The sequence below is a fragment of the Oncorhynchus mykiss genome, chromosome 14 (assembly GCF_013265735.2).
Source record: "Oncorhynchus mykiss isolate Arlee chromosome 14, USDA_OmykA_1.1, whole genome shotgun sequence".
Taxonomy (NCBI): Eukaryota; Metazoa; Chordata; class Actinopteri; order Salmoniformes; family Salmonidae; genus Oncorhynchus; species Oncorhynchus mykiss.
Window position 1 is genome coordinate 6,135,660 of NC_048578.1, and position 60,948 is coordinate 6,196,607.

At 43.5% G+C, this 60,948-nt stretch overlaps 5 protein-coding genes across 8 annotated transcripts; 2 read left to right on the forward strand and 3 right to left on the reverse strand.

The window, feature by feature from the left end:
* Positions 1–10,149: 10,149 nt before the first annotated feature.
* On the forward strand, positions 10,150–15,084 carry LOC110488614 (ADP-ribosylation factor-like protein 3). The gene is made up of 6 exons (XM_036942742.1): positions 10,150–10,405; positions 12,122–12,268; positions 13,468–13,584; positions 13,834–13,884; positions 14,152–14,337; positions 14,549–15,084. Exons 1-6 carry the CDS (start codon positions 10,388–10,390, stop codon positions 14,594–14,596), a joined length of 567 nt encoding a protein of 188 aa, XP_036798637.1. The 5' UTR covers positions 10,150–10,387; the 3' UTR covers positions 14,597–15,084.
* Positions 15,085–17,422: 2,338 nt separating this feature from the next.
* On the reverse strand, positions 17,423–18,310 carry LOC110488615 (profilin-3). The gene has a single exon (XM_021560894.2). It carries the CDS (start codon positions 17,957–17,959, stop codon positions 17,540–17,542), a length of 420 nt encoding a protein of 139 aa, XP_021416569.1. The 5' UTR covers positions 17,960–18,310; the 3' UTR covers positions 17,423–17,539.
* Positions 18,311–20,594: 2,284 nt separating this feature from the next.
* LOC110488616 (soluble guanylate cyclase 88E) lies at positions 20,595–28,749 on the reverse strand. 3 transcript variants are annotated; one of them, XM_036942744.1, is made up of 19 exons: positions 28,700–28,742; positions 28,244–28,399; positions 27,772–27,912; positions 27,460–27,599; positions 27,142–27,276; positions 26,732–26,855; positions 26,416–26,535; positions 26,206–26,290; positions 25,984–26,070; positions 25,466–25,583; positions 25,203–25,332; positions 24,848–24,994; positions 24,544–24,690; positions 24,294–24,450; positions 24,060–24,169; positions 23,795–23,884; positions 22,708–22,866; positions 22,210–22,359; positions 20,595–21,377 (listed from the first exon to the last, which is right to left on the reverse strand). In XM_036942744.1, exons 2-19 carry the CDS (start codon positions 28,364–28,366, stop codon positions 21,216–21,218), a joined length of 2,325 nt encoding a protein of 774 aa, XP_036798639.1. In that variant the 5' UTR covers positions 28,367–28,399; positions 28,700–28,742; the 3' UTR covers positions 20,595–21,215. The 3 variants fall into 3 exon arrangements, with proteins under 3 accessions (XP_036798639.1, XP_036798638.1, XP_036798640.1); XM_036942743.1 differs by having other exon boundaries at positions 28,244–28,749; XM_036942745.1 differs by having other exon boundaries at positions 20,600–21,377; positions 22,219–22,359; positions 28,244–28,748.
* Positions 28,750–31,571: 2,822 nt separating this feature from the next.
* On the forward strand, positions 31,572–39,630 carry LOC110488618 (myozenin-2). Its single transcript, XM_036942746.1, has 6 exons — positions 31,572–31,778; positions 32,883–32,967; positions 34,225–34,382; positions 35,249–35,399; positions 35,910–36,084; positions 38,773–39,630. Exons 2-6 carry the CDS (start codon positions 32,889–32,891, stop codon positions 38,957–38,959), a joined length of 750 nt encoding a protein of 249 aa, XP_036798641.1. The 5' UTR covers positions 31,572–31,778; positions 32,883–32,888; the 3' UTR covers positions 38,960–39,630.
* LOC110488617 (pre-mRNA-splicing factor RBM22) lies at positions 39,546–60,518 on the reverse strand. Of its 2 annotated transcripts, XM_021560897.2 has the most exons (11): positions 60,374–60,518; positions 56,920–56,973; positions 56,793–56,822; positions 50,247–50,379; positions 42,658–42,758; positions 42,375–42,547; positions 41,961–42,161; positions 41,627–41,791; positions 41,373–41,461; positions 41,161–41,289; positions 39,546–40,123 (listed from the first exon to the last, which is right to left on the reverse strand). In XM_021560897.2, the coding sequence occupies exons 1-11, from the start codon at positions 60,425–60,427 to the stop codon at positions 39,987–39,989; spliced, it is 1,266 nt and encodes a 421-aa protein (XP_021416572.1). In that variant the 5' UTR covers positions 60,428–60,518; the 3' UTR covers positions 39,546–39,986. The 2 variants fall into 2 exon arrangements, with proteins under 2 accessions (XP_021416572.1, XP_021416573.1); XM_021560898.2 differs by lacking the exons at positions 56,793–56,822; positions 56,920–56,973 and having other exon boundaries at positions 60,374–60,510.
* Positions 60,519–60,948: the final 430 nt, after the last annotated feature.

Here is a 60,948-nt window from a genome sequence, read left to right on the forward strand (position 1 = left end):
CATTGTAGATGGTCTTCTCCAGAAACAAAAGGTAATTCTGTATGTTAGGCAAAGTAAAGACGGCCCCTCACTCCTCACCAATGGAACTCAGTGCATGACCAGAGAGACTCAGCACAAGAGGTAAAATACTTTATTCATTTCAATAATGTAATGTTATAGGCTAATGTATTTAATTATACTGTCAACAGGTTAAACAAATGTTATTCCATTTTTTTTATGTAAAGTTTTCTAGGTTTTGACATTATTGAGAATGCCCTGAAGTAAATATTGTTTTTAGGTTTAATTTACATTTGAACCCATTTCTATTTTGATTAACTCTTTCGATTAATAGACACTGAATGACGTCTCCTGTCTCTGTCAGATGGTACCTATGAAAACGATGACAGGGACAGGCCTCTATTCGCTTGCTTGCCTTCTCATGATCAGTAAGGAACAATCCTGTTACCATTTTTTTTTAAATCAAGTTGTTTGTTATTACCTTGTGAATATTATGGATTCTTCTTCCTCCCCATATCAAATGCTCTATGTATACCTCTCTCTCTCTCTCTTTCCCTTTATCCTGGCTCTCAATCTTCCATCCCTCTTTCCCTCCTCGCCCTCCACACTCCCTCTCCCTTTCCCTCTATCCACCTCACTATTCTCTCTCTATCTCTCTCACCTCGCTCTCTCTCTCACTGAAGGCAGTGTCCGTTCTACCTGTGTTCCTTTGGAGTGTCTGAGGTGTGACATAATCCCCTCACCTGAAGTGTCTGGGAATCACAAAGCAGATGAGGGTAAACCCTTCACTTTACATATTACCCTGACATTTTATCTTTCAAATCAGACCATTATAGTATTCTAGCTTAGTGTTCCTGTGTTCACTTGATCTTTCTTCAAACTCCGACAAACTCTAACTATGGCTGCTCTGAAAATATACATTTTTTCTAACTCTCCCTCAGCCACCTGTGAACACCTGTGCTCTAACACTACCCAATGTCTCAATACCACTGGTCAGTATTAATTTCATATCAGTCAGTATACTCACTACCTCCAATACATAGTTGAGTTCTCCATTGTGATATGGTGGTTGTAGAAATGTTAATTAAATATGAATGTACACAGTACCTGTCACGCCCTGACCTTAGAGAGACTTTTTTATTCTCTATTTGGTTAGGTCAGGGTGTGACTTGGGTGGGAAAATCTATGTTTCTATTTCTTTGTTGGCCTAGTATGGTTCCCAATCAGAGGCAGCTGTTTATCGTTGTCTCTGATTGGGGATCATACTTTGGCAGCCCTTTTTCCCACCTTTGATTGTGGAATCTTGTTTGTGTGTAATTTCTTTCTGCACTGCATGTAGAGTTACGTTCGTTTTTGTATTTTGTTGTTTTTCGGTGTCATTTTAATAAAAGTAAAATGTACTCCTACCACGCTGCACCTTGGTCCAATCCATCTTTAAACGATCGTGGCAGTACCAGTCAAAAGTTTGGACACACCTACTCATTCAAGGGTTTTTCTTTATTTTTTACTATTTTCTGCATTGTAGAATAATAGTGTAGACATCAAAACTATGAAATAACACATATGGAATCATGTCGTATACAAAAAACTATTAAACAAATCAAAATATATTTTAGATTCTTCAAAGTAGCCACCCTTTGCCTTGATGACAGCTTTGCACACTGTTGGCATTCTCTCAACCAGCTTCATGAGGAATGCTTTTCCAACAGTCTTGAAGGAGTTGCCGCATATGCTGAGCACTTGTTGTCTGCTTTTCCTTCACTCTGCAGTCCAACTCATCCCAGCCATCTAAATTGGGTTGAGGTCAGGTGATTGTGGAGGCCAAGTCATCTGATGCAGCACTCCATCACTCTCCTTCTTGGTTACAGCCTGGAGGTGTGTTGGGTCATTGTCCTGTTGAAAAACAAATCATAGTCCCTCTAAGCGCAAACCAGATGGGATGGTGTATCGCTGCAGAATGCTGTTAAGTGTGTCTTGAATTCTAAATAAATCACAGACAGTGTCAACAGCAAAGCACCCCCCACCATCGCACCTCCTCCATGCTTCACGGTGGGATCCACACATGTGGAGATCATCCGTTCATCTACTCTGCGTCTCACAAATACATGGCGGTTGGAACGAAAAATCTCAAATTTGGACTCATCAGACCAAAGGACAGATTTCCACCGGTCTAATGTCCATTGCTCGTGTTTATTGGTGTCCTTTAGTAGAGTTTTCTTTGCATCAATGTGACCACAAAGGCCTGATTCCCGCAGTCTCTTCTGAACAGATGATGTTGCGATGTGTCTGTTACTTGAACTCTATGAAGCATTTATTTGGTCTGCAATTTCTGAGGCTGGTAACTCTAATGAACTTATCCTCTGAAGCAGAGGTAACTCTGGGTTTTCCTTTCTTGTACCGGTCCTCATGAGAACCAATTTCATCATAACACTTGATGGTTTTTGTGACTGCACTTGAAGAAACTTTCAAAGTTCTTCAAATTTTCAACATTGACTGACCTTCATGTCTTAAATGAATGATGGACTGTCATTTCTCTTTGCTTATTTGAGCTGTTCTTACCATAATATGGACTTGGTCTTTTACCAAATAGGGCTATCTTCTGTATACCACCCCTACCTTGTCACAACACAACTGATTGGCTCAAATGCATTAAGAAGGAAAGAAATTCCACAAATGAACTTTTAACAAGGCACACCTGTTAATTGAAACACATTCCAGGTGACTACCTCATGAAGCTGGTTGAGAGAATGCCAAGAGTGTGCAAAGCTGCCATGAAGGCAAATGGTGGCTACTTTGAAGAATCTGAAATATAAAATATATTTTGATTTATTTTAAACTTTTTTGGTTACTACATGATTCCATGTGTGTTATTTCATAGTTCTGATGTCTTCACTATTATTCTACAATGTAGGAAATAGTCAAAATAAAGATCAACCCTGGAATGAGCAGGTGTGTCTAAACTTTTGACTGGTACTGTATATATCTGTCTCTCTCTGACAAAAATGTCTCTGAGATAACCAGAGACAGGGACTCTGTGCTGTCCTAATTTGTTTCTCTCTAATATTCTCTCCTTCCTCTTTCAGATGTAGAGAATTGCATAAAAGGTATTGTACAGAAAGTGACCTAGGATAGGCATAGATACCCCTGCCGAGGGGATATACACCTGCACCAACCAGGGTCCCTGTGGCAACTTCACCTCAGATCCAGAAGAACTTGAATTTAAAGGTAGACACACTCGCCAGTCATATTTGAGACTTGAAAAGTCTGTTTCTACTCATAATCAAATCAAATCTAATTGTATAGTCACATGCGCCGAATACAACAGGTGTAGTAGACCTTACAGTGAAATGTTAACTTACGAGCCCCTAATCAACATTGCAGTTTCAAAAAGTACAGATAAGAATAACAGATAAAAGTAACAAGTAATTAAAGAGCAGCAGTAAAAAACAACAATGTATACAGGGGGGTGCCGGTACAGAGTCAATGTACGGAGGCACCGGTTAGTTGGGTTAATTAAAGTGACTATAAATAGATGACAACAGAGAGTGACAGTGGTGTGGAGAGGGGGGGGGGGCAATGCAAATAGTTTGGGTAGCCATTTGACTAGATGTTCTGGAGTCTTATGGCTTGGGGGTAGAAGCTGTTTAGACCTAGACTTGGAGCTCCGGTACCGCTTGCCGTGTGTTAGCAGAGAGAACAGTCTATGACTAGGGTGCCTGGAGTCTTTGACAATTTGTAGGGCCTTCCTCTGACACCGCCTGGTATAGAGGTCCCGGATGGCAGGAAGCTTGGCCCCAGTGATGTACAGGGCCATTTGCACTACCCTCTGTAATGCCTTGCAGTCAGAGGCCGAGCAGTTGCCATACCAGGCAATGGTGCAACCAGTCAGGATGCTCTCGATGGTGCCGCTGTAGAACATTTTGAAGATCTGAGGACCCATGCCAAATCTTTTCAGTCTCCTGAGAGGGAATAGGTTTTGTTGTCCTCTCTTCACAACTGTCATGGTGTGCTTGGACCATGTTATTTTGTTGGTGATGTGGACACCAAGGAACTTGAATCTCTCAACCTGCTCCGCTGCAGCCCCATTGATGAGAATGGGGTCGTGCTCGGTCCTCTTTTTCCTCTAGTCCACAATCATCTCCTTTGTCTTGATCACGTTGAGGGAGCGGTTGTTGTCCTGACATCACACGACTAGGTCTCTGACCTCCTCCCTATAGGCTGTCTCATTGTTGTCGGTGATCAGGCCTACCACTGTTGTGTCATCAGCAAATTTAGTGATGGTGTTGGAGTCATGCCTGGCTGTGCAGTCATGAGTGAACAGGGAGTACAGGAGGGGGCTGAGCACGCACCCTTGAGGGGGGCCTGTGTTGAGGATCAGCGTGACGGATGTGTTGTTACCTACCCTTACCACTTGGGGTGGCCCGTCAGGAAGTCCAGGATCCAGTTGCAGAGGGAGGTGTTTAGTCCCAGGGTCCTTAGCTTATTGATGAGCTTTGAGGGCACTATGGTGTTGAACGCTGAGCTGTGGTCAATGAACAGAATTCTCAAATCGGTGTTCCTTTTGTCCAGGTGGGAAAGGTCAGTGTGGAGTTCAATAGAGACTACATCATCTGTGGATCTGTTGGGGCTGCATGCAAATTGGAGTGGGTCTAGGGTTTCTGTGATGATGGTGCTGATGTTAGCCATGACCAGCCTTTCAAAGCACTTCATGACTACAGACGTGAGTGCTTCGGGTCGGTAGTCATTTAGTCAGGTTACCTTAGTGTTCTTGGGCACATGCACTATGGTGGTCTGCTTAAAACCTAGCGTCCCACCTGGCCAACATCCAGTGAAATTGCAGAGCGCCAAATACAAAAACAGAAATACTCATTATAAAAATGAATAAAACATTCAAATGTTATACATCGGTTTAAAGATTAACTTCTTGTTAATCCAACTACGGTGTCAGATTTCAAAAAGGCTTTACGGCGGAAGCATACCATGTGATTATCTGAGAACAGCGCCCAGCAGAAAAATCATTACAAACCGTTACCAGCCAAGTAGAGGAGTTTCACAAGTCAGAAATAGCAATACAATTAATCACTTACCTTTGTTGATCTTCATATTGTTGCACTCACAAGACTCCCATTTACTCAATAAATGTTTATTAATGTTCGATTAAGTCCCTGTTTATATCCAAAAACCTCAGTTTTGTTTGCACGTTTTGTTCAGTAATCCACATGCTCAAACGCAGTCACAACAGGCAGACGGAAAATCAAATAGTATCCGTAAAGTTTGTAGAAACATGTCAAACCATGTTTATAATCAACCATCATGTTGTTTTTAGCCTAGTTAATCGACAATATTTCAACCGGACAATAACGTCGTCAATATAAAAGGTAAACAAGAAAGGTGCGCTCTCGGTCGCGCGCATTGAAAACCTCTGGGACACTGTAGGGTCCACTCATTCAGAGTGGTCTTACTCTCTCATTTTTCAGAATACAAGCCTGAAACAATTTCTAAAGACTGTTTACATCTAGTGGAAGTCATAGGAAGTGCAATTTGAGTCCTAAGTCAATGGATACTGTAATGGCAATCAATAGAAAACTACAAACATAAAGAAATCCCACTTCCTGGATGGATTTTTCTCAGGTTTTCGTCTGCCAAATCAGTTCTGTTATACTCACAGATATTATTTTAACAGTTTTGGAAACTTTAGAGTGTTTTCTATCCAAATCTATTGTATGCATATCCTAGCTTCTGGGACTGAGTAGCAGTCTGTTTACTTAGGGCACGCTTTTCATCCGGAAGTGCTCTCATGCATGTTTCAGTGTTATTTTCCTCGAAGCGAGCATTGAATTTGTTTTGCTCATCCGGTTGGCTTGTGTCACTGGGCAGCCCTCGGCTGTGCTTCCCTTTGTAGTCTGTAATGGTTTGCAGGCCCTGCCACATTCGATGAGCCTCAGAGCCGGTGTAGTACGTCTCGATCTTAGTCCTGTATTGACGCTTTTCCTGTTTGATGGTTCTTCGGATGGCATAGCGGGATTTCTTATAAGCTTCCGGGTTAAAGTCCCGCTCCTTGAAGCGGCAGCTTCTGGTTGGGGTATGTACGTACGGTCACTGTGGGGACGACGTCATCAGTAAACTTATTGATGATGCCAATGACAGATGTGGTGTACTCCTTCCTCAATGCCATTGGAGGAATCCCGGAAGATGTTCCAGTCTGTGCTAGCAAAACAGATCATAAATGGATCAGTCGATGTCAAGGTATTTATTTTTAGTTACTGCTCACCAAATGAGCCTGGTGTGACAGTTACAAAAGAAAATACGTGTTCAATAGAATTCCTGAATTGCAATAACACCCTGTGTTACTTCCTCTGTCTCCCACTGGGCTGTCGCTCTGTCTGTCCCCCCTCTGTGCTGTCTCTCTGTCTGTCAGACCTGACAGTGGTGATCATTGTGATCTGTGGTGTGTCTGCTGGGGTGCTGGTCCTGGTCCTGGCCCTGGGCATGGGCATCAAGATCATGCTGAAGAAGGACTTTGGTGAATCATTCACAACAAGAGAAACAATTAATAAAACAACCGTAAATGTGTAACTTTGCATGTGACGAAAGCTCTTTCGCTCTCTCTCCATCTCTCCATCTCTTCATCTCTCCCTCTCTCATCTCTCTCTCTCTCTCTCTCTCTCTCTCTCTCCATCTCTCCATCTCTCCCTCTCTCTCTCTCTCTCTCGCTCTCTCTCTCTCTCTCTATATATATATATATATATATATATATATATATATATATATATATATATATATATATATTTCTCTTTTTTCTCTCTACAGCGAAGACCAAGACCAGGATGCAGCATAATACTCAGAACCTACGGAACACCGCCATTACAACAGAGTAGGTTTTCCTTTTTCCCAAAAACCTTTCTTCCTGAGAAAATTGCAAGCCTTTCCCGGGCATCCATGTATTCCCGTTAAAACAGGAAAGGCTTTTTAAAAGCATATAAAAATCTGATTCACTGTAAATGGAGAAACATACACACGTGTCTAACGGTGTCTTGCTCTATTTGTTGCAATTTAAAGGTCCAATGCAGACGTTTTTATCTCAATATCAAATCATTTCTGGGTAACAATGAAGTACCTTACTGTGACTACTTTAAATTACAATGGTAAAATAGATACAAAATTAGCTTTTTACCAAAGAGCAATTTCTCAAGCAAGAATTTTGCTAGGACTGTCTGGGAGTGGTCTAGGTGTTTGCGGGGAAACTGAAAATGTGCTGTTATTGGCAGAGAGGTTTGGAACTCTCTTTCTTATTGGTCTATTAACTAATTTACCGCCTGGTGATGTCACCAGGTGGGCCAAAACTAAAAAAAAAAAATTGAATTATCAGAATTTTCACAAATTCACAGTATTATTCGAAACTCTAGGAAATCACGTTTTTCTAGGCCTTAAATCGACATAAAGTCCCTTCAAAGTCACCACACTGTTTCGTTGATGTTGCCTAGTTTTAATGTAGGTCTATGACGCACTGTCGGCTGACTGATAACATATTGTTACAGCCTAGTGAAAATTACAGTCATAACCATGTCATAATATGTATATAGCTGACATACCCTGTTATAATATGGTCATAACACTGTCGTGACACTTATATTTCGGCCTGTTGTGACATATATTGCGTTATTTTATGGCTGGTTATTATGACACCTAGATAAGAGTGTCAAAACCCACAAAACCTACCGCACAAGGCAAGACATTCAATTACACCATAGCCTACATATCTACAATACGTTTATGTTATATTTCTTGGTTGAAATTGACCATATTAAATTATCATTGTAATGGAGCACACATTGATGTCAGACATACACCTACCTCAATGCTCTCTTGCTAATGACTGGGATGAATGCAGGAGCAGATTTCAGGAACAGGACAAGACACCCTCTTTTTGACTGATGATATAAGGGCCTATCTGTCTTATATTTGATATGTATTAGCGTTCCCATTAGCCGCTGCAAAAGCATCAGCTACTCTTCCTGGGATCCACATGAAACATGACATAAGACATAGTACATAACATTATTAGTCAAGGACTTAACTACATACATGTAAAATGTAAGACACAGCCTACATTTCAGTCCATACACACAATATCTAGGACAAATACATAGTACAGTGTAAATTACAGTACAATATAGGTAGAATGTCTGTGTCTCTTCACAGTCCCCTTTGTGCAGTGAGGTGTTCTTTTAATCTGGTTCTGTTGCGAGCTTGAGCTATATGATTAAGGTGGTCATAATGCTTCTTGACAGTGACATAAAGTGTATTTTGTTAGTCCAGGTAGAGTGACACAGGGAGGTCATAATGCTTCATGACAGTGAGTATAAAGTGTATTTTCTATGTTATTTAAAATATGATGGAGAAAAAAAAACATGACTGCAAAGAATACATTACAACAACAACAACAAACAATGAACAAACCTTCAAACAAAAGGAAACCTCTTGGCAGGTGAAAAACTGAATAAATGTGTGTTTTAACACTCTTATGTAGGTTTCATAACCAGCCATAAAATAACACAATATATGTCACAACAGCTGTAAATATATGGGTCATGACAGTGTTACGATCAGTGTTATGACAGGTTATGACAAGTTATGTCAGCTGTTATGACATATTATGACATGGTTATGACCGAGTCGTGACGTGTTATGACACTGGGTGTCAAGTAAAATGTTACCAAAATTACATTAGTCTTAGTCTACCTTTGACTGAAAGATGTCAGCCAGCTTTTTGGTCCTTTTCTCTCTCCTTACACCTGGCTATCAGGGGAATTTGCAACAGTTTGGGCTGTTTGCACTTAATGATACCTTTTGGCACGACAAATAAGCAAATAGTAGCGGAGATTCAGAACCGTGGATAGCAAACAACATGGAACAAATGTTGCAAATGTCAATTTCCTTGAGCGCTTGTGTGAACACAATGTAGGGTTGTCAGATGTTCTGTTAACAGTGAGTAGCCACAATTGATATTTCCAGCCTCTGCCAGTGCAGAGGCCTGAAATCTTATAATACCTGTTACCGGTATTAAACCACAAAACAGATGTATTTGGCTATTGACCAGGCCCAGAGAAACATACATACCCATTCAGTTTTCACTTGTTTATGCATCTGTATCTGTGCATGTAATAGACTTTACCTTGAGCCAGAAAACAAAGGTTAAGTCCTCAAACAAACCTGGATATTTCTGTCTGTCTCATTCCAGACTTTCAAAGTACTTTAAAAAAGGAATAACAATGTTTATTTTCTTGTAAATGTATTCAATTCCAGCCTAGATTATTTTCACCCTCCACAACTCTTTCTAATATGTGTGTTTGTTCCCTCACTTGTGAGAAATTGCATTTCATTTAATAAACAAGTAAAGATTTGAAAATATGACTATCAGAGTTTTCTAACTCAGTGTGTGTGTGCGTGTGCGTGTGCGCGTGTGTGTGTATGTGTGTGTAAGAGGCCTGGCCAGGCCAGGGCGGCTCTATTGTGTAACCAAGCGACGGGCTCTTAGCAACCAGATTAGCCACTCCTACTGCACAGCGTCTCCATTCAGTGGAGTAAAAGCACCAGGAAATGCTGTAATCCTCTCTCGGGCCTTTTGCATGTAATCCTACTGCCTGCATATAGGGACACTGTGTGTGCTCTCTTTATTTATACGGGTTTTGGTGTGAGTGTGAATACTGTATGTGTTTGTGCGCGGGAAGAGAGGACAGTGGGTATGTGTTTGCAGTACCATATGGTAGTCAGGCTTAATTTTGTGTGTGTGTGTGTGTGTGCGTGTGTGTGCGTGTGTGTGCGTGTGTGTGCGCGTGTGTGTGTGTGTGTGTGTGTGTGTGTGTGTGTGTGTGTGTGTGTGTGTGTGTGTGTGTGTGTGTGTGTGTGTGTGTGTGTGTGTGTGTGTGTGCATGTGCGTGTGTGTGGTGGAGTGTCAGTTAGGCTGTTTCTTCAGTTTCCTCACTAGCAGGTGGCTCAGAGATAATCCAAGTAAAGCTCCAAGTGGGGATGGAGGGATGGACGGAGGGAGGGAGGGAGAGGGGGTTGAGGGTGACTGTGGACAGAAGACGAGGGCTAATTCCGGTCTCCTAATCCTAGTCCCAAACCCCCCCTCCCCCTCTTTGACTTTTCTTCTTCGCCGACCCAACAGTGCTGAGCAAGCTAATGTAGGGAGACAACTCGCCGACCGTCACACACACACTTAGTCACACACACACTAGGGTTTTTTAAGAGGAAGAGGCAAAAGCAGGTGCCTTGTTGTCACCCTAACTAACAGGTGACCTATCCTGGATAGCAGTTGGCGTACCTGTTGGGTTTAGCAGAGAATGTAGCTGCAGCCTATCGGCTACACCACACAACACACACCACCATGGGAGAAGCTACAAAGGTATGTGGCCTAATATGGAGGCTTCTAATGGCTCGTCGTGTGTTTGTGTGACCGACGGGAAATAATTGGAGTGTTCTCTTGATATGAGTGAGCTCCACAAGAGTATTAGCAATTTATTTTGTAATGAATGTTCTGTCTCATCTGTATGTATAACTCAACAAATTGGGCTCTGGTTGGTAAAAAAATGTCACTGGTTGAATAAGTGGATCTGGCCTTAACTGTACATTTCATTGTATATGTAATGTGACAAGCAAAAGTGCTCATTGTCAGGAAAGAGTCTCTTACTGGTAATGTTGGTGAATGTTCTATGTGTGTGATTGTCCTCGTTGGGTATGTTTTTTTTTATATACCTGTGTGTTTGTGGTATTCTTTTCAGTAGTCAGAGAGTCTGTTTGTGGTATTAATTTCAGTAGTCAGAAAATCTGTTTGTGGTATTCTTTTCAGTAGTCAGAGAGTCTGTTTGTGGTATTCTTTTCAGTAGTCAGAGAGTCTGTTTGTGGTATTCTTTTCAGTAGTCAGAGAGTGTGTTTCTGGTATTCTTTTCAGTAGTCAGAGAGTGTGTTTGTGGTATTCTTTTCAGTAGTCAGAGAGTGTGTTTGTGGTATTCTTTTCAGTAGTCAGAGAGTCTGTTTGTGGTATTATTTTCAATAGTCAGAGAGTGTGTTTGTGGTATTCTTTTCAGTAGTCAGAGAGTCTGTTTGTGCAACATGCATTAATCTTATTATATTAGTCAGTAGGCTATTACATTAATGGGGCCGAAATAAACGCTACTGCTTTTCTAAATGAAGTGGCAGATTAAAGCTTACACAGGAGTGATAGGGAAAGAGAGGAAGAGAGAGAGAGAGAGAGAGAGAGAGAGACACTGACAGCGAGCAAGAGGGATAGATAGAAAGGGAGGGCGAGAAAGGGAGTCATCGTGCTGTAAGTCAACTGTTTCAAAGAGACAAGGCTTTGACAACATGCCCTCATTTCTTAGGTCAGGGGCTTACTTAGGTTCTAAACATGCAGTGTGTGTCATAACAAGGTGTTTGTTGTACTGAACCCTACTGGGGGGGAAAAATGCAATTTGGTTTCTGTAGATTGTCTCATAAACCACACAGCATGTCATTAAGTGAATGGAAATGATCTGAATGGAAATGTTGCCAGTCATTCCCAGGTGGCGCAGTGGTCTAAGGCATTGCATCTCAGTGCAAGAGGCATCACTACAGTCCCTGGTTTGATTCCAGGCTGTATCACATCTGGCCGTGATTGGGATAGGGCGGCGCACAATTGGCCCAGCGTCGTCCGGGTTTGGCCGGGGTAGGCCATCATTGTAAATAAGAACTTGTTCTTAACTGACTTGCCTAGTTAAATAAAGGTTCAATAATTAAAAAATCCCTCCATCTGTGTACTTCCTGTTTTTTCCCTCTGATGATTATGTAAATGATGTGGAGCATGCTCTACTTGTGGCCACTAGAAAGGGGGCTACTAGGGCCTATCATGCAATCAGAATATACAAAACCTGAGTTTTTTTTTGTCATTAGCTACAAATCGGATGGATGGATAAATGCATACATTTCATTCAACACCTTGAAATTGATATGATCACATTATAATAAATTGTAACTTTTCCATAGTCAAGTGTGTTGGGATTGTTATGTTATGGTAAATGAACTACGGTGTCAAGTAGTAATAAAATTAACAGAATTTGACTGAATTGTACTATGTCTTCCTCAGGGCTTGCTCTCGGTCCTTCAGAAGTTGAAAGGGACCACAGAGAGTGTGGAGCTGAGGATAGTTCTACTGGGTCTGGATAATGCAGGCAAGACCACCCTCCTGAAGAGCCTTGCCTCAGAAGACATCAACACTATCACACCCACACAGGTCAGAAGGCATCACACACAGACATACACACAGACATACAATGCACACACACACACACACACACAACTATGTCTTACTATACTTGCGAGGACTGTCCGGGGACCAACAATTGATTCCCATTCAAAATCCTATTTTCCCTAAACCTAACCTTAACCCCTAACCCTAAATCTAAACCTAACCCTAACCATAACCCCAATTCTAAACCTAACCCTAAACCTAACCCTTAAGAATAGAATAGCGTTTTTACAGGTGAGGACCAGCAAAACTTTTCTTTTGAGGACTTCTGGTACTCACAAGTATAGTAAAACACGTACACACACCGATACACACTCTCTCTCTCTCCCCCCCCCTCTCTCTCCCTCTCTCTCTTGCTCTCTCTTACTCTCACAGCATGTACGACACCATCACACCATCACACGCATATACACAGCTATAGTATTACTCCACACTTGCACTTGTCTTTTCCTACCACCACTGATTTTGCTGATTATTTTGCAGCTTTATTGAGAAGAAATGCACTTACACCACGACTGTGATATTTGGTTGTCTCACCTAGATGTCTTAAGATAAATATATTACCTGTAAGTCGCTCTGGATAAAAGTGTCTGCTAAATTACTCAAATGTGATGTAAATGTACTATCAACAAAACATCACATCACCCCCGGCACAGACAAAAGAGAATGACTCCAATGTAGCCGTGGCCTCTGGGACCAGGGTTGGGAATAAGGTAGAGGAAAGGTGAAAGAGCAGGGTGGACTCCAGTGAGAAAGCAGGATGGTAAGGATTGGCTCAGCAGGTAGCACGCTGGTAGCATGAGGCTGAGGCCTGTCTCTACTGAGGGATCATGTTGTTACACAACCTCTCACTGCTGAGCCAGATAGAGGCAGTGTTCTGAAAAAGGCTGTGGCCCATGTCAGAACAACACTTCCTCTTAGACATGAAAAGCACAACCCTGGTTGAGCAAAGTTGTTGTTGTGGTTGTCCTTTGTTCACAGGTCTATGTGTAACTGTCTTAAGTCTCGTTCATTCCCTGTTGTTCTGACAGATTTTTTGGTTGAGATCACAGTGATGAATGGTGGGCTTGACTTGACTTTATTTCATCATTTTAGCTGCTAGCTGGGTAGAGGTCCTCAACAACAGCTCTCTAATGAAATGCCCTGTCATACAGTACTAACCCGTGGTTTGTGTTTGACACAAGGGCTTTAACATTAAGAGTGTGGCCTCACATGGCATGAAGCTGAACGTATGGGATATCGGAGGACAGAGGAAGATCCGTCCCTTCTGGAAGAAATACCTTGAGAACACAGACTTACTGGTGAGCACCTAACAGGGTCATTCAGATCTACTGCATTCTGTCTCGTGATCCTCATGTTGTGATCAATGGTAGCTCATTAAGGTAAGGAGAACCACTATGCGCAACAGTCCCATGATATGAATGCTGTGGGTCTAGAGGATGATATTGCATGTAGTAAATATGTCATGGCTATGGCAAAATGATACCTTTGATCACTATATGTCTCCTGGCTCTTTTAGATGTTTATAGTTCATTGTTTCCGACTTCCAGATCTATGTCATAGACAGCGCAGACAAGAAGCGGTTTGAGGAGACGGGACTGGTAAGCATGGCACACCTCATAGCTGTAATAGCTGTCTGTAATAGCTGTATGTAATAGCTGTCTGTAATAGCTGTATGTAATAGCTATCTAGCTGATGTGATTACATTCACAGCCTTATCTTGTTGATTACAGCCCCATTTCATTGTCTGATTATGTCTAATTACATAGTTGTCACTGATCTGTATCTGTGCGTTGAGTTCTCTTTCTTGCTCTCTCTCTTGCTGTCTCTTTCTCTCTTGCTGTCTCTCTCTCTCGCTCTCTCTTTAGGAGCTGGAAGAGCTGATCGATGAGGAGAACTTAAAGGGTGTGCCAGTGCTCATCTTTGCCAATAAGCAGGACCTGGCCACGGCCTCACCCGCCAGTGAGATCGCTGAGGGACTCAACCTGCACACGTACCGGGACCGCCAGTGGCAGATCCAAGCCTGCTCAGCAGTGTCAGGGGAGGGAGTACAGGTCAGTACTGTTAAACTGGAATTAGACCAAATGATTGACTGGTTGAGGTGCATATTAGAATCAGGAAATCAGTATATTCTTCCTGAAGGTTTGTGTAGCACTAATCAGAATGACCGAAAACACCTGAACATGTACCAAAATGTCCCTGCTGATGAGATTTGAATGTAACCATATTTTCCTTCTCACTCTGCTCTGTTTTCGATCACCACAGGATGGCATGAACTGGATTTGCAACAACATTGTAAATAAGAAGAAATAAACTACCAGCCCTACTGTATCAATTCTCATTTTCACCATAGAGAAACATACCCAAATATTGTATTTTTACACTGTCTGGTTATTTTATTACTGCAATGTGTGTGTGTGTGAGGTATTATTTTAAATGGTGCTCCAATGAAAGATGAATACTGGCCCTAGAATTTTAAGGAAAGTTTTTTTTATATATTTACAAATATGCCCTATGTGAATATGCTGTAATAAAATGATCAAATGTACTTCAATTAGCATTATGTCCATATCCTGTCATTTCTGTTTTACCCCATGTCTGGAAGCTTCACTTGGAGAGTCTCTGTGTTTTCCTATTTATAATATTACACATATTGACATAAAGATGTAATAATTTTGTTTGAGTCAGTCAGTCAGTTCGGTAAACACCAGAGTAGCGTATGTATAAAGTATGTGTGTATTGTACAAGTATTTGTGTTTTGAGATTTTGAGATTTTTTTTTACATTAAAAGCGTTAGTCATATTTGCTTCTCAGTCTATTTGGTTTCAAACCCTTGGTCAAGTATAAGCGTCAAAATCATATTCAATCACTCCTGCTCATGGAACACCTCAGAGTTTTTAAAGGCCCAGTGCAATCAAAAACATGACTTTCCTATATCTAATATATATATATATGTTGTACCTTTATTTAACCAGGCAAGTCAGTTAAGAACTAATTCTTATTTTCAATGACGGCCTAGGAACAGTGGGTTAACTGTCTGTTCAGGGGCAGAACGACAGATTTGTACTTTGTCAGCGCGGGGATTTGAACATGCAACTTTTTGGTTACTAGTCCAACGCGCCAACCACAAGGCTACCTTGCCGCCCAGTTCAAGTCAGAAGTTTACATACATCTTAGCCAAATACATTTAAACTCAGTTTTTCACAATTCCTGACATTTAATCCAAGTACAAATTCCCTGTCTTAGGTCAGTTCACATTCTTTATTTTAAGAATGTGAAATGTCAGAATAATAATTGAGAGAATGATTTATTTCTTAAATCACATTCCCAGAGGGTCAGAAGTTTACATACACTCAATTAGTATTTGGTAGCATTGCCTTTCAATTGTTTAACTTGGGTCAAACATTTCCGGTAGCCTTCCACAAGCTTCCCACAATAAGTTGGGTAAATGTTGGTCCATTCCTCCTGACAGAGATGGTGTAACTGAGTCAGGTTTGTAGGCCTTCTTGCTCACACACTCTTTTTCATTTCTGCTCACAAAATTTCTATAGGAATTGAGGTCAGGGCTTTGTCATGGCCACTCCAATACCTTGACTTTGTTGTCCTTAAGCCATTTTGCCACAACTTTGGAAGTATGCTTGGGGTCATTGTCCATTTGGAAGACCCATTTACGACCAAGCTTTAACTTCCTGACTGATGTCTTGAGATGTTGCTTCAATATATCAACATAATTTTCCTGCCTCATGATGCCATCTATTTTGTGAAGGGCACCAGTCCCTCCTGCAGCAAACACCCCCACAACATGATGCTGCCACCCCCATGCTTCACGGTGGGGATGGTGTTCTTCGGCTTGCAAGCCTCCCCCTTTTTCCTCCAAACATAACGATGGTCATTAAGGCCAAACAGTTACATTTTTGTTTCATCAGACCAGATGACATTTCTCCAAAAAGTACGATATTTGTCCCCAAGTGCAGTTGAAAACCACAGTCTGGATTTTTTATGGCGGTTTTGGAGCAATGGCTTCTTCCTTGCTGAGCGCCCTTTCAGGTTATGTCAATATAGGACTCATTTTACTGTGGATACAGATACTTTTGTACCTGTTTCCTCCAGCATCTTCACAAGGTCCTTTGCTGTTGTTCTGGGATTGATTTGCCCTTTTCGCACCAAAGTACATTAATCTCTAGGAGACAGAACACGTCTCCTTCCTGAGCGGTATGATGTCTGCGTTGTCCCATGGTGTGTATACTTGCGTACTATTGTTTATACAGATGAACTTGGTACCTTCAGGCACTTGGAAATTGCTCCCAAGGATGAACCAGACTTGTGGAGGTCTACAATATTTTTTCTGAGGTCTTGGCTGATTTCTTTTGATTCCCCATGATGTCAAGCAGAGGCACTAAGTTTGAATGTAGGCCTTGAAATACATCCACAGGTACACCTCCAATTGACTCAAATGATGTCAATTAGCCTATCAGAAACTTCTAAAGCCATGACATAATTTTCTGGGATTTTCCAAGCTGTTTAAAGGCACAGTCAACTTAGTGTATGTAAACTTCTGACCCACTGGAATTGCGATACAGTGAATTACAAGTGAAATAATCTGTCTGTAAACAATTGTTTGGAAAAATTACTTGTGTCATGCAGAAAGTAGATGTCCTAACCGACTTGCCAAAACTATAGTTTGTTAACAAGAAAGTTGTGAAGTGGTTGAAAAACAAGTTTTAATGACTCCAACCTAAGTGTATGTAAACTTCCGACTTCAACTGTATTTCCACACTATGAGGTTGGAGTAATACTGTGATATTGATCAAATTATCATAATGCCATTTTAATGTAACAGCTGCATGAAAATACCACCTGGAATTTCAGCCTGTTTCGTTGGGATGTAGTTTTGGCCTTCCTGGTGACATCGCCAGGCAGTAAATTAGTTCATAGAGAAACAAGAAAGAGAGTTCCAAACCTCTCTGCCAATAACAGTTAGTTTTCAATTTCCCCCTCACCACTCAGACCACTCCCAGACAGTCCTAGCAAAATTCTTGCTTGAGGAATTGCTCTTTGCTAAGAAGCTATTTTTTTAAATGATTTTTGACCATTTTAATTGAAATCAATCAAAGTACGGTATTTAATTGTTCCCCTGAATTTATTTGATATTGAGATAAAACGGCTGCACCGGACCTTTAAAGAAAGATATTTTGAAGGCAGGAAAGCCCATCCACTGCCTCCTGATTCAGCGGTCCAGTATATGGATGGAGATTGTCACACACCCCTCTCGCGGAGGTACTTGGCCATGTCACACACCTTCTTGTTGACTATGCCGCCATGCACCCCTCGTTTTCCCATCACAAACACCAGAGCCTTGGTCGTCAGGGCAACCGTGAGAGCCAAGCTCTCGCTGCCTTTGGTCCGGATGTCAATGAATAGGATCTCTGTCTCAGGACCTGTCATATGGTCTCGTATCACTGCCATCTTCCGACCTCCAACGCTGACCCCCTCCTGCAGGAGACTTCCTCTGTCTTTGCCCACCAGAGCCTCCACCTCCGGTGGGCAGATGGCAGCCAGGACACCTCCAGGCTTGGAGGCCCACACGGCCTTGTTGTCGTACAGGCCAACGATGGCTACGTCCTCCACAAACTTCTCCTTCAGAGTGGCTTTGATATAGTCCCTCCACTCTGCCATCGTTGTTCAATCAAGCAGCTGACAGATGGGTTGTTTGTTGACAGTTGTTTTGACTGTTCAGCTGTATCTGGCTTGTGTCGTGTTGACAGTACAAAGCAAAGCTTGATTGCTAGCAAAATGTCTAATTCTGTGTTACCATAGCGATAGAATCTTTTGATAAAGGAATTTCCATAGCAACCTGTATGCAGATCAAAGCCTACGGCTAATGAAAGATGCTGTGGCTGACTAATATCTATTTTTGCAACAACATCATCCTTGGCCACATGGTGCTGAAGCCAACCTGTGTGGCCAACAGATGGCAGTATTGGAGAGGATGAAAATAAAGTCATGCTTCTGTGATTTGAATCATTGATATGCAGGGAGAGACTTTGGTTGTGACACATAATCAGAAGCTGAACCATCACAAGATTAGCCTCTTAAATCATGTGTGAAGCCTGGCAAGCCTTCATGGTGATGACTCCGTAGGAGATGCAAAAATACCTCATCACCTGTTCCCTACCCTACACAGTCCTCTAGTCTAAGCCTCATCCCACATCAATTTATTGAACAGTCCATTCTACCATATGAAAGTGGGTTTTACTTCATTTGAAGGGAAATGGGTAGAGCTATTTTTCCAGTCTGCCTTCTCCAAATTGAGGTGATTGTGTTGTGTACAGAAGAGAGACAGGTTTTGATTTGAACGTTTCGGCCTACTGTTGGTGACTCGGCATGATTATTTTCCCCAATATGTGTTCGAATGGTGGTGATGTCACGCCTCTTAGCAAGGAATGGTTGTTATGATGACCTTCCCTTGTTGGCTCCTTCACTTCATCCATCTCCGTCTTCCTCAACAGGCTGAAGCGCAGACCGTCTAACTGTTGAGATGTTTGAAGACATTTTTTTTGAAAAAAATAAATAAGAGAATTGGAATAGAAATGGGAAAACTGCAAAAAAAAGAATTTTAAAACCTGTCGAAAAACTCCCCCCAACTGAGCTGCCACCAACGCGAAAGAGACAAAACTTTAACTTTGCTGGATTACTGAAACACATCACAATGAGATGTTTTGAAACACCACTTAAATCAAGTGTTGTGCAACACCTTGCCAGGGACTGGGAGCCCTACCGGAAAGGTTGAAAACATTATTTTAGTGTTTCGAGTTCTGTTTACGGTAGAATTCGATACCTTCAGTTTTGGTGTTGTTTCGTCTTTCCAAAGCTATTATGGTGTTTCAAATCCTGTCCAGTGCAGAATTAGATCACTTCTTCAGGAGTATTTTCATATTTAACACTGATTTATGTATCTGATCATTTGCCAGTTTAACCTGTTTTGGCAGGCATTGTTGAGCACAGTGCTCAATCCACCATCAGAGATTGTATAGCCAGCACTGCAGGACGTAATTTTGCCAGACTGTTTTGATATCCATTCAACATGATCCATTACACCTCATAACAACCCACTGGGCACACCACGTCATTTCAACGTGGATAATTGGGTAATATTTGGTTGAGACATTGATCAATGAGATTACAACTTAAATTCACCAGCTCAAAAATATATTATTTTTCCATGTAGATTCCATGCCACAATACACTGACAAATGACATAGAAAAATAGTTGATTCAACCAGTGTGTGCCCAGTGGGAAGCTGCTTAATACTAATATACAATAAAAGTCTGTTGTGTAAAAGTCTAAAAATGTGAATTACCCACAATCCTCTAAAAACAGAGCCACGTGGCAAAATAGGAAGTGCAAGAAGCTTAAAACCAGACTTCCAATGAGTTAAAGCACAACAATTTCTCAATCTTTGGTTATCCTTATTAAAGATACTTACATTTTGAGCAACATATAAATACATTTGATTTGATTTGATAATCTTCTGCGTGGTCCGCTTTCTGCTCCTGGTAGCCTTCTTCTACACTTTCTGCTTCCGCTGCGGCCTGGAGCCGTCCCCCAGGGACTCCCGGCCCGCACGCGGCTTCAGTCTGGATCGCAATGATGCCACCTTCCGCCGCAGCTCCATCCGACTGCCAGTCTGTTGGGAACGTGGTCTGAAGGACATGAGAGAACTAGAGAGGCATGCAGACAGGAGAGGAAGGCAACAAGTCCTCTCTGAACTATGATGCTTTCTATTATTTTCAGACTTTGTATGATGTTTTCATGCTTCTATATTAATTTCCTGTGTTATGCTACCCAGCATGTAACAGTGTTGAGGAAGTATGGGAGGCATAGACCTGTTTGGGTGTTTCAAGGAGGAGCAGTAGGATGTTACACTTCTGTAAATAACTTTTGAGTGCATGCGCACAGTACCCACTAACGTGAATAAATGAATATACTGTATATAGCATACACAATGTATTGCCCTTTCCTGGAAATCTGTCTGTCATGGGTTGTGTGTTCTGTATATCACCATTTCATGAATAATATAGTGCAGAACAAATCTACTGCTTATGTATAATGACTTGTCTGTTCTGTGCGTTCCCTTTCCATGCATCATGAAACAGTTTCCACTGAAGCAAGCACACGCACACGCACACGCACACACACACACACACACACACACACACACACACACACACACACACACACACACACACACACACAGTGTATGTTTGACCTTTAGTGACTTGCCTCTAAGTGGTCTCTATTGTAACCCAAATGCCAATGCAGTATATGTGTGAGAGTCAATGAAAATAAGCTCCATTAGACTTGCTCAAGCTATGCTGTCACCCTTGTTTTATTTCCACAGTGTTGACATGTTGTTCTATTCTCTTGTGCAGTAGGCTATGCGTGAGAAAGGCTAACACAGCGTAGTGAACTCACACAGTGCAGCGGGGGCTAGCAGTGAAAGGCCAGAATGCATTTAAGAGTGTGTTACAAAGTAACTATATGTGCTCCATTCAATATGTCGGAATCATATGCATTCTCTTTTATGTCAGGTCAACAGGATATTATTAAATATATATGACTAATCTTTATACAGATTAAAAATTTCTGGCGTCATCACAAATTAGCGTAGACTACTTTAAATTGTACATATTGTAGATTGCCATAACATGGACACATTGGACAAATGAGGCACAACAGAGCTCTGCAACAAAACAATGTCCATGGTTAAATGTTACCCGAGCCTTCAGCGTTTTGTAACAAATGAAACAACTATATAAAAACATAATTTTTGTTCAAGAAAGTTATTACAGTATAACTATCGTTATTTATACACAGCCACAGCTTGAGCCTTCGCCCTAAGTGGCCTATATCGCCATGGTGACTAAGGGTTCACGACACGGAGCACATGGCGCTCTTCTCTGAGCAGTGGGAGTCAACGGAGCCGTCTGGAGATGCCATGATGGAATTATGCACGTCAAACTCTGGAGAGTCTAGCTCAATGTGACTGTCCTGTAGACCGTTGTTATGGTGGAGGGCATCCTTATAGTGAGACTGGTAGAGGGAGAAAAGAGAGAGGTAGAAAAAGAGGGGCAAGAGAAAGGAGGACAGAATGAAAGAGGGGAGTGAGAGGGGAGAGGGCAGAAAGAAAGAGGGGAGTGAGAGGGGAGAGGACAGAATGAAAGAGGGGAGTGAGAGGGGAGAGGGCAGAATGAAAGAGGGGAGTGAGAGGGGAGAGGGCAGAATAAAAGAGGGGAGTGAGAGGGGAGAGGGCAGAATGAAAGAGGGGAGTGAGAGGGGAGAGGGCAGAATGAAAGAGGGGAGTGAGAGGGGAGAGGGCAGAATGAAAGAGGGGAGTGAGAGGGGAGAGGGCAGAATGAAAGAGGGGAGTGAGAGGGGAGAGGGCAGAATGAAAGAGGGGAGTGAGAGGGGAGAGGGCAGAATGAAAGAGGGGAGTGAGAGGGGAGAGGGCAGAATGAAAGAGGGGAGTGAGAGGGGAGAGGGCAGAATGAAAGAAAGAGGGGAGTGAGAGGGGAGAGGGCAGAATGAAAGAAAGAGGGGAGTGAGAGGGGAGAGGGCAGAATGAAAGAGGGGAGTGAGAGGGGAGAGGGCAGAATGAAAGAGGGGAGTGAGAGGGGAGAGGGCAGAATGAAAGAGGGGAGTGAGAGGGGAGAGGGCAGAATAAAAGAGGGGAGTGAGAGGGGAGAGGGCAGAATAAAAGAGGGGAGTGAGAGGGGAGAGGACAGAATGAAAGAGGGGAGTGAGAGGGGAGAGGGCAGAAAGAAAAAAGCGGAGAGCGAGAGAAAATGTGTCAGAGTAAAATCTGAACTCTCTCCTTCCGTCTAAGTGAAATCCATAGGTAACAATCCAGCAGTGTGAGCCTCACCCTTCTCACCTTGCTGACAGACATCTCCTCAGCACGGCATTCCTCCAGAGACTCCACCAGGGAGTGATGCCCCGAGATATCCATCTTGATACGGTGGGAACGTATGGACTTCACATCATCCTCATCCTCCCTCGCCACCGACGGGAACACCTGGGTCCAGGAGAGAGGGATAGAGCCATGACACGAGGGATAGACCGGCGATATGAAAACAAAGATTCTCAATATTTAGCAAGGCATTTGATGTCACAGTTAAGCTAAGCCATGAGCAGTCCAGGCACAAAGCTAATTTCATAAGATTTTGATATGGGCTGAGAGTGGAAATATTATTATATTGACTATCTGCTATGAGCAGTTGTGATTTTTCATTTGGTTTCTTCACAACATAAATGTTCCCATTTACACTCAAATTAATTCATATGTGCCCTCGGGGCAGCCATTCACAATCTATTTCCTTATTGACAGAAAGCACCAGACCATAGATACAGTAAGCTACATTACCAGTCTGTCTTGGTCTCCGCTGGTTTCAGGGGCTGAGATAGTGGCCTTACTGATGGCCTTGCTGATGGTCTGGGTCTCAAACTGGGGACAGGCAGCCTGGGCATTCCCATCCTTATCCCTCTTTCCCTTCAGCCAGTATGTCTCTATCTCTACATTACCCTGGGAGGGAGGGAGGTTTCAGTTAAGATTTCAATTACAAAATAGGACAACAAATCACACATATACAGGCACAGCTCATATACACACAGGATGCATAAGCAAGCATACAGACACACAGGCAGACACACACACATACACATACACACACACACACACACACACACACACACACACACACACACACACACACACACACACACACACACACACACACACACACACACACACACACACGCTCGCTGTGTGAGTAAGTGATAAGAAGAGTTGGTTTTAATGGACAGCTGTGAGGTTGATCATTAAAGTTGCAGGGAGCAGAGAGCCTTTGATGAGAAAGGGAGTCACTGCTGCCTCCTGAAAATCAGCTGGCTGGCTCACAAACCCTTAGCAGTCATTTACTTTAGCATTTCCTTTGGCTCAAAGACAGACCCAGTGATGACATTTAGACCCCCACCACCAAGCTATGGTTTGCGAATACCAGTATAGGGTGAGGTTGATTGGTTAAAATAGTTGACACGCAAATTATACGACAGTTGGTCTCTCGTTCTCAGATTCTCCCACAATGCTTTAAAAACAGCTTGGAGCAACAGCAGGAAGAAGGATGTTACACAAACATCTGATTACAGAACAACTGTTTCCTTGGGCAAAAATTAGAATGTTTTGATGACATCGATTGGGAAATAATAGCATTCATTCCAGTAATTATGGTCTTAGCCCTCCAGCTGTGTTGTACGTGGGAGGGCCATGACATAGAAATATTATCACTCTAATTATATGCGTCATAATGACTTTGATTCTTGAATGGGAAGACTGAGAGTCCGTGTTGGCTTCAAATTTCAAATGACCTCACGCTGCGGACATGATGACCAGTTGGTCGCTATTAGTTACAGGGGTCGGTAAGGTTGCCATTGTGACATTGGTGACCCCTGACCTTGATGGTGATAGTGCCTCTCCTTTCGAAGATGAAGTGACTTCCCTTCAGATGCTCATAGGTAGCGCTGCTGAGCTGGATGTGCATCTCCTGAACGGGACAGAGGGAGTGAGAGAGTGAGAGAGAGAGAGAAGAGTCAGATCAGTCATATCATGATCAGTCATAGAACACCTGGATGTTAGAAATGCATCTTCATTTATCTTCTCCTCTCCCACTCCTTTTCTTTGACTCTCTTTTGACTCTCTCTCTCTCTCTCTCTCTCTACCTTGCCGTTGCTCTCCATGGCTGATGCGGTGTGGACTGTGTCGCCATGAAGACCGTAGCGTGGCATCTTATGGCCCACCACCCCGGCCACCACCATGCCAGAGTGGATCCCTGCAACGCATATCTTCTGTTACTGACCCAACTAAACACACATCTGCTTCACCAACGTGTATACGCACAGCACACAGCCACTGAGACTCGGGATGAGAGTGGTTCCCATTGCGTCTCCACTCACCCACTCTGATCTGTATGTTGTTGCCATTGGAGGGGTCTTTGAGGTGGTCTATGGAGCGCACCATGTCCAGGGCCATGTCGCAGATGTTGTGGGCGTGGTATTTAGTCTTCTCTGGAGCCCCCGCCACCACCATGTATGCATCCCCTATGGTCTCAACCTAGGAGGAGAGAATAGGGTTAACATATTACACACACATGCCAAGTGATCAGTTGTCTCACACTCACACACACACACACACACACACACACACCTTGAAGACACGGTGCTTCTCGCTGAGTGTGTCGAAGAGTGTGTACATGGTGTTGAGCATGGAGACCACCTGCATGGGCGTGATGTGGCTGCAGATACGGGTGAAGCCCACCACATCACTGAACAGGATGGTTACGTCTGGAAACACCTGCAGGTGAGATGGAGACAGGGAGACAGGTGAGACAGGGAGACAGGATGACAGGGAGACAGGTGGGACAGGCTGGACAGTTGGGCCAGGGAGATGGGTAGACAGATGAGACACACATGCCACCCCAACCTTGGCCATGCTAACAGTCAATCCTGACCTCACAGGTGTTGACGGCAGGCTCTCCCTTGCGTAGTCTCTTGGCCACTGGTTTAGGGATCATCCTGTAGAGCAGATCATCTGTCTTCTTCATCTCATAGTCTAGCATCTTCATACTCTCCTCCAGTTTACTGGACTTCTTCTGTTCCTGCACTCACCACAGGGCGGCGATAGAGAGGTGTCGCAGCACTCAGTCAATCTGACCATAGCCATATGTCGTATCCCAAATAGCACCCTATTCCCTTTATAGTGCACTCTGGTTAAAGGTAGTGCACAATATAGGCAATAGGATATTATTAGGGATGCTTCAGTACAAATCAGTAAGTACAGCACAAACAGTATCATATGATATATACCTGTATGAGAGCTCTCTTGAGTTCCTCTGACTGCTGGGTTCCTGCCAGTACCAGGTCTCTACTGGAGTCATGCATACTCAGGTCGTTGATATAGAGACCGGTTTTAAACATGGCACTCAGACTCTCCATCCTATAGAAACACACACACAAGCACACACACAATGCTATTCAACAGAACTGGACAAACCACCAATGAGTGTGTGTGTGTGTGTGTGTGTGTGTGTGTGTGTGTGTGTGTGTGTGTGTGTGTGTGTGTGTCTTACACAGGGGTTCCCAGAAAGATGATGGACTCCCACTCAGGCATGTATCTCATCTGTCCCTTCAGTTTCAGACAGCGACTGCCATCACCCCAGCTCTCCATAGCATTAGCACTGTTGCCATCTAAGAGGGGAGAAGAACAGAGTCAAATCCACACACACACGCACGCACACAATCATGCGCACGCACACGCACGCGCACACACACACACACACATACACACACACACACACACACACACACACACACACACACACACACACACACACACACACACACAGGGGTCAGGTCAGTGTTGGTGTGAGGGTTCTAAAGCAGTGTTTCTCAATACTAGTGCCGGGGACCCAAAGGGGTGCACATTTTTGTTTTTGCCCTAGCACTAACACAGTCGATTCAACTAATCAACTCATCATCAGGCATTTGATTTGAATCAGGTGTGTGGTGCTAGGGCAAAAACAAAAATGTGCACCCCTTTGGGTCCCTGGGACCAGGATTGAGAAACACCGTTCTAAAGGATCGTGACCTTTGTAGTCATCGCCGATGATGGACTGGAAGGCCATGAGCTCCACGTCTACGTCAGCTGTACGGTTAGCATTCTCATAGTCCGAATCTGAGGGAGAGAGAGAACATACAGAACTGTCAACCTTCAGAAACCCTACGAGATGGAGGGGATAGAAGGTACTCTCAGAAAAACACACAGTTCTGTGTTGCCCCCCCCCCCCCTTTATATGTGTTCCTCTCTTACTTTGGACTCTGTTATGAAGGTTCCTCTCTCTCTTCACTGGCTCCTTGGACATGATCTCAAACAGGTTGTTGGGGTGGGAGATGATCTGCGTGGATTTAAACCAGATAATATGTTCAATGTCAGTGCAGGACATTGAGAAGAAGAGGAGAACGTGTGTGATGTTTTAAGGGGTAGGAAACTAGAAGTGTTTGGGAACAGAAGAGGTCTCACCATGTTCCAGGTAAACTCCACCAGTGGGCGCGCCAGCAGGAAGGCATCATTGATCTTTTTCCCATCCAAGTCAGGGAAGACTGTGGCCAGGCCAGAGCCCACGTTGTGCACCACCATGTCCTACATCGAGCACACAGAGGAGATTCATGAAATATGGTATGTCTAAGCACGGATGGCTACGTTTTACGTGTGGATTTAGCACGGTACAGCGACACGTGTTCCTTCGCAAAGAGGCAATGCTGATGCTAACGGATATCCAGATGATGTCGGAGTGGTCTTCACGGGAGGAGGAGCAGAGGAGCGACTGGTGGTTTACCTGTCTGAAAACGATGTTGAAGGGGAAGACTTCGAAGAAGAAGTCGCTGGTGATGGGCAGAATCTCCTGCTCCTCCTCGTCCTCCTTCATAATGTAACGGTAGGCGGAGTTGTCAAAGTTCAGCCTGCAGAAAACGGAAAACACAGAAAACACACCACTTACTCATGCAATGTATACATAACATCCACACACGGTGGATGCGATTCCCAAATCATGTAAACAATGAGACTTCATGAAAAGATGTACATAGATACACTCCGTGATTATCCATTGTATCATGGCTTCAGTGCTACTAAGCAGACGTTACTGAGTCGAATGCACATGATACAAATGGAGGTTGATTTGCTTATAGGGTTCCTGAGTCCTAAATGCCATTTGGAACACGGGAGTGTTTGTGTAGTCTGACTGACCTCATGGTGACGTGTGAGTAGTCTCCCACCAGTTGTTCAGACAGCACCTCCACGTGGATATCCGTGTCATAGAACTGTTTCCCCATCTGTCTCAGCTGGCCCATGGCGTAGTGGAGGTAACCCTTACGCTTACTCCTACAGGGCAGAGGGGAGGGGAGGGGTGAGAGTGTCTTTGGTGTATGGGTGGTGGAGTTATTCATCTCTCTCTCTCTCTCTCTCTCTCTCTCTCTCTCTCTCTCTCTCTCTCTCTCTCTCTCTCTACTTCTCTCTCTCTCTCTACTTCTCTCTCTCTCTCTCTCTCATCCTCGCCTCTCAGACCTGTAGTGGAGGGTGACTCCGGTAGCTGATTCCTCCTGACAGAAGAAGGTAGGGGGTTGGACCTTGGGGTAGCTGAAGCGCAGGTACTCATGGAGGTTATCCAGCCCGTTCACAAAGTCACGCACGTGACGACCCAACACCTGGGACACGCAGACACAGAAACAAGAGCTCAACACAGAGATATATAACCCTTATCAACAAAATAAAATGTAACCACTCAGCACAGACACAACACAGGTAAATACAATACAGATAAATTATGCTGAAAAGCAATAATCAAAAACACAGTTCCAGTGTAAGCGCTAGTCCCACCTTGAGGATCCTGTCGTAACCGTACTTCCCTACGAAGCCCAGGAAATAGACCCCCCAGGAGTTCATGAGCTCGTTGTAGGGGGTTCCTGTCACTCCGCTGGCTGCCTTGGCAATACGCGGGATGACACTTTCACTGTACACCTGCAAACACACACAGGTATTCACAGACAGAACCTCGGTCACTTTCACTGTACACCTGCAAACACACACAGGTATTCACAGACAGAACCTCGGTCACTTTCACTGTACACCTTCAGAGAGACACAGATGCTGACGGAGATCATCAACAGACCTGCAGAGAGACATTTCTACTCAAGGCAATCTATAGAGCTCAAACTAGAAATTAGAAACTAGAACTACATATAGAGTGCTCCTGAACATTTCTAAATACTGTATCAATTGGCATATCAGGACCCCTCGAAACATAAATCCATAACGGTTTTATTTGGTGAGCAAAATGTCAAAAATCTACCTGGTGGGTGACAAAGGAGTGTAGCCTGACATCGGCCCTCTCTCTGACCAGTTTCCACACATCATCTCCATACGACTCCTTGATGAAGTCATGCAGAGACTCACACAGCAGTCCATACATCATTCACCCTGCTTCAGTCTGCACTGGGACCAAGACCTAGGAACAGAACAGGCTCAGCCCACAGAAACACAGTAGGGAAAAAGAGTTTCAGTGATCCAAGCACCGGCGACACGAGCGAATGAGATGTAGGTTAGCCAAAGCCGAGCTCAAAGCCTGTGTTCCTCACACGGTTTGGTCCATTTGACTGATGACTTAATCAAACTAAAACTTAGTTGAATCCTTGTTACCGAGGTCTAAAAGCCTCAGTGTGTGCGTGTGACGCTGCTTCCGACCTCATTTGCCAGCACTTTCCTACGGCTCTGTCTAAGTCTCTTTTGAATTATCCTATAAGACTACCTTGTGTTGAGGACAGCTAGATTCCTTCCTTCCCTCCTTCCAGCCACTGTTTTATCTGCAGATCCTCTAGACAATCAGTTTTAAAGGAACCTTCATTACACAAACCCTTAGCTTCAATGGGCTCTTATTGTCCTGTTGTCAGCTGTCACTACCTGGTGGTCCTGCAGCCCACTCCACATGACAGCAGCACACTGTCTAGGAGAGGGGCCAGCCCTCACTAGCAGATGACACCAGTCAAGTGGGTTTCCCCTCTATGTTCTGTGCTATAGAGTTTGATACCAAATGGTGTCTTGGCTGTCCAATTTTTTAGGAAAGATGATAGTTATCTGCTGAAAAACGTACACTAATCCGAATGTCACTTTTAACATTCACTGGTGCTACATCAGCAGGTACAGGGTAACGACACTGAGCAAAAATATAAAGTCAACATGCAACAATTTTAAAGTTACAGTTAATATAAGGAAATAAGTCAACTTAAATTAATTAATTAGGCCCCAATCTATGGATTTCACATGACTGGGAATACAGACATGCACCTGTTGCTCACAGATACCTTTTTTTTAAAAGGTAGAGGTGTGGACCAGAAAACCAGTCAGTATCTGGTGTGACCACCATTTGCCTCATGCAGAGCGACACGTCTCCCTCATATAGAGTTGAGGAAGCTGTTGAGTGTGGCCTGTGTAATGTTGTCCCACTCCTTTTCAATGGCTGCGTGAAGTTATCGAACATGCTGTTGAACACAGAGCATCCCAAACATGCTCAATGGAAGACACGTCTGGTAAGTATGCAGGCCATGGAATAACTGGTACATTTACAGCTTCCAGGAGGTGTGCACAGATCTTTGCAACATGGGGCCGTGCATTATCATGCTGAAAAATGAGGTGATGGCGGCGGATGAATTGCACAACAATGGGCCTCAGGATCTTGTCACGGTATCTCTGTGCATTCAAATCGATAAAATGCAATTGTGTTTGTTGTCCGTCTAATGCCATACCATAACTCCACAGCCAACATGGGGCACTGGGTTCACAACGTTGACATCAGCACTCCGACTGTCCACTGGGCACCATCTGCCCGGTTCAGTTGAAACCGGAATTCATCCGTTGAGACCAGACTTCTCCAGCGTGCCAGTGGCCATCAGAGGTGAGCGTTTGCCCACTGAAGTCGGTTACAACGCCAAACTGCAGTCAGGTCAATACCCTGGTGAGGACGACGTCCATGCAGATGAGCTTCCCTAAGAAGGTTTCTGACAGTTTGTGCAGAAATGTTTCTGTTGTGCAAACCCACAGTTTCATCAGCTCTCCGGGTGGCTGGTCTCAGATGATCCCGCAGGTGAAGAACCGGAATGTGGAGGTCCTGGGCTTGCGTCGGTACACGGGGTCTGCGGTTGTGAGGCCGGTTGGACGTACTGCCAAATTCTCTAGAATTACATTGGAGGCGGCTTATGGTTGAGAAATTAACATTCAATTCTCTGGCAACAGCTCTGGTGGACATTCCAGCAGTCAGCATGCCAATTGCACGCTCCCTCAAAACATAAGACATCTGTGGCATTGTGTTGTGTGTCAAAGATGCACATTTTAGAGTGGCCTTTTATTTTCCCCAGCACAAGGTGCACCTGTGTAATGAGCATGCTATTTAATCAGCTTCTTGATATGCCACACTTGTCAGGTGGATGGATTATCTTCGCAAAGGAAAAATGGTCACTAACAGGATATAAACAAATGTGTGCACAAAATTTGAGAGAAATAAGCTTTTTGTACATATGGAACATTTCTGGGATCTTTTATTTCAGTTCATGAAACATGGGACCAACACTTTACATGTTGTGTTCATATTTTTGTTTCACATTGTTACAAAGTTACATAAACGCAAGATTTTGTATGATTTATTAGGACAGACTGGGCTGTTTTCTGACAGGACAGACAGGGGACTTTAGAGCCATTCGAATGATGAGAAAATCAATAAGCAATCTCAACTGTGATGAGAAAACATCCTTATCAGAAAAAAACTCTGGTATTGATCAGTCTCAAAACAGCCTTTGGATTACATAGTTTATGGCTTTAAAAAATAAAATGGGATAAAAATAATGAGTAAAAAAAAAAAAGATTTTGTTTTATAAAACAATAAGCAAGCACTTCACGGTTGCCTCAAGCGGTGGTAATCAGCTAGACAAGAAAAAATGAAATTAATGCCTGAGCAATTATTGCTCACTACAGTGAATGGAAAAACACTAGAAAGTAAATCAATATGAAGCACAAGCTCTTCAATGCCTCAATGGTCTTCTGTAAATGTAAAGTGGGGCCCTGGAAAGCAAGAGCAGCACAGTGAATGCGTCCGGGCAAATCTCACAAAAAATAAAACTCTGCCAGGAACTAACCTCTAACCCTTGAACCCGCCTATGCCCTCTCCACCCCAATGACCTCAACTCTTTGACTGGCACGTCACGAATTCTGTGAAACACAGGTGGGCATCCTGATGTCATCATCCTCGGTGTGTGTGTGTGTGTGTGTGTGTGTGTGTGTGTGTGTGTGTGTGTGTGTGTGTGTGTGTGTGTGTGTGTGTGTGTGTGTGTGTGTGTGTGTATGTATCCGTTCATCATGCCAAGGAGCAGCTAAATGCTTGGCCTCCGCGTCTGAGGGCTCAGTGTCACTGTCTGGACGGAGTCAACAGCTGTTCCGTCAGAACACACACACACACACACACACACACACACACACACACACACACACACACAGAGGGGATCAGATTTGTATTATCAGGGACACAGGAGGGCAGGATTGTAAATCCTTACACCCTTACACCCCCCTCCCAACCAGCCCTCTCAACTTACCCCCTTCCCCCCTCATCCCCTGGCTCTCTCGCTCCTCGCCTCTGTTAAAATAACCTGTGAGGTTAGCACCCGGAGCATCCAGGGATCACTGGTATACAAACTGTTCCCTCACAGATGAGAAGCATCAGAGTGGGATAGGGAGGCATCCCAGATTCAGAGACGATAAATCACACAGCGATATACTCACCTCATATCACCTCATTTCACCTCACATCACCTCTACGGCTGAACCTGTGAGAAGAGAGACAGGTAAGATGGAATCATAGGCAGGATCTGGGGTTGATCTAGGCAACCTGCAAGATTTTACTCCAACTTGGGTATTGTCCAGCACAGTGCAGTGTGAATATGTCAACGGATGTATGTGAAAATGTAATCTACATGTCTTACAGCAGGAAGCACAGATGTAACTTTCTGTTTATACATGCTTTTTGTTATCCATCTGCCAGCCATGCTGATGGGCAGTGGTGGAAAAAGTACCCAACTGTCATACTTGAGTAAAAGTAAAGATACCTTAATAGAAAATGGCTCAAGTAAAAGTGAAAGTCACCCAGTAAAATACTACTTAAGTAAAAGTCAAACGACACCATTTTCTAGTAAAAAAAAAAAAAGTACAGATAGCCAGGGGCACACTCCAACATATAATTTACAAACCAAGCATTTGTGTTTAGTGAGTATGCCAGATCAGAGGCAGTAGGGATGACAAGGGATGTTCTCTTGATAAGTGTGTGAATTGGACCATTTTCCTGTCCTGCCAAGCATTCAAAATGTAACTAGTACTTTTGGGAGTCAGGGAAAATCTATGGGATAAAAGTACATTATTTTCTTTCAGAATGTAGTGCAGCAAAAGTAAAAGTTGTCCAAAATATAAATAGTAAAGTAAAGCACAGATACCCCCAAAAAGTACCTTAAAGTTTTTTTTTACTGATGTACTTTACACCACCGCTGATGAGGAGCAGTCATGCAGCTACAGCTTATGTTTGGAGCACACATCTAACTGTGGTGTTCAGAGTTAATGATAGCTTCCAGAAGAAAGCTCTCTAAGGGACTTTCTATATTAGATCTAGAGAATATATTACGCTCAAACAACATATTCATGAGTTCTATTCATGTTTCCATACACAAAAGATGAGTTGTGTGGAACTGTTAAAATTATACTCTGATTAATTCATATATATGTGCATGTTTTTTTTTTTTTTTGGGGGGGGGGGGGGGGGGGGGGGTCTTTGAGTGACACACTGTAGCCAACTACTGTGATCTTGTAAAAGATCTAAAAGATGTGTGTGAGCGTGTATTCCCAAACCAGAGCCTAACGTGAACTCTGTTCATCCTTTCACCTCATCCATCCCCCACCAGAGGAAGATGATGCAATCAGTGTATGATGACCTGTCCAAGCAGAGGATACAGCAAGCCAAGGCTCTGTGTACAGAGGCCAGGGGAGGTAAGACTATAGAGATATATTCAATTACTATTCCCATACAATTCTATAGTTACATTCAACTAAATATCCTTTATTGATCTCCCAAAGGGGAGATCAGCTCTGAGAACAGCAGAGTTCAAATGTCTGTCAGCCTAGACAGACTGAATAAACCTGACTAAACTCCAAAGCAGTTCATACACCCAGGCATAGGCTACAGAGTATAATTATTAATCACACGCCGCAACACATTAGTACTCACAAACGTATAGAGTACGTTAACGGATTAAACCCTAGAGACTCTACATTAGAACTCTGGAGTTAGAACTCTCAGTGGGCCGAACAATACTCAGGAGGCATTCCGTGTGGTTTTGTTTGTCTGTTTTCTGATGGTCTCAGCCAGCAGCAGGTGCTGGCATCAGGCCCGTCTGACTCAGCATAATGTGATCCCCCGGTTGGTGGGTTTTAAACAGGCACTTCAAAAGGCAAGTCCTGTCGACAATGCAGCTGGCATAAGGCAGGAATTCGCATAAACTTTACTGAGAGAGTGAGTGAGAGAGAGAAAGACAGAAAAAGAGAAAGAGAGAGAGAGTTCCTATAAGAGATACTTCTTCCAAACATCCTATTTATATACCCAGTTACCCATGCAACACTGCACCACAAAAAACATTACACAACCTCAGCCTGCATCTCTCAGGGCTATTCCAAAGTTATAATGTAATGCTACAATCTGGTGGCAATGCATGGGGCCAAATAGGAAACTCAACACTAGGCTTTGTGGATAAGTGATGATATGATATCTGAGGTTATGGTTTATGGGTCGGGTCAGTTGATCTTCAATAAATAGTTTGGAGCTGAGAGGAGCCAGAGACCTTAATCTCCTACGTACTGAAAAAGAACACTTCAGAACACTTCATGAGTCATGAGGAAACCCCTGTTGCTGGGGGAAGCCAGGTTCTCTCTTTGTGATTCAACATTCACAGGGTTTCTCTGACTGACACAGGCCAGCAGATAGAAATGCTACTGTGCAAGTCAAAGACAGATACAGCAAATCAGATTCTATCTGATCTGAGTCCCTGTAACTGTCTTATTCTCTGTATTTGTCTGTTTGTGTCTCCAGTTCATGCCTTTCCCTGCTTACTTGTCTTACTTACTAAAAGGGTTTAATTACTTTGACTTAGTGGTACATGGAGTGACTTACAATGGAAAGCACTTTGAGACCTAGTGAAAGACAAATATAATACTTTATCTTCATGCTGTGCTTTTGTTTGTGTGTGCCAGGAGGTATGAACTTGGGGAAGAAGATCAGTGTTCCCAAGGATGTGATGATGGAGGAATTGAACCTTCCGTCCAACCGCGGCTCCCGCATGTTCCAGGAGAGACTGAGACGGGTGGAGAGATTCACACTGGAGAACCAAGTCCATGACCATTACAGCAATGTAAGAACACACACACGTGCATGTATGCACGGACAAATTCTCGCACACACACAGACATTCTCATACATACACATTCTCACATTTCAAACACACACACCCTGCCTCTCTCCACTAGAGATGCCATGACATTTCAATGTAGAACAGAATGCTCAATTAATGTTCAAAGACATTTTATTTCTATGGAAACACAAGGCAATACTGTACATATATATACATACATATCCACTGAGCTATCCACACTGTTAGACCCATGGACTTGTCATCCTGATGTGCAGTATTGTGCAAGCAGCTTGTTAGCTTGTTGGATTTATGGCAGAGCTGTTTGATGAGGCAGTGAAACCTTGGCCGTCCTCTCTCACTTTCTGCTTTGCTGTACACTGTCCCCTTGGAGCACGAGAACTGGGCCAAGGTTATTGGTATAAATAAGAGGGCCACACTTTAGAAAAAAGGGTTCCAAATGGGTTCTTTGGCTGTCCCAATAAGAGAACCCTTTTTGGTTCCAGGTATAACTTTTTGGGGTTCCATGTATAACCCTCTGTGGAATGAGTTCTACATGGAAAAGCAAAGAGGTAGAACTATTTTGTGTTTCATGTATAACCCTCTGTGGAAGGTGTTCTACCTGGAACCCAAAAGGGTTCAGCCAAATAACCCTTTTAGGTTCTATATAGCACCTGTCAGGTGGTAACATAGAAATTCTAGGCGAAATCTACTGTAATGAGTGGATATCATTGGCTGTATGATGGAGAGATTGAGGCAGTGGAACTGTCCCCAAAATTGGTTATTCCATGGTGGTTATTTTCCCATGATAATGCACACAACTGAGTTTGAATGGAGCTAATCCAGAATGTTATTGTGTCCCTGCCCAGGGCCTTCCAGAGCCCTTGCCCCCCCAGACCATACAGGGGCCCCAGAGGGGGAAAGAGAACCAGGCATATCTGATGCCTGGCAACCACAGCCTGATCACCACTCTACAGAAGACTGAGGCCATGAACGGCAGCTCCAACGTCATTGCCCCAGGTAGCTGGTAACATGAGAGGGATTAGAACCACATGGCTTAAAGGGATAGGTCACCCCCTACATTCAGAGGTTGGAATATTGGTCAGCTTTACTTCAGATTACTTTTGAGCTATGGAAATGACAAACTTTGATTTTGGGATGAACTACCCATTTGAGTGTGCTGTTATGACAAAGGGGGTTTAACCACCCATGTTGGACACGTTACATTTTGGAAGGACAAGGTTAAACAAAACTATTGCTCTGACAGTTTGTTTTTAAGGCTGTGCTTGAGAATATCTGATAACACTCTGGGTGCTAGTGTGTTGAGTGTATCTGTGTCCTGACCTAACAGTAGGTTCGTTTTTGGGTCTGAGTGACATCCAGCTAAGCCTCGTTTATTGTGCTGGATTTACACCAAGTTTAACGCTTTCTATTATAGCCAGAACCAACATCAGATCAAACAACCTGCTTTAAATGTGTAAACCCTAAGAGCTTTCAGGGACTGAGTCTGGGACTGACCTTTGACCTCAGGCTACGTGGGTCCCCTGAAGGAGATCCCTCGTGAGAAGTTTAACCTGACAAGCAGGTCCTACCGTTCCCCCTGGAGGGAAGCCCTGGGTGACAGTGACGACCTCAGGTCCTCCATCAGCACCCAGTTCCAACAGAGGGCCACACTACAGCCCGCCAACTACAGGTGTTTCAACAGGTCAGTCTCACTACCTCACTAACTCACAGGGGGTCACACTACAGCCTGCCAACTACAGGTGCTTCAAAAGGTGAGGAACTGAGAACACATGGAACCCTGACACATGTAGCCAAGTCACAAACATAGAGGCCGTCTAACTAGAGGACCTCTGAGGACTTCACACTTCACAGTACAAAGGCAGGACAATATTATGCATGTACAGTGCCTTGCGAAAGTATTCGGCCCCCTTGAACTTCGCAACCTTTTGCCACATTTCAGGCTTCAAACATAAAGATATAAAACTGTATTTTTTTGTGAAGAATCAACAACAAGTGGGACACAATCATGAAGTGGAACGACATTTATTGGATATTTCAAACTTTTTTAACAAATCAAAAACTGAAAAATTGGGCGTGCAAAATTATTCAGCCCCTTTACTTTCAGTGCAGCAAACTCTCTCCAGAAGTTCAGTGAGGATCTCTGAATGATCCAATGTTGACCTAAATGACTAATGATGATAAATACAATCCACCTGTGTGTAATCAAGTCTCCTTATAAATGCACCTGCACTGTGATAGTCTCAGAGGTCCGTTAAAAGCGCAGAGAGCATCATGAAGAACAAGGAACACACCAGGCAGGTCCGAGATACTGTTGTGAAGAAGTTTAAAGCCGGATTTGGATACAAAAAGATTTCCCAAGCTTTAAACATCCCAAGGAGCACTGTGCAAGCGATAATATTGAAATGGAAGGAGTATCAGACCACTGCAAATCTACCAAGACCTGGCCGTCCCTCTAAACTTTCAGCTCATACAAGGAGAAGACTGATCAGAGATGCAGCCAAGAGGCCCATGATCACTCTGGATGAACTGCAGAGATCTACAGCTGAGGTGGGAGACTCCGTCCATAGGACAACAATCAGTCGTATATTGCACAAATCTGGCCTTTATGGAAGAGTGGCAAGAAGAAAGACATTTCTTAAAGATATCCATAAAAAGTGTCGTTTAAAGTTTGCCACAAGCCACCTGGGAGACACACCAAACATGTGGAAGAAGGTGCTCTGGTCAGATGAAACCAAAATTGAACTTTTTGGCAACAATGCAAAACGTTATGTTTGGCGTAAAAGCAACACAGCTGAACACACCATCCCCACTGTCAAACATGGTGGTGGCAGCATCATGGTTTGGGCCTGCTTTTCTTCAGCAGGGACAGGGAAGATGGTTAAAATTGATGGGAAGATGAATGGAGCCAAATACAGGACCATTCTGGAAGAAAACCTGATGGAGTCTGCAAAAGACCTGAGACTGGGACGGAGATTTGTCTTCCAACAAGACAATGATCCAAAACATAATGCAAAATCTACAATGGAATGGTTCAAAAATAAACATATCCAGGTGTTAGAATGGCCAAGTCAAAGTCCAGACCTGAATCCAATCGAGAATGTGTGGAAAGAACTGAAAACTGCTGTTCACAAATGCTCTCCATCCAACCTCACTGAGCTCGAGCTGTTTTGCAAGGAGGAATGGGAAAAAATTTCAGTCTCTCGATGTGCAAAACTGATAGACATACCCCAAGCGACTTACAGCTGTAATCGCAGCAAAAGGTGGCACTAAAAAGTATTAACTTAAGGGGGCTGAATAATTTTGCACGCCCAATTTTTCAGTTTTTGATTTGTTAAAAAAAATTGAAATATCCAATAAATGTCGTTCCATTTCATGATTGTGTCCCACTTGTTGATTCTTCACAAAAAAATACAGTTTTATATCTTTATGTTTGAAGCCTGAAATGTGGCAAAAGGTTGCGAAGTTCAAGGGGGCCGAATACTTTCGCAAGGCACTGTATTCTTTGGAAAGACAAATTCAAGACCCCACTCATCAAAGCGAACATGGCTCGGGCTGAGGCTTAATGCACGTTTAGCACAGGATTAGCGATCGCCCATCATCAAATAGAGCCGCAGATGACCGAAGCATGTTATCAAATGAATATCACAATTCTCTTAAATTAGCTTCCCTCGGCACGCGTCCATGTTTCCACTGTTTGAAAAGCAATCCCGCCTCTGGCTCGCACTCCCTTGGACTGTGGCTGTCAGGTGGGCGGCTATTTTAACATGGGCTCGTGAGAAATGACCCCCCGGGGGCTTGCATGCCTTTCAGCCCCTTACAGACTGATGGCGCACAAAGGGGCTCATCTTACCCTGGCACACGCAAGATTGCGTCACACCGATGAGGCAAGAACAAAGGCTGAACTTGGTCTGAGACTCTCCTCACACACAACTTTTAGTCTACCGTCAGTCATTTTGGTACCAATCATTCAGTAACTGAAGCACACATGGATGCATTGATTTACTCCTTCAATTAACAAGGTATCTGGGGTTAATTAAGTCTAAGTTTAAAGTGAGGCATACAAACTGTGTGGGACAACTGGGAAGAAGCCCCATCTATAGTCGGATGATTCCTTAAGGGTTCTCACTGAATTCCCAACAGATGTTGATTATTTCCGACCTAAAAGATGAGTTAAACCAGGCCAGCCAGGGTCATTAGTGGAGCTCTGTGTGGATGCCTGGGTATCACAGAACATCTAAACGCTTCTTTCTACCCACCTGTTGAGTGAGAAAGATCTGATACCCAGAGAACGTCTTTGGTGTTATGTAAGCTACTGAGTCATTCTCTTCCTCAAATATACACTTCTAACATAAGCATCCCTCTCCCTCAGAGCGGCCATGCCATTCGGAGGCGCACAGCAGAAGAGTATGAGGGTCATCCCAGTGATGGGGTTCGAGCTGTTGGACTCCCAGTGCCTCCCTGGTACGACCCTGGACCGCATGTGTAAACGGCCCAACTTCAACAGAGTACCACGGGGATGGGGTCACGACTACTCCCCTGAATCCACCGACCTGTGAGAGGACCACCACTCACCTATTACCTTCAAACTTCCTGTGACCTTTGTGAAATTGCAGGCTAAAAGATTTAAGCATCGTTTTGCTCCTATTACCCTTCCCTCCTGATTCAAAGATGACTCCCTCTAGAGTAGGTAGCCCCAAACTATTTTTATATTAAGATGCTTTCATCTATTTAATGGTTATATTAGGATAAGGGTCTGTGGTTAGGGGCAAGTTCTAACTCGAGCCCTCTGGTATTCAGTCAGTGGCATAGGGAAAGACTGGTGAATGATAAGATTGTTTCCTGATGAGAGCTCTGTGGATGGGCCTGTGTGGAGGCCAACTGAGGACTACTGAATCAATCAACAGTTCATTATGAGAGTTGAGCCCAGGCAAACAAAGGCCAGTTGAGGGGAGAGGTGATTTGTCTCTTTTTTAATCAAAAACGCCCTCTTCCTTAGCCCAACTGCCCCATTTCCCTCCCAACTCTACAACTCGACATAACCTTTGGCTCCCTTCCCTCTCTCCTACCAACACACTTCCTTCCTCCGTCTTTCTTGCCCTCTGTTATAAAGGATTGATTTTGTGATATTGATTGCTTTAAATGTAAATGATAGAGAACTTGTTTTAATGGCAGAGGTGGACAACAAAACATCACAATAATAAACTGAATCATTTTTGTGGAAAATGAACATTGTATCAAAAATCAAATCCATAATATGAATGAAAATCAACAGGTCTAAAAATTGTCATTTCAAGGGGCTGCTCTGCAGGATGCCTTGTACATTTCAACAATTTCTCCATTCTGATGTTGTAAGTCTAAATACACTGATCCATGACATTCTCTAACACCCGGGTGAACCTCAAAGTTAGATGACATTGCCACTGGATGCTGATCTAAGGCCCGTTATGCATTTCACCCCGTAATTACGATGGTGAGGACTGGGGGAGGGTAAGCTGATCCTAGACCTGTGCCTAAGAGAAACGTCTGCCCAGGGCAATTATCTCAACCAGAGATGTTTGGCATAGCAAAGTATCACCATGGTAACTAGTCGCCATGGCGGGCAGCGTGGGCACCCATGCGCTGGGGGTCCTGGGAAGGGTAGTGGATGTGTCCTGGGGGTCTCATGCCCATGGGAGGAGGGGGACCCATTGAACCCATGTGGAACATAGGCGCACCAAAACCTGAAGGTAAAAAAACACAACATAAATGAACAAGGTACACATTAGGTGTCACATTGTGTGAGCGCTAGCTCAGTGACATACTAAACTGCAACAAATGAACATGTCCTCACTGTCAACTGCATTTATTTTCAGCAAATTTAACATGTGTAAATATTTGGATGTCTTCCCTGTAACGCAAAGCGTTGAGATTGCCTGCAATGACAACAAGCTCAGTCCGATTATGTGACACACCACCCGAGACAATGACGGACCCTCCACCTCGATCCCGCTCCAGAGTACAGGCCTTGGTGTAACGCTCATTCCTTCGACGATAAACACAAATACGACCATCACCCCCAGTGAGACAATACCCTGACTTGTCAAAAAGCACTTTTTGCCAGTCCTGTCTGGCCCAGCGATGGTGGGTTTGTGCCCATAGGTGACATTGTTGCCGGTGATGTCAGGTGAGGACCTGCCTTACAACAGGCCTACAAGCCCTCAGTCCAGCCTTCCTCAGCCTATAGCGGACAGTCTGAGCACTGATGGAGGGATTGTGCGTTCCTGGTGTAACTCGGGCAGTTGTTGTTGCACGTCATCTGCCACTGCGAAGACGATCAGCTGTCTGTCCTGTAGCACTGTCTTAGGCGACATTGCAATTTATTGCCCTGGCCACATCTGCAGTCCTAATGCCTCCTTGCAGCATGCCTAAGGCACGTTCACACAGATAAGCAGGGACCCTGGGGATCTTTCTTTTGGTGTTTTTCAGAGTCAGTAGAAAGGCCTCTTTAGTGTCCTAAGTTTTCATAACTGTGACCTTAATTGCCTACCGTCTATAAGCTGTTAGTGTCTTAATGACAGTTCCAGAGGTGCATGTTTATGGTTCATTGAACAAGCATGGGAAACGGTGTTTAAACCCTTTACAATGAAGATCTGTGAAGTTATCTTTGAAAGATAGTTATCTTCGAAAGACAGGGTCCTGAAAAAGGGACATGTCTTTTTTGGCTGAGTTTATAAGTATGGCCAGAATTTCTCCAGGGCAACAAAGGTGTGACCGGTACCTGGAGGTGGTGGGTTGATGCCGGGCGGCGGGGGCAGAGAGATGTTCATGACATTAGGAGATGTTCCAGGGTCCAGATTGAAGTAGTTAGTGGGAACGTCTTCTTCCAGAGCAGGGGGTGGGGGGAGAGCTGTGGGAGAGAGAAGAGAGTCAGAACAAGAACACACACAGGCTCACACACACAGTCTTTCAAAGCCTCCCAGACAGACTTACCTCCAGGCAGTCCTGGCACAGGGTCTAATCTGGTTCCCATCTCACTGACCCCATCCTGGTAGGCCTCCTTTCCTCTGGCTGCCTGAGACCTGGACAGTCACAACACATTAGGGTACACAGTGAGTAGGGTGCAGGGATGCAATGGAGACCATATATAAAGACTCCCAAATATTTTTGCCCTTGTCACCATCTGGCTAGAAAGGAAGGACTTCCAATACATTCTCCTCCTTTCCTCGTAAGCTTTGACCTCTTACCTGCCCCACTTGACGGTGAGCCTGCGTCCGTTGATGATGAGCTTGTTGAAGGACTTCTCTGCAGCAAGCTCAGCTGCCTGCCGTGTGGCAAACTGGATGAAGGCACACTGCTGCCTCTGGACAATGGTGGTGGTCCGGATCTCCCCAAACTGATAGAAGTGATTCCTGTAGAAACAGACAGACAGACACAACGATTGAGGGCACAAGTTCCCAACTGCGTCACAGATCATTCAAACTGACTACCAGCAATCCTGGTATATTTTGGAAAAGCAAAAAAAACACACACAAAAAAAAAAACAGTTCAAATCAACTGACACTATAATCAGAAACCTACCTCAGCTCTGCATCTGAGATGGTATCTCCCATCCCCCCTACATAGAGTGTGGTGATGGTCTTGTCCTCAGGCGTGTCCAGTCTGGGCATGGTGGAGGCCCGTTTCAGCAGCTTGTCAGCCACTGGGTCATTAATACCATAGTAACGGTCCTTAATGTTCTGGTCTGCCAGGGGATCATCTGGGTCTGTGGGCTTCTCGTGCCTGATGCGGCAGGGAGAGAATGTGCATGAGAAGGAATAGTTCTCCCCAGTCAATGTAGGTTGATTTATTGCTCAACAGCACCACCAAGTGAAATGTCATTACAAATCACACAGACAGGAGGGGCTGTATCTATATAGTCATTGTACTGTACACACATGACCCAACTGTAGCCCTTATAAAGAGATGGAGACATCTTTTAGATTGCACTCTTACCTATAAGGACACTCTTCTCCTCTCTTGCACTCTCCCTTCACCCAGAAGGAGCAGATGTGGGGTCTGTTCCTCTTGTAGTAGGGCGTAGTGCGGGCCAGCTTCAGCAGCATCTCACTGGAGCTGGGGGCCTTACCCAGCAGACCCACTGGCCGTGTCCCATCAGAGTTCCCTATCTGAGGACAAAGGGAGTCAGGGAGATAGGGGGGTTAACAGGGGTAAAACACTGGAAGTTGAATTTGTGAACACAGAAATACCGGGGATGCAGCCGTCTCTCCACACATACCTCTCTCTCAGCATTCTGTGTGTAGTACTCCTTGTTCACGTCTGACTTCGGCACATCATCCTTGATGTCCAGCCCGGTGTCCCTGACCTGGATTGGCAAACCTGTCAATCACAGACATGTAAATGTCTTGGATTCGGTACTGAATGGGGACTCGGTTCTGTTCTGATTTGGCATGCTTTGGTTTTCCATTTCAAAATGTAACCGATGTAGGTTTGAACATTGTTACAGAATGTTGCTGTAGCTCAGGGTTTCCCAAATTCGGTGTGACTTCCTCATCAAAAGAATGTTAATATTTACAGATTATTCGTTTTTGCTTAGATTCATCCAACCGGTTTTAAAATATGGGCGAAGGTGCAATACCCCCGCTGCTCAGTATGCTTTATATTCAACAAAAACTCACCCAAATGTAATAAAGATGTATCCACCCGTACCAGCTCGGGTACGGTTCAGTACCCAGGTGGAAAAACCCAATTACATGTGGCTTTAGTAAAGTCAAGGTCCCCATGACTTGAACAAGTGGTAAGCAGCGTTGTCCATTAGCGCTGGCAGTCGGCTAATTAGCCAGCTACATTTTCCACTTCAAGCAAACTTTTTATGGGCTTATTTTGGACCTACGCTTGTCACCGGCCTCCCCAAACACAATCAAATACAATTTTTGGGGTTCGCATACAGAGATTTTCGGCATTGCCGATTAATTAGGGCCAATTTCAAGTTCATAACAATCGGTAATCTGCCGATTGTTATGAACTTGAAATTGGCCCTAATTAATCGGCAATGCCGAAAATGAACATGGGCACCGATTACATTGCAATCCACGAGGAAACCATGGCAGGATGACCACCTGTTACACGAGTGCAGCAAGGAGGCAAGGTAAGTTGCTAGCTTGCATTAAACTTCTCATAAAAAAAATATTTAAAAAAAAATCAACCTTCACATAATTACTAGTTAACTACACATGGTTGATAACCACCAATAACTAGGGAAATTGTGGCACTTCTCTTGTGTTCAGTGCAAGAAGAGTCCAGGTATATGCAACAGTTTGGTCCGCCTGGCTCGTTGCTAACTGAACTAATTTGCCATAATTTTACATAATTATGACATAACCTTGAAGGTTGTGCAATGTAAGAACAATATTTAGACTTAGGGTTGCCACCCATTCGATAAAATACATAACGGTTCCGTATTTCACTGAAAGAATAAACGTTTTCAAAATTATAGTTTCAAGATTTAACCATATTAATGACCAAAGGCTGGTATTTCTGTGTTTATTATATTATAATACATTTGATAGAGCACTCTGAGCGTTAGGTGGTAGGCACCAGCAGGCTCGTAAGCATTCATTAAAACTTTACTGCGTTTGCAGCAGCTCTTCGCAATGTTTGATGCACAGCACTGTTTATGACCTCAAGCCTATCAACTCCTGAGAATAGGCTGACAATACTAAAGTGTCTATTTGAACATCCAAGTCAAAGGTATATGAAATACAAATGGCAGAGAAATAGTTGGTGTCATAATATCATTCATATATTAACTACTACCTAAAACTTCTTAACTGGGAATATTGAACCAACAACTTTCATATGTTCTGAGCAAGGAACTTAAACGGTAGCTTTTTTACATGGCACATATTGCACTTTTACTTTCTTCTCCAACACCGTTTTTGCATTATTTAAACAAAATTGACCATGTATTATTTATTTGAGACTAAATAGATTGTGTATTAAGTTAAAATGTTCAATGTTCATTCAGTATTGTTGTAATTGTCATTATTACAAATATTTAGATTTTTTTTTTTTAAATACCGAAAATTAGCCAATTAAAAACATTGGCTAATTAAATCGGTATCGGATGAAAAATCATAAAATCGGTCGACCTCTAGTTGACAGTACATGACAGAGCAAAAACGAATCCATGAGGTCAAAGGAATTGTCCGTAAAGCTCAGAGACAGGATTGTGCCGAGGCACAGATCTGGAGCAGGGTGTCAAAACAATTCTACAGCATTGAAGGTCCCAAAGAAAACAGTGGCCTCCATCACTCTAAATGAAAGATTGGAACCACCAAGACTTTTTCAAGAGCTGGCTGCACAGCCAAACAGAGCAATCGGGGGAGAAGGGCCTTGGTCAGGGAGGTGACCAAGAACACGATGGTCACCCTGACAGAGCTCCAGAGTTCCTCTGTGAAGATGGGAGAACCTCCCAGAAGGACATCTCTGCAGCAGTCCACCAATCAGGCTTTTATGGTAGTGGCCAGACGGAAGCCACTCCTCAGTAAAAGGCACCTAAAGGACGCTGACCATGAGAAACAACATTCTGGGGGCAAAGGTTAACCTTCCAACAGAACAACGACCATAGGCACACAGCCAAGACAACACAGGATTGGCTTTGGGACAAATCTCTGAATTTCCTTGACAGGACCAGCCAGAGCCCAGACTTGAACCCCATCGACCATCTCCGGAGAGACCTGAAAATAGCTGTGCAGCGACGCTCCCCATCCAACCTGCAGAGACGAATGGGAGAAACTCCAAAAACATGTGCCAAGCTTGACGCGTCATACCGAAGACGTCTCAAGGCAGAAAACGCTGCCAAAGGTGCAACAACAAAGTACTGAGTAAAGGGTCTGAATACTTATGTAAATATAATTGCATTTAAAAAAAAAAAATTATAACGCTGCAAATATTTCTAAAACCCTGTTTTTGTGTGTGTGGATTGATGAGGGAGAAAACAACTTTGATCAATTTCAGGATAAGGCTGTAACATAACAAAATGTGGAAAAAGCCAAGGGTTCTGAATACTTTCCAAATGCACTATGTATATGATGGTGTGTGTATAGACATTATGGACAGTATATGAACAGAAGTGTGTACGGCAGTAGTTATATAGGACGCGTCTACTAGAATATACATATGGTGTGTAAAACAGAATGTATTTATTACTTAAATAACCAATGTTTAATGATTATGTACATAGGGCATCAGTCACTACGATGAAGGGTTGAGTACCAGGTACTAGCCGGCTAGTAACAGACTAAAGTTCGGGGCAAGGTACTGCGCAAAACTCAATTCGCCTTTGGGACAACGACTCCCATTGCCAGGACAGAGACATATACATAGATCTCTGGCTGCAGTCAAATTTCTTTACACGGACAAGGGAGAGTGCATGATGCTCGTGAAATTGCATGTCCCATGTTATGTTCACTGAGTGTACAAAACATTAAGAACACCTTCCTAATATTGGAGTTACACACATCCCACCTTTCGCCCCCAGAACAGCATCAATTCGTCGGGCATGTAATCTACAAGGTGTCAAAAGCGTTCTACAGGGATGCTGGCCCATGTTGACGCCAATGCTTCCACAGTTGTGTTAAGTTGGCTGGAAGTCCTTTGGGTGGTGGAGGATTCTTGATACACACAGGAAAAATTGCTGAGCGTGAAAAATCCAGCAGCATTGCAGTTCTTGACACAAACCGGTGCACCTGGCACTTACTACCCTGTTCAAATGCACTTAAATATTTTGTCTGGCCCATTCACCCTCTCCACGTCTCAAGGCTTAAAAATCCTTCTTCAAACTTCTCTCCTCTCCTTCATCTACACTGATTGAAGTGGATTCAACAACTGATCATAGCATTCACTTTGACTCACCTGGTCAGTCTATCATGGAAAGAGCAGGTGTTCGTAATGTTACTCAGTGTAAGTGGTAACTTTGAGTCGAAATCCACAACTTAAGAGGCTTTCTGACAATTTATTTTATTTTGAGTGTAGTGGTGAATAGAAGGCCATTTACTGTGCGTTGATTACTTATATCTCCCTCTCTAACTTCAAGCAACAGCTGTCAGAGCAGCTTACTGATCACTGTACCTGCACACAGCCCACGTAAATAGCACACCCAATCGAACTACATTTGCACATACTGTACATAGATTTTTCTATTGTGTTATTGACTGTACGTTTGTCTATCCCATGTGTAGCTCTGTTTGCCACACTGCTTTGCTTTATCTTGGCCAGGTCAAAATTGTAAAAGAGAACTTGTTCTCAAATAGCCTACCTGGTTAAATAAACGTAACATGAGTGCTGACCAGTTTAAAACAGGTTTTGAACTGACTGAATAAAATCAACCTCTTATATCCCTTTGCCATTCATAAATGATACAACGTGGTTATATGTCCATGGTATCGCATCGGGACAAGTAAACCAAAGGATTTCCTAGGATGCCGGGGCTTGCCAGGCAGTGACGCAAAAGTGAGTGACCCGTCAGTCAGTGTACCTTACCGAATCGGTGAGAGAGCCATTCATTTGGCTCTTTAATTTGCATAGGCTACTGGTAGGCCTAGGCTTTTTGGTGATTAACTGCAGATAACATTTGATGAAGAATCATCACTGCAGGAACAATGGGTAGTGGAGCACCTCATTCTGGTCCAAATATGAAAATTAGGGAACCACCTTTCCGAAGAGGCAACGAGAATGCCCATCTGTGTGTGGTGCGCACGTCTACCACGTTGTGTAGCTGTTAGCGATGACGCTAATGAAAACAGTCTTCTGTTAGATGGTAAGGCTTTCCCAAAAACCTGCTCAATTAAACTTTAACTACAAAATATCCTGTGCTTACATGGCAGAATGATATGATTATATTCATCAATCCAGTGGGTATATGTTTTGCAACTCTACCATCATGTGCACTACAAAAACACTGTTAAAAAGCCTAGGTGCCCACTTGAATTAAAAGGGTAACTACACCCAATTCAAAAATTCTCCAGTGTTTCCCAGACCTCAAAAGTGGTCTCCTGATGTGGTTTAAAACTTCTTAAGGCTGGGGGCAGTATTGAGTAGCTTGGATGAATAAGGTGCCCAGAGTAAACTGCCTGCTACTCAGTCCCAGAAGCTAAGATATTCTAGTAATATGCATACAGTGGGGCAAAAAAGTATTTAGTCAGCCACCAATTGTGCAAGTTCTCCCACTTAAAAAGATGAGGACTGTAATTTATCATAGGTACAGTTCAACTATGACAGACAAAATTAGATTTTTTCCCCCAGAAAATCACATTGTAGGTTTAATGAATTGATTTGCAAATTATGGTGGAAAATAAGTATTTGGTCAATAACAAAAGTTTCTCAATACTTGGTTATATACCCTTTGTTGGCAATGACAGAGGTCAAACGTTTTCTGTAAGTCTTCACACACTGTTGCTGGTATTTTGGCCCATTCCTCCATGCAGATCTCCTCTAGAGCAGTGATGTTTTGGGGCTGTTGCTGGGCAACACGGACTTTCAACTCCCTCCAAAGATTTTCTATGGGGTTGAGAGATCTGGAGACTGGCTAGGCCACTCCAGGACCTTGAAATGCTTCTTACGAAGCCACTCCGTTGCCCGGGCGGTGTGTTTGGGATCAGTGTCATGCTGAAAGACACAGCCACGTTTCATCTTCAATGCCCTTGCTGATGGTAGGCTTTGTTACTTTGGTCCCAGCTCTCTGCAGGTCATTCACTTGGTCCCCCCGTGTGGTTCTGGGATTTTTGCTCACCGTTCTTGTGATCATTTTGACCCCACGGGGTGAGATCTTGCGTGGAGCCCCAGATCGAGGGAGATTATCAGTGGTCTTGTATGTCTTCCATTTCCTAATAATTGCTCCCACAGTTGATTTCTTCAAACCAAGCTGCTTACCTATTGCAGATTCAGTCTTCCCAGCCTGGTGCAGGTCTACAATTTTGTTTCTGGTGTCCTTTGACAGCTCTTTGGTCTTGGCCATAGTGGAGTTTGGAGTGTGACTGAGGTTGTGGACAGGTGTCTTTTATACTGATAACAAGTTCAAACAGGTGCCATTAATACAGGTAACGAGTGGAGGACAGAGTAGCCTCTTAAAGAAGAAGATACAGGTCTGAGAGAGCCAGAAATCGTGCTTGTTTGTAGGTGACCAAATACTTATTTTCCACCATAATTTGCAATTCATTAAAAATCCTACAATGTGATTTTCTGGATTTCTTCCCCTCATTTTGTCTGTCATAGTTTTGTCTATCATCATATGATGAAAATTAAGTGGGAGAACTTGCACAATTGGTGTCTGACTAAATACTTTTTTTGCCCCACTGTATTTGGATAGCAAACACTCTGAAGTTTCTAAAACTGTTTGAATGATGTCTGTGAGTATAACATAACTCATATACAGGCAAAAACCCGAGAAAAAAATCCAACAAGGATGTGGGAAATCTGAGGTTAATAGTTTTTCAACTCATTCCCTGTTGAAGATAGTGGGATATTAGTCATATTGCACTTCCTAAGGCTTCTACTAGATGTCAAGTGTCTTTAGAACCTTGTTTGATGCTTCTACTGTGAAGTGGGGGAGAATGAGAGGGGAATGAGTCAGATGTCTGGCAGAGAGCCACGAGCTCAGTCTCGCGCGCTCATGTGATAGTTAGCTCTGTTCCATAGCATTTCTACAGACAAAGGAATTCTCCGGTTGGAACATTAGGATGTTTTTAACATAAATCTTCAATAAAGATTGATTCTATAGTTTGTTTGACATGTTTCTACGACCTGTTTTTGGATTTTGTCAATAGTTTCCGCTGGACTTGCACGCGCTTCGTGAGTTTGGATTTGTTTACCAAACGAGCTAACAAAGGAGGTATTTGGACATACATGAACTTTATCAAACAAATCAAACATTTGTGGAACTGGGATTCCTGGGAGTGCATTCTGATGAAGATCAAAGGTAAGTGAATATTTCTAATGCTATTGTTGACTCCAACATGGCGGATATCTCTTTGGGTTGATTTGTCGTCTGAGTGCCGTACTCAGATTATTGCATGTTTTGCTGACACATCGGTTGCATTAAGAAGTAGATCTAAAATTCCATGTATAACACTTGTATTTTCATCAACATTTATGATGATTATTTCTGTAAATTGATGTCGCTCTCTGCAAAATCACCAGATGCTTTTGGAACTACTGAACATAACGCGCCAGTGTATACTGAGATTTTTTGATATAAACATGAACTTTATCGAACAAAACATACATGTATTGTGTAACATGAAGTCCTATGAGTGTTATCTGATGAAGATCAAAGGTTAGTGATTGATTTCTCTTTCTGCTTTTTGTGACACCTCTCTTTGGCTAGAAAAATGGCTGCGTTTTTCTGTGAATAGGCACTCAACTAACAATTGTTTGTGTTGCTTTCGCCGTAAAGCCTAATTGAAATCGGACACTGGTGGGATTAACAAGTATATATTTAAAAATTGTGTAAAATACTTGTATGCATGAGGAATTTTAATTAAAAGATTTGTTGTTTTAAAATTTGGCGCCCTGCACTTTCACTGGCTGTTGTATCGATCCCGTTAACGGGATCTCAGCCATAAGAAGTTTTAAGCATTGTTGTAGACTTAAATAAAATGAGATGTTCTATCCATTTAAAATATTTTATTTTGAGATCAAAAACATGGAAAAACAAAACCATTCATTTATTTTTCAAGATATGGGCAGTATCTTGCAGTAACATTTTAAACAAGACTAAGCTCAACAGAAGACCGGTTACTCTACGTACTTGTGGAAACCACTGAGTAAGGTGGTACAGGTAAGGCATCTATGAATTATATGACCTACCATACTCCAGGTCAAGCAGACAGGTCTGACAGACGTTCTTCATCTTGCTGCAGGTCTGACACACCTCTGTCTTCTTGAAGCGCATCCTTGTTCCTGGACACCAGCGGAACACAGTGAAGGGACGAGCACAGATCTGATGGGAGGAGAAGTGGAGAGCAAAGAGTTCAGTGTTTCTGCTGCAGTCATTTAGCTGTGGTGCTACACTTCTTACATCTGCAAACAGCTAGCTTGTATTTTCTTAGCAAGCTGGGCCTAAATCTTGTTAGCCGCTAGGGTTGGACATTTTGGGGAATATTCAGAGGTGGAAGCCTTCTGTGGGAATGAATGGGAATATATGGGAATTAACGAATATATGCAAATTACTATTAATACCATTTAAAATGAAGATATTTTCATTGGATATATTTACCATATCATATGGAGACAGAAACATAAACATTTTACCTCATGAGTAGACATAATTGCAAATGATTAAATCCATCCAATAAAAAATAACTATGTATTTAACTTTTATTAAATGAGTTGACTCTTCACATGGGATGATTTCACTGAACAACAAATGAAAGAATATTGAATGATCCCCGATGATACTTCGCATCTCCCAAAAACATTTTCAACATACAGATGAAGTTTACATTCACTTAGGTTGGAGTCATTAAAACTAGTTTTTCAACCACTCCACAAATTTCTTGTCAACAAACTACTTTTGGCAAGACGGTTAGGACATGTGGCAGCATCGTGTTTTGGGGGTGCTGTGCTGCAAGAGGGACTGGTGCACTTAATAAAACAGATGGCATCATGAAGACAAACATATGTGAATATATTGAAGCAACAGCTCATGACATCAGTCAGGAAGTTAAAGCTTGGGTGCAAATGGGTCTTCCAATTGGACAATGACCCCAAGCATATTTCCAAAGTTGTGGCAAAATGGCTTAAGGACAAAGTCAAGGTATTGGAGTGTCCATCACAAAGCCCTCACCCCAATGTCAGAAAATGTGTGGGCAGAAATGAGAAAACTTGCGCGAGCAAGGAGGCCTACAAACCCGACTCAGTTACACCAGCTCTGTCAGGAGGAATGGGCCAACATTCACCCAACTTATTGTGGGAATCTTGTGGAAGGCTATCCGAAACGTTTGACCCAAGTGAAACAATTTAAAGGTAATGCTACCAAATACTAATTGAGGTTATGTAAACTTCTGACCCAATGGGAATGTGATTTAAGAAATAAAAGCTGAAATAAGTCACTCTACTAGTATTCTGACATTTCACATTCTTACAATAAAGTGGTGATTCTAACTGGCCTAAGACAGGTATTTTTTTTACTTGGATTAAATGCCAGGAGCTGTGAAAAATTGAGTAAATGTATTTGGCTAAGGTGTATGTAAACTTCCGACTTCAACTGTACATCTCTAAAATGAGAGTCTAGAAACTATAGCTTTGGTTGCCTTCCATGTCTTCTCCCTGGAAACCCTCAATGTCCACCTTTTTAACAGCACTCTGAGGCCGCATCTTCACTGTCCAACCTTGTTGAGGATGGCTCGTTGCCAGGCCACCAATTTTTCACCCCTTGTATTAGTCAACCTGTTGCGTGCTTTGGTGTGTGTGTTCCCAAACAAGGACTAGTTGCACTCTGAGGCAGCTGATATTAGTGGGATTTGGAGGATGATGGAGGCAACAGGGGAAAGAGCCGCAGATCCACAAAGTCTCTTCCACCAGGTGGCTGATGAGATTGGCAGTCGTGCCATCCCAAAGCCCTTGCTTAGAAGTTTACTCCACCAGACTGCCAAGAGCCTTGCCCTCATCCAGACACCATAGGCCTAGTTGATCTCTGCACCAGACAGGATGCTCTTGCCAGCATACTTAGGGTCCAACATGTACACTGCGGTGTGTATGGGCTCCAGACAGAAGTCTTCACGCCTTTTTATGCATTTCAGAACTGCAGTTTCCTCTGCTTGGAGCAACAGTGAAGTAGGCAGGGCAGTACAGATTTCTTCTCTTACATCTGCAAGCAGAGTCTGAACATCAGACAGGATGGCATGGTCTCCCTCAATCCATGCAATGGCTACTGATATAGGTTTCAGGAGTTTCAGGTAGCTTACCACTCTCTCCCAAAACACATCATCCAGGAGGATCCTCTTGATGGGGCTGTTCATATCGGCAGACTGTGATATGGCCATTTCTTGGAGAGACTCCTTCCCCTCCAGGAGACTGTCAAACATGACAACACACCCCCAAAGGGTGTTGCCGGGCAGCTTCAATGTGGTGCTCTTATTCTTCTCACTTTGCTTGGTGAGGTAGATTGCTGCTATAACTTGATGACCCTTCACATACCTAACCAGTTCCTTGGATCTCTTGTAGAGTGTATGCATTGTTTTCAGTGCCATGAGGTCCTTGAGGAGCAGATCCAATGCATGAGCAGCACAGCCAATGGGTATCGATGTGAGGGTAGGACTCCTCCACTTTTGACTAAGCAGCCTTCATGTTTGCAGCATTGTCTGTCACCATTGCAAATACCTTCTGTGGTCCAACATGTGATTTAGCACAGTATTTGCAAATGTACACAGCTTTTCCTTCTACATTAGCTGCAGTGAAATGTCTCCACACATCAGATAGTGGCTGTGGCATTTTCCTGTAAAGATTAGAAAAAAAAGAAAGTAAACTACAATTCCATGTACAGATAGTTAAGCAGTTAGATTTAAACTCCTCCTTTGTAAGATAAATTAAACACTCCTCAGTTAGGAGGCTCAAGTAAGCTAAAACCCACACGGTAGCAAGAACTAACTAGCAGAAACAGTTAACAAGTTAGAAATGATTTAAACACACTTTACTGTAGGCTACTATTTACTAGTTGACAAAAAAATTGTCATGAAATGTATTCACCCCACCCAGTACTGTAATCAAAACTTACCAGAAAGCATGTATGTAGTCATCGGCTCAGACAGTGTCGTAGCGTGGGCTCAACAGCATCTCATTAGTGTGCAAGATCTTGAGAATCAGCTGTACATGTGATGGAAGAGTGCACTGCACATGTAATGAAGAATGCACTGTGCATGCAGAGGGTTGCAATTCCATTTAATTGGGGATAGTTTAACCAAAATATGCCACAAGACTTAGAATTTCCTTGTATATCCCACAAAAAAAGTTTCACTGTTATAAGCTAACTTTTTTTTATGAATTTAAGCAAAATTCCCAACATTCCCAGGCTTAACTTCCCATGGAAAATTTCCTGACCCTTCGCAACCTTATTAGCCGCTAATGCTAATCGCTAGTTAGCTGGCTAGCTAATAAATGTACTGAGAACAAATGTAATTAGCTACACAGTCTGATAATACGAGTGATGGTTTATACCTAAATCAGCATGTTTGTGCAACAGTATCTTCTAAATCAAAGAGAAATACGCAAAGCATGAATACGTTAGCTACATGAAGTAGCTAAGAGAAAACAGATTGTATGGTCCCCTAGGAAACACTTAACACTGGTTCCTACCCTGTCACCGTAACTCCTCCCTGGCATTTTCATTCGTTGTCAGGCCAAACACTATTCTAAGTCCCCACTATTATATTCTAACTATATAATTATAATAATCATTCTATTTCCATGATTCCAACAGTTCGATTGAGACATATATTTATCCGGAGGCTGCATTCATTGTAGCTGGGGATTTTAACAAGGCTAATCTGAAAACAAGACTCCCCAAATTTTATCAGCATATCGATTGCGCAACCAGGGGAGGAAAGACCTTGGACCATTGTTACTCTAACTTCCGCGACGCATATAAGGCCCTGCCCCGCCCCCCTTTCGGAAAAGCTGACCACGACTCGATTTTGTTGATCCCTGCCTACAGACAGAAACTAAAACAAGAGGCTCCCACGCTGAGGTCTGTCCAACGCTGGTCCGACCAAGCTGACTCCACACTCCAAGACTGCTTCCATCACGTGGACTGGGAGATGTTGTTATCTGACGCAATACGAAACATTGACGAATACGCTGATTCGGTGTGCGAGTTCATTAGAACGTGCGTTGAAGATGTCGTTCCCATAGCAACGATTAAAACATTCCCTAACCAGAAACCGTGGATTTATGGCAGCATTCGTGTGAAACTGAAAGCGCGAACCACTGCTTTTAATCAGGGCAAGGTGTCTGGTAACATGACGGAATACAAACAGTGCAGCTATTCCCTCCGCAAGGCTATCAAACAAGCTAAGCGCCAGTACAGAGACAAAGTAGAATCTCAATTCAACGGCTCAGACACAAGAGGCATGTGGCAGGGTCTACAGTCAATCACGGACTACAGGAAGAAATCCAGCCCAGTCACGGACCAGGATGTCTTGCTCCCAGGCAGACTAAATAACTTTTTTGCCCGCTTTGAGGACAATACAGTGCCACTGACACGGCCTGCAACGAAAACATGCGGTCTCTCCTTCACTGCAGCCGAGGTGAGTAAGACATTTAAACGTGTTAACCCTCGCAAGGCTGCAGGCCCAGACGGCATCCCCAGCCGCGCCCTCAGAGCATGCGCAGACCAGCTGGCCGGTGTGTTTACGGACATATTCAATCAATCCCTATACCAGTCTGCTGTTCCCACATGCTTCAAGAGGGCCACCATTGTTCCTGTTCCCAAGAAAGCTAAGGTAACTGAGCTAAATGACTACCGCCCCGTAGCACTCACATCCGTCATCATGAAGTGCTTTGAGAGACTAGTCAAGGACCATATCACCTCCACCCTACCTGACACCCTAGACCCACTCCAATTTGCTTACCGCCCAAATAGGTCCACAGACGATGCAATCTCAACCACACTGCACACTGCCCTAACCCATCTGGACAAAAGGAATACCTATGTGAGAATGCTGTTCATCGACTACAGCTCGGCATTCAACACCATAGTACCCTCCAAGCTCGTCATCAAGCTCGAGACCCTGGATCTCGACCCCGCCCTGTGCAACTGGGTACTGGACTTCCTGACGGGCCGCCCCCAGGTGGTGAGGGGTAGGCAACAACATCTCCTCCCCGCTGATCCTCAACACTGGGGCCCCACAAGGGTGCGTTCTGAGCCCTCTCCTGTACTCCCTGTTCACCCACGACTGCGTGGCCACGCACGCCTCCAACTCAATCATCAAGTTTGCGGACGACACAACAGTGGTAGGCTTGATTACCAACAACGATGAGACGGCCTACAGGGAGGAGGTGAGGGCCCTCGGAGTGTGGTGTCAGGAAAATAACCTCACACTCAACGTCAACAAAACTAAGGAGATGATTGTGGACTTCAGGAAACAGCAGAGGGAACACCCCCCTATCCACATCGATGGAACAGTAGTGGAGAGGGTAGCAAGTTTTAAGTTCCTCGGCATACACATCACAGACAAACTGAATTGGTCCACTCACACAGACAGCATCGTGAAGAAGGCGCAGCAGCGCCTCTTCAACCTCAGGAGGCTGAAGAAATTTGGCTTGTCACCAAAAGCACTCACAAACTTCTACAGATGCACAATCGAGAGCATCCTGGCGGGCTGTATCACCGCCTGGTATGGCAACTGCACCGCCCTCAACCGTAAGGCTCTCCAGAGGGTAGTGAGGTCTGCACAACGCATCACCGGGGGCAAACTACCTGCCCTCCAGGACACCTACACCACCCGATGTCACAGGAAGGCCATAAAGATCATCAAGGACATCAACCACCCGAGCCACTGCCTGTTCACCCCGCTATCATCCAGAAGGCGAGGTCAGTACAGGTGCATCAAAGCTGGGACCGAGAGACTGAAAAACAGCTTCTATCTCAAGGCCATCAGACTGTTAAACAGCCACCACTAACACTGAGTGGCTGCTGCCAACACACTGACACTGACTCAACTCCAGCCACTTTAATAATGGGAATTGATGGGAAATGTAAATATATCACTAGCCACTTTAAACAATGCTACCTTATATAAATGTTACTTACCCTACATTATTCATCTCATATGCATACGTATATACTGTACTCTATATCATCGACGGTATCCTTATGTAATACATGTATCACTAGCCACTTTATACTATACTATGCCACTTTGTTTACATACTCATCTCATTTGTACATACTGTACCCGATACCATCTACTGTATCTTGCCTATGCTGCTCTGTACCATCACTCATTCATATATCCTTATGTACATATTCTTTATCCCCTTACACTGACAGTAGTTTTGGAATTGTTAGTTAGATTACTTGTTATTACTGCATTGTCGGAACTAGAAGCACAAGCATTTCGCTACACTCGCATTAACATCTGCTAACCATGTGTATGTGACAAATAAAATTTGATTTGATTTGATATCCAATGCAAAAAAACAATCTATTAAAAACAGACAGATTTTATGGGGATTTTTTTGTATTATGCTAATTAGATTGCCTCTAGTAGCCGTAGAAATAGACTCTAGGGGGTTAAACATGGCCATTGAACATAGTGGCAGGGCCCCACACAATATTTCAAGATATGTATTCACTGAATACTGCGCTTCCTATATTGCATAAGAGGACTAAACTGGAATAATGAATTATATTACCTTGCATTCTTTTCCATACTTCTCTTTGCTCTGTTTAAAAAAAATGAGTATAAAATTAAGGATTCTGCAGCAAAAGTTTGAATTTCAAAATAACAAGTGCAAATACAAACTGGAAAGATAAACTCACCATGCGGATGTATGGATTTTCCCCCAAACATGTCTGACACAGAATTGGGAAATCCTGGAGGAAAATACAAAAATGTTAACTAAAAGTGCAGCCAACACGCAGCAATCCCGGTCTATCATAATAACAGAGCCTCGTGGTTTCTCTGGTCACAAGCTACACATTCTCACACATTTCTTGCTTGACCCAGTGTGTACTCTGGCCATATGCTACAAGTGCTGGATCCAGTAGCACCTACTTTACCATCTGTTGGAAGATGTGGTTTCAGTCAAACTTCTAACCATTCAGGTCTTCAACATCAACCACCTCATCAGGAAGCCTAAATATAAGCATCTCCTGAGAGCACAAACGTCCTGTGTGAAGTCTTGGGTTGCAGGGTTCGCACCCAAGAGAGAGAGTGAGGTGAGTGTTTGTTTACAAGTGTGTTTTGAGTTAGAATCAAAATACTAACATAATAGGCTAATATTTCTGGAGGCTCTACAATGACAAGAGTTATCATACAAAATTAAGTCTGAAGTATGAGGGCATATAAGTTGGGACAAGAGAGGATTGTCCTCCAAAGTCAACCCAGAATACAATCTGTGCAACCTGACAGTACTTCTCATGGCTGGTTGATGTGTCAGGTTGCTTTCGCGTAACCGGTTGTAACTGAACCCCTAAAAGATAGGGCTCAACATCCTTACAATTCATACACTGCCAGTTCACATGAGCCTGTGCTATTCTGACTATGTGATGGTTATTGAGGGACCCCTTTTCCCCTGACTGTCCAAGTCGTGTGTACGTATTAGTCAATATAACTATAACTACACTGCTCAAAAAAATAAAGGGAACACTTAAACACAATGTAACTCCAAGTCAATCACACTTCTGTGAAATCAAACTGTCCACTTAGGAAGCAACACTGATTGACAATAAATTTCACATACTATTGTGCAAATGGAATAGACAACAGGTGAAAATTATAGGCAATTAGCAAGACACCCCCAATAAAGGAGTGGTTCTGCAGGTGGTGACCACAGACCACTTCTCAGTTCCTATGCTTCCTGGCTGATGTTTTGGTCACTTTTGAATGCTGGCGGTGCTTTCACTCTAGTGGTAGCATGAGACGGAGTCTACAACCCACACAAGTGGCTCAGGTAGTGCAGCTCATCCAGGATGGCACATCAATGCGAGCTGTGGCAAGAAGGTTTGCTGTGTCTGTCAGCGTAGTGTCCAGAGCATGGAGGTGCTACCAGGAGACAGGCCAGTACATCAGGAGAAGTGGAGGAGGCCATAGGAGGGCAACAACCCAGCAGCAGGACCGCTACCTCCGCCTTTGTGCAAGGAGGAGCAGGAGGAGCACTGCCAGAGCCCTGCAAATTGACCTCCAGCAGGCCACAAATGTGCATGTGTCTGCTCAAACGGTCAGAAACAGACTCCATGAGGGTGGTATGAGGGCCCGACGTCCACAGGTGGGGGTTGTGCTTACAGCCCAAAACTGTGCAGGACGTTTGGCATTTGCCAGAGAACACCAAGATCAGCAAATTCGCCAGCCCTGTGCTCTTCACAGATGAAAGCAGGTTCACACTGAGCACACGTGACAGAGTCTGGAGACGCCGTGGAGAACGTTCTGCTGCCTGCAACATCCTCCAGCATGACCGGTTTGGCGGGGGTCAGTCATGGTGTGGGGTGGCATTTCTTTGGGGGGCCGCACAGCCCTCCACGTGCTCGCCAGAGGTAGCCTGACTGCCATTAGGTACCGAGATGAGATCCTCAGACCCCTTGTGAGACCATATGCTGGTGCGGTTGGCCCTGGGTTCCTCCTAATGCAAGACAATGCTAGACCTCATGTGGCTGGAGTGTGTCAGCAGTTCCTGCAAGAGGAAGACATTGATGCTATGGACTGGCCCGCCCATTCCCCAGACCTGAATCCAATTGAGCACATCTGGGACATCATGTCTCGCTTTTTTTTTAAAAATTTAAATAAATTCTCTCATTATGGGGTTTTGTATATAGATTGATGAGGAAAGAAACTTTAATCCATTTTAGAATAAGGTTGTAATGTAACAAAATGTGGAAAAAGTCAAGGTTTCTTTGCTGCCACCTGTAGAATTGAAGGCAAGGGAAGCCAGTAGAGCATCTGGCCTCTCTTGCCCAAAATGTTTTTATTTTTTAAGTGCCAATCATTGTTGAGCTAAACCGAGCGAGCTCAAATGTGAATGGTCCAGGCGTACCAACAAAAAAAAGTGTCAAGCGAAGCCAGCTTGGATTTGGCGTCACTCCTATCAAATCCTATTGAACGCACGTCATTGACAGAAAAACTGGAATTGTTGCACCTTGTGTTAAATTAGCCATGGATAGAGATGGGGATTTGGACTTGAAGTTTTACTTAATTCTCCATACAGGCCAATGATTACAAGGGAGATTCTGATCCAACCATTAATTCAAATATTGTTGTTACCCTGGCCTAGAGGATGGAAGTTAAACATGTACAGTAGCTAGATGTAGAAGGCTAATATTAACTATCTAACGTTGCCCATGAATGTAAGTTAGGCTAGTGAGCAAGCATTTTAGCCAGGTAGCCTAGGGCAACCAAAAATAAATGTAGTGTATGTCAGAGTGATAGACCGTTTTGTCAACATGAAAGAGGATGGCGGCAGTGGCTTTCTCTACAAGTAGGGTGAGTGAACATGCGTTGCATGAACGTGCTTACATACAAGCCCTTAACCAACAATGGATTTAAGAAAAAAATAAGTGTTAAGTATTTACTAAAACAAACTGAAGTAAAAACAAAATTAAATGATTAACAATTAAGGTACAACAATAAAATAACTGTAGAGGGACTATATAGAGGAGTCACAGGTTAGTCGAGCTTATATGTACATGTAGGTAGAGGTAAAGTGACTACGCATGGATAACAAAGTCTATGACTAGGGTGGCTGGAGTCTTTGGCAATTTTGTAGGGCCTTCCTCTGACACCGCCTGGTATAGAGGTCCTGGATGGCAAGAAGCTTGACCCCAGTGATGTACTGGGTCGTACGCACTGCCCTCTGTAGCGGCTTGAGGTCGGAGGCCGAGCAGTTGCCCAATCAATTAGTTGTCTTATTGGCTCGGCCTTTTTTAGTCATATATCACCGTCGCAAGCATATTAATTAACAGGGGGAATGCTACCCCGGTGATTCTACCCACGCACCGCCAGTTTATGAAGAAATGTAAACAGCTAAACCAAATACTATTAATTACCCCTTTCACCTGTGGCTAAACCGCTTCTAGTTGACTAGTTATCTAGCTAACTTGCGACACAGCCATGCTTGCGCTACTAACGTTCGCTAGTTGACGTTAGCCTTTGGTAGCAAATCATGATTCACATACTGAAGTATTGGCAAAGTGAAATTAATTACGACGTTAGTTTATGGTGTCAAATACCCTCCTTTTCCAGGTTATAATACACACAATATTTCTACGATTTAATACTTACCGCGTCTTCCCAATTCTGTCTGTTGTATGTGTTAGCTCCTAGGGACGTCGCCATTTTTACTTGTGGTAGTAAAACACAACCCTACCGCGCATGCACCGCCCCGACAATGATTTCACATCCCACAATGCAGCACGGCGCATGCTTCTTTTCATGACATTAACCTCCTATTTTATTTAAATAAACAAATATAAATATGAAAAATAAACTCATTAATCATTATGCAACTATAGTAATGAATATCTGGAATTAATTGAAGATGTGCGCCTGGTTTTGGAAAACCCCAATTAGCACATTGGAGCTGTAGTTGGAGGATGTTTCAGATTTGGGATGAACACTAATGGAGTCATAACACCCTAACGTTTATATAAGGTCGTGGAAGAGGCTCTCTGCTGAGACACCACATACAGGGATAATAATAAATCTACAAGCCTAGAGGTTGGAGTATTCTGCTTGGCACAACAGGCAGGAGGTTGGGCTCAGACAGAGATGGGGTCAACTGTACAATCCCAGACTTTCAATTCAGGAAATATGTTGTTTGAAGTTCATGAAATTGTGAATTTTTTCGTAAGAAATTA

Bases quoted from the DNA above. Each gene is read 5' to 3' on its own strand.
- LOC110488614 (XM_036942742.1), top strand. The intron at 12,269-13,467 runs GTCAGAAGGCAT...GTTTGACACAAG, and splicing joins ACACTATCACACCCACACAG to GGCTTTAACATTAAGAGTGT. The intron at 13,885-14,151 runs GTAAGCATGGCA...CTCTCTCTTTAG, and splicing joins GGTTTGAGGAGACGGGACTG to GAGCTGGAAGAGCTGATCGA.
- LOC110488615 (XM_021560894.2), bottom strand. From the start codon at position 17,959: ATGGCAGAGTGGAGGGACTATATCAAAGCCACTCTGAAGGAGAAGTTT.
- LOC110488616 (XM_036942743.1), bottom strand. From the start codon at position 28,366: ATGATGTATGGACTGCTGTGTGAGTCTCTGCATGACTTCATCAAGGAG. The intron at 25,584-25,983 runs GTCACGATCCTT...CTCCCCTCTTAG, and splicing joins CATCGGCGATGACTACAAAG to ATGGCAACAGTGCTAATGCT. The intron at 22,360-22,707 runs GTAATGTAGCTT...TCCTGGACCCAG, and splicing joins GCGGAGACCAAGACAGACTG to GTGTTCCCGTCGGTGGCGAG.
- LOC110488618 (XM_036942746.1), top strand. From the start codon at position 32,889: ATGATGCAATCAGTGTATGATGACCTGTCCAAGCAGAGGATACAGCAA. The intron at 34,383-35,248 runs GTAAGAACACAC...GTCCCTGCCCAG, and splicing joins TCCATGACCATTACAGCAAT to GGCCTTCCAGAGCCCTTGCC. The intron at 35,400-35,909 runs GTAGCTGGTAAC...CTTTGACCTCAG, and splicing joins CTCCAACGTCATTGCCCCAG to GCTACGTGGGTCCCCTGAAG.
- LOC110488617 (XM_021560897.2), bottom strand. From the start codon at position 60,427: ATGGCGACGTCCCTAGGAGCTAACACATACAACAGACAGAATTGGGAA. The intron at 42,548-42,657 runs GTATGTGTGGAG...CTTTGTCCTCAG, and splicing joins CACAGAATGCTGAGAGAGAG to ATAGGGAACTCTGATGGGAC. The intron at 41,290-41,372 runs GTAAGTCTGTCT...TCTCTCCCACAG, and splicing joins TGTGCCAGGACTGCCTGGAG to CTCTCCCCCCACCCCCTGCT.